The 72,089-nt window shown below is 40.3% G+C and overlaps 3 protein-coding genes across 3 annotated transcripts in view; 1 reads left to right on the top strand and 2 right to left on the bottom strand.

Moving 5' to 3' along the window:
- LOC137882138 (A disintegrin and metalloproteinase with thrombospondin motifs 7) overlaps positions 1-15,839 on the bottom strand; it is a 62,653-nt gene extending 46,814 nt beyond the window's left edge. The window contains exons 1-5 of the mRNA XM_068724279.1: positions 15,719-15,839; positions 12,471-12,838; positions 6,146-6,329; positions 4,515-4,714; positions 373-456 (exon numbers count right to left, since the gene is read on the bottom strand). Coding sequence (XP_068580380.1) covers positions 373-456; positions 4,515-4,714; positions 6,146-6,329; positions 12,471-12,838; positions 15,719-15,839 — 957 coding nt within the window. The remainder of the gene's footprint in view (positions 1-372; positions 457-4,514; positions 4,715-6,145; positions 6,330-12,470; positions 12,839-15,718) is intronic.
- Positions 15,840-17,091: 1,252 nt separating this feature from the next.
- On the top strand, positions 17,092-18,608 carry LOC137882135 (relaxin-3 receptor 1-like). Its single transcript, XM_068724277.1, has 2 exons — positions 17,092-18,411; positions 18,591-18,608. The coding sequence occupies exon 1, from the start codon at positions 17,166-17,168 to the stop codon at positions 18,306-18,308; it is 1,143 nt and encodes a 380-aa protein (XP_068580378.1). The 5' UTR covers positions 17,092-17,165; the 3' UTR covers positions 18,309-18,411; positions 18,591-18,608.
- Positions 18,609-22,427: 3,819 nt separating this feature from the next.
- On the bottom strand, positions 22,428-69,047 carry LOC137882146 (integrin alpha-11-like). The gene is given in 31 exon segments (XM_068724291.1): positions 22,428-23,677; positions 24,767-24,880; positions 25,797-25,892; positions 26,087-26,197; positions 26,287-26,370; positions 27,455-27,568; positions 27,675-27,765; positions 27,953-28,036; positions 28,171-28,247; positions 32,421-32,519; positions 33,579-33,789; positions 33,891-33,976; positions 34,132-34,242; positions 34,791-34,930; positions 36,694-36,860; positions 37,081-37,211; positions 38,270-38,473; positions 41,760-41,903; positions 43,218-43,366; positions 44,253-44,397; positions 47,157-47,227; positions 47,890-48,055; positions 48,553-48,697; positions 48,791-48,939; positions 49,204-49,331; positions 49,461-49,575; positions 49,845-49,936; positions 50,409-50,521; positions 60,556-60,670; positions 68,974-69,022; positions 69,024-69,047. Coding segments are annotated over 31 exon segments (3,603 nt in total). The 3' UTR covers positions 22,428-23,599.
- Between the last annotated feature and the right edge of the window lie 3,042 nt (positions 69,048-72,089).

Here is a 72,089-nt window from a genome sequence, read left to right as displayed (position 1 = left end):
TCACATCTGTAACTTATAGTCGGCTGCTGCTGAGGACAGTACAGGAAAGATTTACGTTCCATCTGATAATGCATAATAATGAACATATTTTGAACTAGAATAACCTCTGTATACTTTGTTATGAATGTGATTTTGCAAACAGAAAGCCCTGTGCATACAGCTTACATTCACCACATACCTGCTGGTATTGTGGAAAACATTGTTGATGGAGTTGTGACTTAAGTGACAGCGCTGCTATGCATGTCCTCACGTTATTAGTGCACAAATAGCCATTCGGCTCAGTATGCCTTTGAGGTACACAATCTATTCCCCGTTGGTTTTTTTCATTAAAATGAACCACATTCCATTATCATTAACAGAAGACGCTTTAACCTCGTCCTGCTCCAGTAGGATGAGTCGAACAACCACGATGTTGATTGCGTTTCCAATACTGGCATCCAGGAACAGACCCGCCACCTGAAAAAGACAAAAAAAACTGCATTCAACATTTGGACCTCACATGATTCCTACGTCCCATGGCATTGGGTATATAAAATAATCCTAATAAGACACTTCATGCAGTATTTAGGCATATATAATTATTATATACTGTATATATTATATACTCCATATAATTAGTCTTTTTATAAACTAGTCAGTCATATGTGGTAGAAACTTTGGCATATAAATCTAAAAAAAAACTATCAAATGAAAAGATGACATTCCTTTTATAACTCCCAACAATCTGATCTTGAAATTATGTTTTTATTTTTTAAAAGAAAGAATGTATTTTACTATAGCTCATGTCAAAACGTTGGGAGTAATATGACTGTTGTTGTCAAGGCCAATGTTTACAACATTCATAAATGTTTTTCAAAAAGGCAATGAATGAAACATTTTCCTTTTCAGGAAGATCTTGTCCTGTGTATATTATGCTTTCCTTTTGATTTGTTGATTCCTTTTAAGCATCAATTTACAGGTTGATCCGAGTCATTCAGAGGAATCATTTTATTCGGTGATGTCAACCATAAACAACCTCACAGGTTTGACATCAAAGCTTTTACAGCTTCACTGTATTTACTCCACTTGATCTTACTAAGTATTGAGCATCTAAATGCCTACAAATAATAGGCTGGAACAACTATAATTACAGCTTGTACTAGTTTAAACATTTACATTTTTGTGGTAGGACACTACACAAATGTCAACACATCAGTTTACTTCGACTCACTGCAGTTTCTCTGTGCTCAACAAACGGGAACAATGTAGAAACTGGCCCCATAAACCCTGAAATATTTCTTTAATTTAAAATAACATTTTTTTTTTTTATAGAGTGCATCTAAAAGAGCTTATTGTTTCGACAGTGACTCATAGTCTTGAGCCGAGGTGGCACGTGACAATTTAGAGCTCTGCTTTATTAAGGGCACGAGGCAGCGAGGGGTTTATTACTGGAGAAAAGGATCAAGGTATGGAGAAATTAGAGGAGAGAACCGTGAAACAAAAAAGGTATAAGGTGAAAGGAACTGATGGGATTCAAGACTGTGAGCATCATTAACACCAAACCTTAAAAAGGTCTCATTATACACCGATCATAGCCTGAATCACACCAGCTGTTGCAGATAAAAGCACCATGTCGCTTTGAATTCCACAGCACAGAGGTAGCATTTTGGATTTCTGTATGAAGACAGACAGTGATGAGCCTCTGATCGGTTTAACATAGACAAGTCACAGAGAACTGCACAGATGCGCAACTGCAAACGTAAAGATGCTAGAAAGAGGACGACTCTGAAGGCGTCGGTATGCTCCAAACAAAATGCTTGTCAAATTGTTCGAAAGCGTCTGAAACTCCAACTTTTACAAGTATTTAAGTTGAAGTTGAACCCCGACACACATTTTGTGGCCTGCCTTCGGGCGAGGCGGACACTTTGGCCTCCAAACGTGTTCAAACATCTCTTGCTAGTTCTTTTCAAGCACACCTTGATCAATGCTACAGAAACAGTATTACATTTACAATGGACACTCATCTGCAATCATCACATTAAAAAACAAATAATTGACCCACAATGCCACAGCTAAATTGTGGTGCCTAGGATATGCCGTTTTGCAATATTGGTTGTTAAAAGAATACTTTAGAATATGTTTTTTCCTGGGACACGGTACAAATACTATAATCACATCATCTTTTTGACCTTTGTCGCATATCATCACATCTTTCTCTCCCTTCGCTTACTGTCATCTTTTACACACACACACACACACACACACACACACACACACACACACACACACACACACACACACACACACACACACACACACACACACACACACACACACACACACAAAACAGTGTTAGATTTCTTTTTAATAGCCCCATTCTACACAATAATGTTCACAGTCATTCATTCACTAAGCATGCTTCATAATGCATACGGCTCCAGCCTTCTAACTAGATTTCAACACAACAAATGCCTTTGTTCAATGCGAAAATAAGTATTTCACTGTTCTGCTGACATGATGCTAAAGCTTGAGGAACTCAAATATACAATTTAGAAACTGCAACAGATTGTTGCCAAGGAGTAAGAGAGAGCGCCTTATTCTGCAATAAAATGTTTTACTAAAAAGCATTTAAATAACCACTTGAGTCTGATCAGCTCCGTTGCTACACAGAGTAACACTGGTGTTTTCATTGTTCTTGTTGTCGGGCAAGTTGTGTAACTGAGGCACTTCAGACAGAACAGCTTCGACACATAAAAGGACTTAATTCAGCAAAATGTTTTCTCTCTCACAGTGGCACTCATTCACTTAAACTTGTGGTGCACATCTTATGGCGCTGAATCAACTTTGCAACCCATTTTTACAACAAACAATTTTTTTTGTATCTTTGTCCATGTTTCTCTATTGTTTATCTCGTGAATAAAAATAGAGCTGCAGCTATTTAAAGCAACAATGTGCTGTTGATGTGACACGTTTTCCTCTCAACCCACACGCTGCACATTTGCACCCAGTCTTGACGGGTAAACAGTGCTTTAATGGATTTCTACTGCATCTTTCTTTCTGTCCATATGACCTTTGTTTGGTGACATATGGCTGTAATAAATATCACAAATAAAACACCATTAATAACCATGTGAAAGGAAGTCGGGAGCTATTTTTGTCAAAGGGCTTTTCTTTCTGCTGAGATTGATCACCCTGGCTGTTACATTAGATGCACACAGTCCAGCAGAGTACAACAATATGAACCTCTTGTGAAGTTGACAACTTCAAGACAGCATCTGTGGCGAGACAATGGAGCAGTTGGTGGCTGAGGAAGATGATGCCATTAGTTATTGTTTGGAGGTTATAAGAGGTTGTTTCCCTTGATCCGAAGGGAGATTGTTTTCACAAAACTGAATCATTACGAGCTTTAAAAGTTGAAAGCTGGAGTCTAGAAGACCCCCCCAAAAAAAAACAGAGAGGATGTGAGGAATAATGGCCGCTTCCTCTGTGTATTATTGTCTGTGAAGACTGTTAATCCGCAGGCTTCTCTGTCACTGAGTTCCCCTTCCTGATGTTCTATCCTCTGATAACACTTTCAGTAGCTGCGGTGAGACCAGGCATGACTTTATTTTGGAAAAACCTTCTCATGTGCTAATCAACAACAGACATGGAGTCAGTTTGCTTAACCCCTAACTAGGTGGCAGTAATAACATTAATTGTGATCGGCTAAATGAGAGGAGTTTAATCCATCCATTGTGTTACCTGAGACGAGGATGGGAAAACTGAAACAGCATCTGGTCATTCAAAACATCTGGAAGATGTTCAAACATCCTGTAACTCTGCATTCAAAATATCTGGCAGGATTTATTTTTATAAAATCTTTCTGTAATGTTAACGGTGTAATTCAGCTACTCATAATAATAATAATATCTACTAATAACGACCAACTCTAACCTGAATGAGATTTAACAGGTTATTCCGAGTAACCATACTCCTGTACAGGAAGATTTTTTAATCCTGCTACAAAACTAAAATGTTGTCTACACCTTCACATTCATTACTCTTTCCTATGATATGGCCTCATTATCGGACATAAAACACGTTTGTTTGTAGCATTTAGAAAATAGAAAACCTGAAACCTGAAGAAGAAGACACTGATAAACAAATGAAAAAGTCTTAGACAGTGATCACACTTTTGCAGATCACGCATTCAGGCACGCGCATCATCGTTTAGGGCTGCCCCTTCCTAGTCGATCGGACATTTTGTCTTCGTCAACATGGATTTCTTTAGTCAAATAGTCTTTAATAGTTTTTTTATGCTTTGTTCAATAATGATTTACTTATTTTTCAAGAAACTTATGAACACATCTCTGGTAAACACAAGATTTTACAGGTATGTCAATTAAATCAACTAATAAATTAGTCGACAAAATTGCATGAGTGTTCGTCAACTTCTTTGGTCAAGAACAGATTGGAAATGAATAATGAAAGTATAATTCGTACAACGTGGATTTTGATGCATGGAAATGTTGCTGTTGTTATATTCTCATACTTACAATGTTCATGACAGCCAGGACGTAGCTTTCCACAGCTTTGCTCCCATGATGCTCCACCATTTTAGGGTCGGCCACCACCAGCGTTTCCACCCACTTCTCTTTGCTGACTGAGCGTTGACGGATTCTCCTCCTTCTTCTCTGCTGCCGGTGCTCCCACCGCTCCCGCTGCCTCTCAATGTCCTCAACACTTTGATGGGAATCTGGAGATGGGAGACAGAAATCTTTCTTACTGAGGCACATTGTGTGCCAACATAGAAAACCAACTATGGCTTTTAACGTGATAGAACTGTTTGTCTCACACAAAAAAAAAAAATCTACACAATAATAACTGTCTGTAGCTTTAAGACATGTCTCATTGATCTCAACACTAATAACTGTCTGTAGACATGACTCATTAATCTCAACACTAATAACTGTCTGTAGCTTTAAGACATTTCTCATTAATCTGAACAATAACTGTCTTTTGCCTTTCTCATGAATTGAGCTTTTGCCTTTGCTTTAGTTTATGCTGGCCTTGTTATTTGTCTGTTTATCTTTTCATTATATATATATATATATATATATATATATATATATATATATATATATATATATATATATATATATATATATATATATATATGTATATATATATATATATATATATATATATATATATATATATATACACACACACACACACACATATATGTATATATATATATATACACACATATATATACATACATATGTGTATATGTATATATATATATATATATATATATATACACACATATATATACATACGTGTATATGTATATATATATATATATACACACATATATACATACATATATATATATATATACATATATATATATATATATATATATATATATATATATATATATATATATATATATATATATATATATATATATATATATAATGATTATATTTTAACAGTGCATTGCTGTAAAAGAGTGTTCAGCTAGGTGTGGGCAGGTTTATCAGACTACTGTGTGCATAACTACATGTGTCATAATCCATCCATCCATCTCTCTACACATGGTAATAACGTTGATACTTTGTACTTCTATTTCTTTCTGTGAGCAATGTCATTTACATCAGCAGGTGCCTGAACAGAAACAAATATAAATCTGTTACTTGAGTCTGATTTGTTCTTTAAAAAGTATAAAAACTGCCACTTAGTATCACACACACGCACTGCCACATTGATGTCAGGAAGAGAAAGGAAAGGCGTTTTTTTTTTTTTTTTTTTTTTTTACTGATTCATGTGGCAAACGCTGGGCAAAGTCCTAATTATTCACAAACTCAAAGCACATTTCCTCTGCAGGATGCTCAAATTATTTTCAGGGTCAGAATTTAAAGAAGCAGAATTATGAGCTCTGCTCTGCAGATCATCAGCCGGAGACGGACTAAAGAGAGAGGGACAACAAAACGTTGTCAATCATCAGCTTCATTCTAATCGGGTCGGTGCTCTGATTGATCTCACGTTTGACATCTGACTGGATTTTATTAGTTCATTTCAAGGAATGAATAACAAGTATTGTAAAAATGTGTTAATAATGGTGCAAACGTGTTTGTGTGCATGTGTGTGTGTGTGTGTGGTGAAAATAAAAGTGACTTACTTGTGATTCCACAGGTACCGTTGAGAGGTTGTTTCCCTGAGATGGGCTGTGCGACTGGACTCCGGGAGGGAGGGGACGCTTGGCGTTTGTAGATGGCGTGGGACTGTGGGCCTGAGGTGTCATCGCTCGACTTCTCCAGAGGGTGAATGAAGAACTCTTCATCGGACAACTTGAACAGTCCGGTCTGGTGAAAAAGAAGGGCTGTAGGTCAGTTCTCCTCATCTCTTCTTACGGAGCTATTTACAATAATATCTTGATATTTCAACAGCACTTTCAAGCAAAACAATGTGCTTTGTGTGTTTTATTTGATTGTCTGCAACAATAGACATTAACTACCAAACTAATATGATGAGCAATTCATTGTTATATATGATTATTTAAAGCAAAACTCCTAAAACATTTGTAGTTCTAGGTTCTTAAATGTGAGAGTTTGCCGTTTACATTGCAGCAAATTGAGTATTTTGGGGGTTTGGACATTTGAAGATACCACCTTCTGCTTATTTTACCTCAGTATTTTACACTGTTTTATAAACAAAGTAATTAATGAATTAATTACTACACAAAATAACCAGCAGATTAATAGATAAAATAATTAACTATGGATCCCCACAGAGGCGTTAAAATAAAATATTGTAGAACAATATTCCCAAAACAAATACTTTAGGTACTTTTTTTTATTACTTTTTCAATCTAAATCTATATAAATAAATCACCGCAGTATTATTAGATTTAAAAATGGGTGCACTATTTTGTTTGTGTCATTATGCATTTATTTATTTATTTATTATTGCTGACTATTTTCATATTGAGTAGTTATGCTGCTACGCAAACTCATCACATCCTGCAGATGCTTCAGTGTTTAACCCTTCGAGGGAAAGGAAGAGTCCTTTATCCGTGAAGTGGTTGCAGGTGATGTTGAGTGTTTTCAATTCTGAAAATTATACAAAACTGGGAAATCTTTCCGTCTTTTTAAACAGTAGTGATAGTATGGCCCATGAAGCCTAAAAAACGGATTCGTCTCCAGAACGCAAAGACAAAACTTGGAAGCTTCCAGAGAAACAGTATAAACAGCCTGATGTCTTAAATTTGCTGTAGACATCCAGGGGGAGAGCGACCGACACAGGAGAAAGATCAAATGTCACATAAATTACCGCACCCTAAACCACGTTGGCACGGAGCCAAAACCAAATTCCAGTAGCCCCACTCCTTTTTCTGTTGACCATCCTCGCCCCGTATATGATTCTTGTCCACCGTCTGCTCCCATCAGCTCTCCCTTCAGCTTCACTGGGACTCTGACAGACAGGAGGGCTGGTGCTAGAATACATGTACAGTAACACATGGGGAAAGTCGAGTAGGGCAAGACCGTGTCTCAATATGCGCTCTTCTGTCGTTACACTTGCTATTTTGAGTGCATAACTATGGCAAAATGCAGTGCACTATGAGCAGTGTTGAGAAAGTCCACACTTCACAAGAGCTAGCTCAAAGTTCAGTCATTTCTTCCGTTTAAAACGTGTCAGATGTGATGACATTTACTTATTCTTTCATATATAAACATATACACGCACACACAGCGACAGTATAATGCTCATTAAGAGTCATGAGCTCAAGTGTTCAAAAGTCTTTACGATTTTACTACATTCCTGCTTACATTCAGTTTATGAAATACTGTCTAGCACAAATTTATATTACTTTATATTTAATTATGTTTGTATTTTAGCCCTATGTTTGAACTAGCACTATTTCATGTCTTAGATTCTCATTTTACTTGTGTGATTTCTTTTTATACATAGGCCTTAATATTTATAGAGCATTGTTGAAGAGAGCATGATCCTTTTTGTAATTTTGCAAGATTTCACAATATCTGCAAAACAGCATTATGTTTGTATTCATTATTTACTCCAGGTGACTCGTGCCTTTAGCTTAAATACACCGGAGAAATGCAAACAAGACATTCCCTGTTGTTATAATCGCACCGCGCTATACGTTCCCGTAATGTTCTATTCAATATTTAGACCGTGTTGTTGAGACTGCTTTGCATTATGTTCCCCTCTGCTCTGTAAATAGCTGTCATCCTTGCACTGTTTGTTCTTTTGTGCTGTGAATCTCTGTAAATACCAAGCAATCTCTGGCCCACTGTCACCAACAAAACATGTATTCCACCAGTAGCCCATTGAGTTCTTACATTATTGTATTTTAAGAAAACCTTTAGTGACATTATATAAATTATATAAACCTGATATTTCCAAGATTAGGTTAGATCAACAATTGTTCCAGTAAGAAATAGAGAAGATATCCATTTGACATTTTGAGTTCAACAACAGAGAAAATTGCGCAGGCTTTGGTTGACACGTTGGTATTTGCTTTGAAACTATAAAAGAATCAGAGGACAACTGCCTTTGTACCCCATCACATACACATGCGCATGTTTGGATCAAAAAAGAGCCGTGGTGCGTCCCAACAGCATGTCAGGTATAAGCTCTCTGAATGACAGTAGGACTTTTGAAATGTAACGTAAATACCAACTGCAAGTTCTCTGCGAATGAAAATCAAGCAGTTTGGGTTCGTAATGACAGTATGCAAATTGCAAGAGAGAACAATGATGCAAGCGTTTCATATAGAAATGAATATAGTACATTAGCATGTTTTACTCTGCAGCCACATACTCTGGCAAAAGATTTTTCTCAACAGTTTAGATCTATGGATTCCTAACCTCCTCAGTAATCAGACACAGAGGGTTGGGAGGTGCTGCCAAATACTCCAAATCAACAGGGGCGTGTATCGTCTCTTACAAGGCTTCTTTAGTTGTACACAGATATGTCAGTAATCACTAGTTATTGAAGAAAATAAGTATTTCTTTGGACCATTAACTGCTAAAGTAGTTCTTTGATTGGTGCGATGACTCATGCACCTGCCACAGTGTAACAGGAGCAACAATAGACTTGTATGCTATTCAAGTTTTTGAAAACATTGAGTTTGAATAATTAAAATCTGCATACTTCAGCCAAGCAGGTCTGAAGCCCCATACACTCGTACTTGAAGTGCCTTTTGTCCTGATACAATAAAAATGACCCCACTTACCGACTCATTTGTGAAAAGTGACATTTTTTATGAATTCATTATGACTTCAAAGATAAAGCAGATGGAGACCAGTACTAGCACACACACACACACACACACACACACACACACACACACCTTCATCAAGAACACTTGCACGTACAACAGCTTATCCAAATAACCAACTGCATTTTTAAAAGTCCATACAAGAAAGGTGCAGAGAGAAACGACAAATGTCGTTATTTCAAAAACGGCTCCAACAGCAGGACAAAACTAGAATGCTGCATGTCCCCTCCAACCAGTCACGATGCAGTTTACACTACTCTTCCACCACAAGGACACACATGTAATACTTGATTAATCACAGACAAACATTAATGCTCGTCTCAGGTTTGCCAAAGGCTTTGGATAATCTTTAGGACAATAATAGACCCAAATGTATAGAGAAGAAATCAAGGAGTCTTTTAGGACCAAACAGGAGAAGACCTGACCTCACTCTAGCTGATCATCACTTGCAGCCAAAAAGCCCCAAAACGAGCAAGAAGCAAAAAGCTGGCTGCTGCACAGAGTTGGCAGAGCACCACCAATGTGGAAACCATGTGTCTGCTGCTGTTTATGGGTTGTAAACTTCAGAAAGTGAATGTCTGCAACGGATTAACAATTAATTATCCATCGAAATGCCTTTGAAGTTCATTTTTGTGTGTGGGATTACTTTTTGATCTCCTCTAAAAACATGAATTAGTGATTAGTGCTTGTATTTCAAAGTGTGGACGTGGACAATTTTCTTATGAGTGGGTCCCCATTTTGTTTGGCTCATGTACATGCGTCCTAGTACACAGTCCTGCCGATGGTTTCCCACTATTCCTCTGATCCACAGGTGAACTTAATGTACCATGAAGCGCAGCGATGTGCCAGCAAAGACAGGAGAGTCGACTGAATAAAGTAAACAATGCAGGGTTTGAAATACCTTTAAAAAGAAGATTACATATGTTGTGAGAGGAAGGAAATTAATTCGACACGTTTGTTAGACCCAAAGGATACATACGAGTTTTGGTGAGAAACAAATATAAAAAAAAGGTAACTTTTGTTTGTTTACAGGAAACCTCCACCTTTACCTGCTCATTACAACAGCCGAGTGATGCAGCTGTAGCTTTATATATATATGCTGACAGCAAGCAGACAAGGTCGAGATGTTCGGTTACTATTCAGCTAAACATTAGAGTTGGCAAGATGTGAGATCTGATGAACTCTAATTGCTGGGTATGAACTAATGTAAGATGTGGTGATTCAAACTTCTCAGAAGCAGCTTTTGTTTTGAGATGGGTTTTTTCGTGTGTGAAAGCATCTTAAGAAACAGAAGGGTGCAGCGAGCAACAACATGCGGTCATGTACACCTTTGTTGGTGGAAATGGGTTTCTGAGAAGTTCACAAAGAAAAGCTAAGACACATGTTTCAAAAGCGGTGAGCTGTAGAAAATCTCCATACACGTATAACCTTGTAGCAGAGGGACTATAGAGGCAGGAGGCCGTGTCTATAGTTCTGACAGCTAAGATGAAAAACAGCGGGGGGACGACGGATCACAAAAAAAAAAGAAAGAAAAAAAAGGCTTGAAGACAAGAAAACAATTGCCCGTTGTCCAGGTTTAGGGCAGATAAAGCTCTTATGTCATGGAGTGAGCGTAGGCTTTAAACAACATGAATGCAAGGATGGTGTCAAAGATCGTGGTGCAGATGGTTGCTGCTGAATGATTGCATCCATGTACCCGTTTCAATGTGATTATTTCCAGCAAGCCAATGAAGAACGAGCGTGACACTAACATGAAAGCGACTCTACATTCTTTAGATCTCAACCCGATGAAGCTTCGTTCAGATGCATGAGAATTTAATACAAAAAATATCTGCAGGAAGTTCATGACGCTCTCGAGACAGAACGGACCAGAAGTAATGTTTACCTCAAGCAATTCAGATTGTATTCACACGACGATTCAATTCCGCAAAGACAACTTCCTCGGATGCACTGTAAAGCAGCCTCCGAGTTAATCAGAATCCTGTTTTCTTGGAGAAAAGTGTTGATGAAAGGCAAAACCTCGAGGAATTGTTACTGACTAAAATGGCCCTTTCTTTTCTTACACGCTGAAGGCAATCTTTGTTTACTTTAAGTGGAGGGTGAGAGTCTGGCATTCGATAAAATTCCCACCAGGGTTGCCTCTACAGCTGAATAAGGTCAAGCAGACTGAGCGGTAGCCGCAGTGTTAGCGCAGAGCGGCGGCCATTAACGAGCAGTGGGGGAACAACAAAGAGACTCACATGCACCAACATGCACACACAGCCATACCGGCTACGTCAGCAGAGAACAGAGAAGCTCCTCTACAGCTTTACATCGTAAATAGTTGTTTGCTGCTGTATTAATGCTCTGAAATATTGTATATAGAACCTTTAAAAGAGGTTGCGATTAATAATTCATCATGAATTAATCAGTCTCTGTGATATTCACATTCATTTGCCAATTCAGACGCAGAAATGGCGAGTGCCATTGAGTGTTTGTGCTACAAGGAAATGCGTTTGATAGTCATGGACCAGCGTAATAAGGAGCAGTTTTACTGCAGTATTTGGAGAATAAAAAAAAAATAAGATTAAAAATAGTCTGTTGTCGATGTACAATCTCTGAATGCACCTATGATCGCGGACCACTCCCTTAGCGGTCAAAAAAAAAAAAAAAACGTGCTCCTTTATGAGCGCACATCTGCGATCACAGAGGCACAGCGCGACATGAATGGCTCGCTGCATTTTAAAAGGAACCGTCTTTGAACAGAATGAATGCACTGAAGGGAGTGTCACTTTGTTCTTCAGCCTCAACAGTAACAGTACAGTAAAGGTGGTTCTGCATGCGAGCGTTTATACAGTATATGCTCCACTGCTTGCAAATACCATGTTTAACTGGGACAATTTGTGGTTTCAACTGTCAGACTGTGTACATCTTGAGGCTGGAGTTATGCTCTTAAGCTCAAAGTCTGGATAGCCGATAACTTCAGACACCCATGTTTTGTGGATAAACACATCCAGGGTGTGTAGCTGTCTAAAAGACCCTGAAGTTGTTCTGACCCTCAGGTCTGAACATCCGTCTGCAGTTTTGATATGAATTGCTCATAACAATCACTTAACTCATCCCTGAATACAGTCCTCTGCTGTGGCTGACACCTCCGTGTTAAACTTGAAATGCATTTAGATACAACATCCAAATGGGCTTCAAGCTTTTAAAAGTTACTCACCAGTCCATCACAGGTACTTATGGCTGCGCTTCCTTTACCGATGGCCTCGTCCCACACTTCACCTAAGAAATGGCACTGGGAGGATCCAGCAGGATGGATCTGGGCCCCGTCCAGGCCGCCATACCTCCTCTCCGTCAGGAAGCCCGGAGCCAGCAGGTGTGGGTTGAGGGTGAGGTTAAAGTGCAAACTGTGGCCGCCGTGCCACAGCTGGTAGAAGACTCGATCTACGGCCGCCGGTCCCTCTGAGGCTTCCCGCCGCTGTACGCGGCGAGCATGGTGAGACAGGAAGTTGGACAGGAAGTGACCTCTGGCATCCACTCTAGTGGGATGAACCACTTCATACTGAGGCAGATCCTGCAGAAAGCTCTCTGTCAAAACCATGGTGGGAAGAGAAGATGTGAGAGAAGATGGGTTAATAAATCAGGGGAAAGAGGAGGGCAATTAAATAATTAAAGTGGCTGTAAAGCCGTCAGCAAAAGTGCGACAGCTCTAAACGAACCCATATGAGTGTCTCAGCTGTCATTGTTTCAGGTCTGAATACAGCTGCAGTGTTTACAGAGGAACACTGGATTATTGTCCACTATCCTTCTCTGAATTTCTACTCTCATATGCAACCGGTTTGATAAAGTCGGGGATAAAGTTCATTACCCTCATAAAAAATAACTCTGCTTAATTTCCTGTACTAAATATCTGAACTACCAGATTCCTGTATGGGCAAAGAAAAAGTGAGGGATTACAAGCAGTCTGCTCTTTTAAGTTCTATACAGTCTGGCTGCTGATGACTGTAGTACACGTCTGTCCCATGAAATGCATTCAAACGTTTCCAGTATATTGTGGAGATTAAGTCGTACTTAACGTCGCACATCTTTTTCCTTCAGTTCTTTACATCAAACAATCAATGTCTAAAAAAAGTGAGGTGTGGCTTGAAAATTAAGTCGCAAACTTATGAAACTACAATTTAAAGTATCCTCGATTTTTTTTAGGGATTGTGACTAGTTGTTGTTTTGGGTTTTTTTTAAATAGTGGAAGCCAAAGGACGAGAATCCTGCAGCTGCACCACTTTTGTTGATACAAGGTTTGTTTACTGGATATATGAACAATTACATTTATGTCAGTTTTTTTTTTCCAGTTGAAGTGCCCAAAATACCAAATGTAAAAATAACAACGGTTGGTTTCACAGCCTTTAAAAGCATTGCATTAAAAGGATATTTTAAATGTTCAATTTCAATGCGTTCCTTCAGATGATTTTCACTAAGGGGCTGTCATATCATAGCATCATCATTTCCAGACACACTGCCTTTGCGTGTACGAAAGGTAATCTGTCAGCATACAAGGACCTCCTTAAACCCTCATTATGCCATTATTAGCATATTGTCATTCAAAGGAACAGAGGTCTCACACACAGCTTTGTGATGAGGTTAAATATGGTTTCACTCCTTGCATGGGATTATCTGCACAAATACTTTCATGAACACATCAGTGCATGCGAGTTAAATGCGTTTAACAAACCAGCTGCTCGGAATGTTTCATTGAATGAAGAGCGAGGAAACCTCCATGTTTGAACGTCTTTACTTTCTGCAAGGCCACTTAACATGTATTCGCTTTTATCCCTGAATGCCTTGAATACGTCGGCTACAGCGCACAAATATATTGATGGAAATTCACCAATAGTAGAAGCAAAAACTAAATAGATGGCAACAAGTCTGTGGTCATGAGTCTACATCACTTAAAGTGTCAATAAATAAAGTTTTATGCTGTAAGTTATCATTCATGAAGTAAATGTTATTTGCACAATGTAACGGCTGCAGAATAACACCATCTGCGTTTGGATTGCTTCCCTATAAGACCTGCTTTTACTGTGCAATTCTGTCTACCACGCCGGTACAATCTACCAGGAAAACGAAGGCTCCATTAACGGCAAAAAGGAAGTGCGTCAACCAAAATACGAAGAGGTTGGCGCTTTCTTTTCCCCCGGTAGCTATTGGTAGTTATCCCGAATTACCAAAGAGAATCAATGTAAGTTATTTGTAGTTACAATCCCCAGTAGCAGAAATGGCAAACAGTGGAAAACAAAACGCATTGTGTCTCGTGTCGCTAGTAGTTGCTCTGAGGAAAATGAAAAAACGATCCGGTTGTCTTTGTGACAGCGGCGCCGACAATAATACCACTTGGAAACACTGGGGGGGGGGGGGGGGGGGGGTGAAACTCAATTTAGAGACCCCATGAGACTTTCAAAAATAAGACACTGTGAAGAAAACGCCAATAACTGAGTTTGGAGGAGGTGGTTAACAATGTGGGGGGGAAACACAACACACTTATTTCACCACGTTGGGTACAAAGAAGGCTAGAAATGATGATTGGAATTTGGATGGCTGTGTCCTCGCCCTACTTTTAGTTGTTTTTCTATAAAAAGGAATACAATTATGTACACAGCAAGAAAGAATAAAGAACTACCTCAAAACGTGTTAAAGATGAGTCCTACGTCTCAGTGCTTCTTCATTTGGGGTTTTTAGCAGTTTAGAGATAAACTTTAAGCTCCCTGTCCCAAACATGTATCACCTGAAGTCATGACTGTTTGATTTACACAGGTTTAGACAGAGTGCATCCAGACTGTGTTCCGCTTGTACCTGGTACCTCAGGAGAACTGTGACTGTTAACATCCAAACCACGAACTAGAGGGAAGACTGGGAGGTAGAGCATGTTTGGAGTGAAGGCCAGCGAGCGTTTCCTTCAAGACAATGGAGGGTTGGTTCTCTGATGTGATGATACCCACTGGGCCTGAAAAGTGATACACTTTGCAAAGCCGAATGGAAACCGGCTCCATTATGAGAACGATGATGCATCCTGTAGATACCAAAAGACAAATTCTGTTTCCTGACCTTCGCCGGTGAGGTCAGAGGTCAGTGTCGGCTGCACTGGGAGTCTGTGCATTGGCTCAAGGGCAGGGCAGATGCTTTCCTACGCGGAGACTAAAACCTCTGATGATTCAACGGAAAGAAGGTCTCTCCAGCTCCCAGACCGAGCTGCAAAAACCTTGGTTTTAATTGCTATGGTCGGAAGAAAACTTTGTAAACACAAGTCACAGCTGGCCTCCCCTCCACAGCGAGGACTGCTGGCCTGGTTCTGCGCTCAATTAGATGCGCTCAGAAACAAATGCGCATAACAAAAAAGCAGCCAAAACATTAGAGGACGTGGCGATGTCTCGAAAAAAAAAAAAGTGTGGCATGTTTAGTTTCAGACTTACTGACCTGGTTCATGTGATAGTCCCAATGTTCTGCAGTTCTCCAGGACCGTCAGAAGTGCGATGAAGAGGTGACTGGGAGAGACTCCCTGTCCAGAAGCGTGAAACCCGCAGTCCAAACGGGTCATTTTGTCAAGAAGGCAGAGTGTATTTTGGGAACATTTATTAATGTCTCTCTAACAGCGCGTCGATTGTCAATTCAAATCACTTCCATCTGGGCTGGGTGCGCTTTTTCGCTTTGTTGCGACCATGCACTGAAACTGTGACAGTCCCAACAAACTTCTCCAATTCAGGCCCGGACATCGTCCGCCTCCACGCGCTGTCTTTGTTGCATCCTCGGTCTTTTCACACTCGTTTGGACGTCGGTGTTAATGTTTGCTTGCGAGTAGTTGCCCCCCTCTGTCCTCCATCAGTCTCCTACCAGCAGCCAAGTGACAGCTTAAAAATGTTTCCCCGTGCAAACTTTCGCAGAGCCACCCCCACAGATGGGTGGACTTAAGACAATGGGCCATCTTTCAGCTGGTCTGCGGGCTTAAAGGGGAATGCTACTCCAAGAATCAGATACAGCGCTTCAATCCAATTGGCAGATCCAAACAACGGAGGTTCCTTCGGGTTTTCAGTGGGTCACATGAGGACCAGTTCCGATATTGTTGCGTTCACTTGAAGTCAGAGAAGTGATGACAGCTCAGTGGCTTCGGTCTGAGCATTGTTACAAACCTTCTAGGAAGAAAGCACTTCAGTGAGGTTTCTCATATAAAAAAATAAAAACTTTCCGGTCATGTATAATTTTCAACTGGAATAAAGTCTGCTATGAAGAAGAAAAAAATACACTCTACTTCATTGTATTACTTTGTTGTCATCAGTTTGAGTTAGCGCCCCCTCTAGCGGAAGAATGGAGGCACAGTGGACCACTGATGCGGGGAGAATACTTGTGCACGTGTGTTTTAAAAGCTTGTCCATCAATTCCGATCACACTCCTCGGTTATAATAAGCTTGTTAATAATGAAGCGCTCTGACGCACACTTATTTGGGGGATGATGCTCACAAAGATGGACAGGATTTCACTTTTTTCCCTCGTTTCTTAATTCCTGTATTTTACTTTCTTGATGGAGAGTTGTCATTTATCCAGCATACCATCACAGGCCTACTGAGCGCATATGCTGTGAAATAGAAACATAAATTCATGGAGACCAATCAGCAAAGGCGTGCTCTTGTGTTTGCTGCTGTTTTCGGGATGCTTTGCGGCTCATTTCTGGGACTCTGGCTGTCTGCTTCTGTCACGTCGTGTGTGACCAATCGCGGCTCAGCAGCGGAGCGACACACCTGTATAAAAGCAGACTCAGATTGATCAAATAGGGATGAAGAGCTCAGACACTTGAACATGGGGCACCTGTGTTGTGTTTACGTCTAGCCTGTGCGCGCAGCAGAACGAGTCCGGGTCCCTAACTTTAAACATGGATGACATATTTAACCACAGCGGAGGACTTAACCGGAGTTCGCGTGAAGATGAGAAATTCAGTTTCGAAGACATCGACGTGAGCGCGGACGGCACTCCCATCCTGAGGATACTCATCTCCGTGGTGTACTCTGTAGTTTGCGCGGTGGGTTTGGTGGGGAATCTGCTCGTGTTTTTCCTCATGAGGTTACGACAAGGTCGGAAGAAGTCCACCATCAATTTTTTCATCATCAACTTGGCGGTGACGGACTTCCAGTTCGTGCTCACTCTGCCCTTCTGGGCCGTGGACACCGCGCTGGACTTCAGCTGGCCGTTTGGAGACGCCATGTGCAAAATCATCCTCTCGGTCACCGTGATGAACATGTACGCCAGCGTGTTTTTTCTCACTGCCATGAGTGTGACCCGCTACTGGTCAGTCACCTCGGCCCTGAGGAAAAAAGCTTACAGGAGGTCACGGCGCGTCAAGTGGGTGTGCGCGGTGCTGTGGGTGGCGGCGACGGTGGCCACGGCTCCGACGTCTATCTTCTCCACCGTGACTGTGGTCGCCGGAGAAAAACTTTGCCTCCTCAAGTTCCCCGAGGGACACGACTGGCTCGCCCTCTATCACATCCAGAAAATATTGATAGCCTTCATCATCCCTATGCTCATAGTCTGTGTCAACTATCTGATGCTCCTGCGCTTCGTAAGACGGCGGAGCATGAGCACCAGCAACCCGAAACGGAGATCCAGAGTCACCAAGTCTGTCGCCATTGTGGTTTTGTCCTTCTTCTTCTGCTGGATGCCAAACCACGCCATCACATTCTGGGGTGTCTTGGTCAAATTTAACGCGGTCGACTGGGACAAATCATATTACATGGTGCACACATATGTGTTCCCGGTCACTGTGTGCTTCGCGCACGCAAACAGCTGCTTGAACCCGGTGCTTTACTGTCTGATGAGACCAGAGATCAGGAAGATGCTCAGCGGTTTGTTTTGGAGAGTGTCCACTCCATCCAACAAGGGCGACGCGAAGCGCTATTTTACGCACGGAGAAACGCAGGAAGTCGTGCCTCTCCAAGTTTTGGACAACGGCCAGTCCTCGTTGTCCATCATAGATCGTAAAGGTTTACCAAGCTCCAGCGTGATCGCACACAGCCGATGACTTCAGCCTGGTGAAAAATCGACCTCGTCTAGCTGCTTTTTTTTCTCTGATTGTCCACCTGTAACCGTCATAACTCGTGCGTAATGCTTTCGTATTCCAAAATGTAAGATGTTTAGACAACTAACCGTGCACTTTATCAAGTGGTTGTCATAATGCCATGAACAATGTATGACAAGTGTAATGTGGACTTTATTGAATTCCTAAAAAAAAAATCCCTTAATGCAGCTGTCTTTCTGTCCTTTGTAAGATTACATTTATGAGATGTTTGCCTTCTCTGTGCAGCGAAGAGCGACACGAAACATGGCAACAGAGAGACGGGGACACGGGGGACAAACGTCTCCTGGCCGGAAACGAACTAGAGACATTTGCGGACTCTTATACACGAGACCCTCGGCAAAACATGGGATTATATAATGAAGAAGGACCTAAAATGAATTTGGAGATAATCACAAATTTGCAATGTGTCCTACCCATGTAAAGTCTGTCTGTACATAAATTGACTTTTAGAAGTGGCTTCACAGACTGTCTTTAATTCTCGGCCTCAACTAAAACACCTCGAGTTTTGTGACTTCATTTTAAGATTCATCACAGTGACAAAATCTTTCCACAGACAGTTATAAACACCTAACGAGACACACACACACACACACACACACACACACACACACACACACAGACTCACAAAAACAATGCCAGCCACATGTGGACAGTTGCATTTCTAAAGGTCTTTCAATTGACTTTCAACAATAAAAAAAAAACTGTGTAGTGTCAAAGTGTGCTTTGTTGAGTCTGACATTTGAGCAGAGTACAGATAAAGTGGGAGACAGGCACACCTACAGATGCAGACGCACTCAGATAAGACAATAAAATACTGCAGCTCCAAGCACCTGAATCATTTTTGCAGCACTAGCTCTAGTCCAAGACAGAGGCTGTGTGAGGTGAGCCCAGGGGAGAGGTTGATGGTGGCTGCAGAGAGGGCAGCTGTCACGGAGCAGGTCCTCTTCAGCTGATGGAGTAAACTCAACGTCGGAGAGCCCGGAGCTGAAGGAGTCTCCTGGTTGCAGGCGGCTGCGTCTGCTGACAGGTTACTAAAATCTTTCCCTGTCATTCTTTTCTCCTCTTTGTGCCCAGAGGCCTCTTTGTTTTGTGTGGCCTGTCCATGATGCTGCAGGGACGGTGTGTACAGTGATGATCACACTATGTCCAAAATGCAGACCCCAAAAGGCCTTTAACGATGATCAAAGAGGAGGGAAGCTCAGGAACAGAGGAGGAAGGTGCTGAGTACTGATTACTTGTTTTCTTTTGGCTTAATATCATGAGCACTTTTATAATAGAGATACATTACTGTAAGCAGAATTAAATCAATATGTTCTACATAGTGCAGCAATTTACCTGAGAGCAGTTGTACAAGGGGTGGGGGGGGGATTTAAATCAAATCCAAAGTTCCACCTTTATTTAAAATTCAGTGTGCTGATGCCTCAAAGGTCCAATCACACTTTTACTGGTACGCTTCATAAATATTCAGTTATGATTTTTCATTTATAAATCAAAGTGCCGGTGTAATGTTTTGTCAGTTTTTTTTTTTCTGATTTGAGCTGTGAGGTGTAAATAAACACACACACACACACACACACACACACACACACACACACACACACACACACACACACACAGACACACACACACACACACACACACACACACACACACACACACACACACTATAACCTTTCAGAAAAGGACACTTTGATTGCTGTACTTTTTCTAATTATACTTCAGCAAATTGTTCAAGTTAATGAGTGAGCAATCATGTTGACAATCACTATCAATCAGTTCACAGCAGGTTTTGGACCCTGAATTGCTCCTTTGCTTAATTCCCCAAGGTTTCATTTTGCTTGGGTGCCGAGCAAGAAATCTCCACTCTCTGTTTTCAGTAACAGTATTTGGGTGTGATTTATTGGCATTCACCACATTTACAGCAGCTAGTAATCATGCAGATGTCATAAGTAACATTAATGAGTTAACAAAGCTCAGGAATGAATCCACACTCTTTCATATACACTTCCGTTCAATAATGTGTGGTCGCCTGCCAAAAAAGGTTTGATTCGTTACAGACAGATAGCTGAGAGGATACTCTATATTTTTGAAATATTTTTCATGCTTTAAGGTTGGAGAAAGTCCTCTTTAGGAATAATGTTATTTTGTCTGAAGGGTTTGTAAAAATCCTGCTTCGCTCTTGGAGAACAAAACACTGACAACAATGGTTCAACCAGACTGACAATAGAAAGGAGAGAAAAGGACAAAGAAAAACAGCTTCCCAGCATATTTAGAGCCCAAATGCAGTGATGTAGTTCAAAAATGAGCTCTTATCATACTTTCAAAAACAAAACATTCATTGAACAAATTCAAAATCAAAGGTTATTTGGGGGGAAATTGTTAAAACAACATTCTCCACGTGTAACACTGTGGAGACGTCGACTAAGTTTTAATCATTTAATAAACTATTTAAAATGTAAATAATTCTTTTGGTGTCTGAATTATACTGTTGTCTCTGTTGGAAGATCAATCCTTGAAGGGAAGAAGATTCTATTGCATGTTTACATAACTTCAGTGTTTTTTAGATTACTTGACTGTGTTCTGTCTACTTGGATGTGTTTTTGAATGCTGTTTGTGTGGCTGCATTCTTTTTTTTCTTCCCCACTTGCTGAATCTTACATTTGCCGCTTCAACAATCTATTTCCTCCTTCAGGGATCATTGTGTTTTCACTGCAGCGCTGTCAGCGGCAGATGGTTAGCGTGTGTCGACTGAATGGATCAAACCTGCGTCCCTGAACACAAATGACAGTTGTAATCAACCTCACCACACGGCAGCTCGATTTGTTCATTCATTATTCTGTGGGTTAAAATGAGCTTTGATCGGCAGTCGGCTACGCACTCACTGTTGTGCTCGAAGGCAAATTGTTCTTTGTGATGCTCGGAGGACAAATGCTTGAATTAGAACAGGACCCATGATGCAAACCTGTCAGTTTCATTCTCTACTAAAAACTGGCTTTAAGCCATATATTATCTAGCTACCTATCCGACACCCAAGCCTGGAAACTGGCGTCAATCTTCAAAAACGTTTTCAATAAAAAATGTTTGGATTGTTTCAAATATACCCACATTACAGCTATTTATTATTATACATTTATTACCACATATATAATGATGATCCACTTTGATTATTTGCTTATTAAACAGTGGATAAGAGCTATAACACCGCCCCCGAGTTGTGGGTAAAGAACATTACAGAAGACTTTCTCAATTCCACAGGTTTTCACTTCAGGTTAGTCATTACGTATAGAGCAGATGCATCTGAAGGAACTTTCTGAAGTCTGAGAAAATAGTCCAGCGTTGAAAACTGGGGACTTTGAGTTTCAAAGACCAGAGGCAGGGAGGGTCAAACAAATTGATTGGTTGCATTATGGGAAATGTAGAAACTGGTGTTCTGGAACTTGACCAAAACTGAGAACCAAAAATTAGGAAAACTCGACCTCTGCTGCTTTGATTTTAAACCAAAAAAGCATCTTTATCACTTTTGTTATAGAAATTGTAATAATTCTCTCTCTGTATATATATATATATATATATATATATATATATATATATATATATATATATATATATATATAAATATATATATATATATATATAAATATATATATATATATATATATATATATATATATATATAAATATATATATATATATATATATATATATATAAATATATATATATATATATATATATATATATATGTATGTATGTATGTATGTATATATGTGTGTATATATATATATATCTATATCTATATATATAGCTATATCTATATATATATATATATATATATATACATACACATATATATATATATATATATATATATATATATACATATAGCTATATATATATATATATATATATATATATATATATATATATATATATATATATATATATATATATATATATATAAAACACTTGTGGTTCTCCAGGCTTCGTTTGTGCAGTTGAAACTCCTCAGGTGTTCATTAAAAAGACATTCTCAGACATATACACAGTTTTATTTGTAGGCTTATTACAGCTCTTCACACCTCGTCAAACAGGACAAACTGACATTCGTTGGTGTCACCAGGAGGGTGCTGACATACTGGAAGCAATGTGCATTTGCTGGACTCATCTTTATGGCATCTGATTGTGATTTAGTTCCAGCTCCTCATGAGAATTGCTTTGTTGAAATCCATGTTGCCTGCAGTATTTTCTGCACATCCTTTTGCGCTGATGCAGTGCATGTTAAAAGGCATGCAACGTCTTGTAACTGGGTCAGTGACACAAAGCCTTGTTGCTTAACTTATAAAGTAATGCCATAAACCATTATAATATTTGAAAGGGTATAAAAAGGTACTTGACTATTTACAAAATTCAAGTTAATTTTGTACAAAAGTGCATCAAATGTTTAATGTTTTCCAGGATGAAAATATTAAAAGAAAAGAAGTGAACTCTTGAGAGCGGATGCAGGTTAAGAAGATTCTCCGCTGTAGAAAACGATCAAGAAACGTCTCTGTGAGTTAAACATTATGAATCTTCTTTGTACTCTGGCAACTTTAGTTCAGTTTTGCTTTCTCATAAATTATTATGCAAGGGAGCTGAACATGTCGCAGATAAAATCTTTTAAACATCGAATTCAATATACAGTATAGTAACTTTACATTTGTGGTAGCATTTTGGGTGGCAAATCACCCTTGAGGTTTTTCACGTGTTTCAAAATTGACCATAAGAGTTAAATAAATACACATCAGGAAGAGACAGAAGAGTGATTGGCTAACGCTCGCCTCGAGGGCAAATTGTGGTCGGAAATTCTTGGGACAGATCATTCGAAAGCTCGCTCTATTCTTCTTTTCAAACGGACGAGAAAAAAAAGCACCGGGGCTCCGACCTGAAGCCAAGAAAACGAGAGCTCAAAGATCTGTGGAGGTACGACACGGAGGGCAAGTGAATACACAGACGAAGAAGGCCCTAATGTCGCAACAGTGCAGGAACGCTAAGTGAGTGTGACAGTGCTGACTCTGGGGGGTCAGGGGTCGTGGCGTGGGACAGATCCAGTGCACTGAATAAGCCTTGCTTCAGCGGCCATGCGGAGCTGTCTATGCGGTGCCACTGTGGTGTTGGGGAGCAGGGGGGAGGTGGGTTGGTCCCTGAGTGTCGGGTCCCCTGTGGATAAAGGTGTCTGCTGGGGGGCCCTCAGCCTGCGTTACCGTTCTTCGGCCACTTTCCCGTTCGCCTCCTGCTCGTCCTCGTCTCTCCGCTTCTGCCTCCGGAAGAAGCCGATCTATCGAGAAGTTGGACGAGAGATTACGGGGAAGTTCATTGTTGAGCGTGGAATCAGTGCGTGTGATGAAATCATCTGGATTTAAGGTCCATTTAGCAGCTTCTTTTTCCTTCAACTGCACCTTACAATCTTCGCTCAGTGAATGGAACTGGTTCAGGTGTTGTTACCTGACCAGTGTTTCACACCTAGTTCATGTGATGACATACATTCCATGTGATGAGATGTAATCAGCAAAACATAAGTAAAGTCCCCTGTGTGGGTTTACCATGAGTGTTCAGGGCCTTTCAGTTTGTTCAATGTTGTTGATGCACTTTTCACTTATATATTTAACAAGAAATGTATTACATATAAAACTCATTGAAACACTTGAAAGACGAAACACAGCAAAAACAATACATCCTTGCTTTCCCTTAAAAGGGAATATGACTTGATTTTTGAATGAATGTATGTGACTTCTAAGTGTCAGGAGGCAGCGTCTTGTGAAGCATGATGTTTAGGCCGATGATCTTTGGTCACCCGGAGTTAGATTGTGTGTTTCAGTCAATGGCTCCTGTGTTGACCATGAATGTAAAGAAGCTGCCTTTGTTGATTGTTTGACCTCTTCCTTCAAAATAAGGTTCTACATAGCCTATAGTATAGCTGTACCATTATTTCTCCTCACATGGTTTAACTGTTTAATTCATCGTATTTTTTTTACTCTAGACATTCTGTCAAACCTTCTCTTCAAAACACGATTTTATATTTAAAAATATAACTATCCTAAGCTATTCAAACACTGTTTAATACTGACATTTTGTGATAGCCTCTTTATAATATCACCGTCACCAGATTTTACCTTTTTATGTTTCAATACAGCCGTAATTTCATTCTCTACCACAGGGTGGCAGCATAGCCCTACACTGTGACTATGGTTCAGGTTTTAACACTATGACTATGAGGACTTCAGATAACTTCAGGAGAGCAAAATTAATTTTGGTAATTGGAAAAAACAACAGCTCTGAGGCACACATGTTCGTTGGATATCTCAACTAGTATACAGTAGGTGTTAATGTAATCAGTCTCTCATAACTGCGTTATATGATGACTTACCTTCCATAGAGCGAGACTGAGCAGGGCTAACAATAAGAGTCCTCCCAGCGTGCTACCAATGATGATCCAGTTCGAGATTCTGTAATCGCCCTCCTTCCTGATCTCCAATATTATCTGTGGACGACACCATATTTGAATCATTAGATCCATATCATTTTTTGAGAAACACACTGAACTCAGTCATGTCTTGTATAGTGTTATAATGCAGAGTTTATTTGTTTATCTTATACAAAAATGAAAATATATTGTACATACAGTAGGCATGAGTACCCCAGTGTAAATGTATGATAATCTGCAATGGTTACAGTCACTGAAGATGAAACAGCTTTGACATTCACCGGCAGTAATAATGCAGATATTATTATTATTTATTTATTATTCTGCACATGGACGCTCACTGGCTGAACGTGGGGGTATGTATTCAACATGAAACAAATATTTCAGAAATGTGATTGAAACAGTACTGAAAACTTTCTTTCTTTACATATTAAGTGTCAGAACCAGGTTTGCCATTAAATCCACTCCCCTTTTTACATCAACAATACATTTAGAGCTTGCATCAGCTCAAAGGAATCAGTATATTATGCTTACACAAGCATTATAGAGAGATACAGTCTGACAGTTTGTACTGGCCAATAGATGGCAGCAACGTTTAGTGTATGAGTCCAGACCGTTACATGTTGTGCCGCTGGTCCTTTCGGTCCCTAAGCACCACACAGCACGTGTGCTCTCCAATACCAACCTTTACTGTCTGATTCTTCACTGCTTCAGCTATGCAGAGCCACTGATATATTTTATACAGTAGTCACTGCAGCAACATATGCTCTTGTTTAGTGTTACAGGTATCATTTTAATAGTGTCAGTCCATGATCTCCTGAAGCACAAACTCCTGTATTCACACTTTGGATATGTTAACGATCAGCGAGGCTAAGTCTGAATTATCGAATTATGGTGCTATTATGAGGTCAGATTTAAGTCAGGTCAAAGCTGGGACAGAAGCAGTGTGCAGCATTAGTCTGTGTTGACTCACATGTCTGACAGGCCTCTCTTCGTGTAAAAACATGGGGCTGGAGGAGGGAAGCTCCACTGATGCACTGGTTCCCAGCTCCAGGATTTTAAACTTCAGCTGGAGAGGAAATCAAAACACGCTGCCAGTTTTCACAAACATACATATCACACAGCTGAAAGACAAAGCTGTCATCGCTTCAGAGTCAAAGCAGGATAACAGTGAGATAAACAGAGCATGCACGCAGCATGTGTGTTATCATAAAGCCGGGGATTTCCAACTTTATGCATGCGTGTTTTGGGTTTTATACTCACTGCGTGTAAGGTGTCTATTCGTAGCGCTCCTGTGATTCGAACTGCTATTTCTCTGTAGGAGGCCACATTGACGGTGCATTGGATCGGCAGAGTTAGAGTGTTGGACCGGTTCTGTGTGAAGAAACCAGACATCAGTCTTAAGTTGATGAAATGCAAAATAATGATTATGAGGGATTGATTTTGGTTGGTTTGTACTTTACCAAGCGGGAGAAGCGTGAAAGGTCCTCAGGTGACGCCCGGCTCTGTGCCACATGCTGAGGTGGTAAACAGTGTGACCCATCTCTCTGAGGAGGGACATGAGAGTAAAATCACCCGTTAGTACCGTTCAACCTTATGTCTGCAGAGAACGAGTGAAATAATATTGTGAGAAGTTGAGGTGAATTAGCATTAAACTACATCCAAGAATTAATAATGGAATACATACATACAGGACATTCAACACATACACACACACATACACACACACACACACACACACACACACACACACACACACACACACACACACACACACACACACACACGCACACTTAAAACAACCAAAAAAACCAACCAAAAAAACATATAAAACATTTTGAAACACTTGAAAGATGATACACAATAAAAAACATCCTTGTTTTCGTTAAAAGGAAGGATGACTTGACTTTTGAATATATATTTGTGACTTCTACATGTAAGAAGGCCGATACGCATGCATACATGCATACATGCATACATGCATACATCATTTGGAGGGTCTCTAAAATACATATTTGTCACTTGCAAATGAAGATGTCTTTTTAAAAGCTCAGGCTACTATGTAGAGCTGTAGTCATCATTCAAATTGAAAACGTTTTTCGTAAACAAATATCAATAGAAATACAATTTTCCACAGTAAATGTCACAGCCAACCAGAGCCACAACAGGTTCAGGTAGAGAGTCTGTTAGAGGACTAAATGGACCCTTTGGACAAAGTAGATCCAGGTCTTTTTTGAGAACCTGGATCAAAGCAGGACTCCGTCCCTCCTCTTCTGTGATACCAGGATGGCAACGACAAAAAGCCGAGCCAAGGTCTGTGTGTCGGGGTAAAGAGAGAGAGGCGAGTGTTGTGTGTGGATTCTGTTGCAGGTCACAGTTGTTGCGTGGTTGTTGTACGAGTGTCCTTATTGTTAACGCTGTTAGCCTTGGTGATGAGTGTGCTAAGCGTGTAGCCTACTGCCTCGTTGATCGTCTTGGCTTGTATTCATGTAATCCTCTATAGTGCGTATTGAGTGTGTGTAAGACTTCAGCATAACACTGGAGCACTAGGTAAGGGGGACCCCCCCCCCCAGTTGCCGTCAGATATTTCACTGACTGAGACTAACTCACTTTTTAAGGCTCCACACTCACCTGGTCAATATTGAAGTCAGATATCTGCAGGAGTTGGTTCCCATTTTTCGTCATTTCAGGGATCTCGATGTTCAGCTGCAGATCCTTTACTGGGAAGTAGCCAAGGTTCTGGATCTGAGAGACAACAAAAACAACGGGAAACAATGAAGAATATTTTGAAAGCAGCGTTTTTCCTGGACAGTCAATTAACAATGGTGATGACGATGCTCTTGGCCCTCACCTGGAAAGTGAAGTTGAAAGGAGGACCGATAACTCCCGGCTCCTCCAGTGACAGCTCTGATTTGATATCATATCGGGTCGGATCTGAATCCCTTTGAAACAGAAGAAGCACAAACAAGCATAATGTTGTCAAGTTGAACACATGACGGCAAAGTCCCCATATTCCTGCAACTTACACTCTGATTCAATGCCATTTGTGATAACACTATATCGCTTTGCTTCCACCCGAGAGCTTCAGCAGCAGGCTTTGTTTGGTAAGACATTCAGAAATTGACAAACCTAGTGAAGAGAAGGTCTCCCTCGTATTTCAGTGAGTAATAGATATCATTGAAATTATCAGCTGTGCTCATCTCCTCGCCATCGCTGTCGAGAGAACGGGATAAAAAATATTCAAAGAAACTTGATACATGTATGTGCGTTAATCATCGGTATCAGTAAGAGCAGTTCAGGTCAGACTTCTCTCCATGCAAACAGGAAATACAGTTAAAGGTTCACACCTTCTGGCCTCCAGGATAACCCTGACGTGCTCGAGGAAGACGGTCCGACTGAACTCAAACTCCAGACGAAACGATACCTGCAGAGGAGAAAATAAAGTTGAGAAGAATAAATCAGTTTTTACCAGGTTTGTCATCATACATTTTGACAACAAAAACTCCAAAAGCACAAGTCAGAGGCGTCTTTTGACTCCATATGCTACTGTTTACATCCTCGCCAACGACAAAGGCCCTGCATTATGGATTGAGGAGTAAAGCCTGCAATAACCTGCTGTAAGTACCGGGCTTTGACTCCAGGCAGCCGGCTGCACGGAGAGCCAGAGAATTTCCACTTAGTTGAGGACAATATAGTCAATATAAATCAACATACGTACTACGTACACACATACAACTACCACTGAGAGTCAGATTCAGGGCAAAATAAAAGCCCAGAGGCAGAAAAGAGAAGAGAGGAGACAGACAGAAACAGAGGAGATGGCTGGTGTGTAAGAAAATGTAAAAAGAGGAGAGGAGAGGAGGAAAGGAGAGGAGGAAAGGAGGGGATGATTGATTGGTAGCAGGCAGCAAACCGAGCTGACCATTGTTTACAGTCCTCCATGTCGTAATGAAATCCTGACGGACTCCGTCTGACCGAAGAGGAATGCATAAGGTTCACTGGCTTCCGTCCTCCATATAGTGTGACTCATCCTCGACAGACCACAGATAAAGAACATTCATACAAAAGTTAAGACCTATTTTCAGTGGTGGAAAACACATTTGCCAAAGTACCGTACTCAAATATGGTTTTGAGGTACTTTAAGTATTTCCATTTTCTGCTACTTTATACTTCTACTCAAAGGAAAATATTGTACTTTTTTCCCCCTCTACATTTATTTGACAACTGGAGTTACGAGAACCTTTGAGTTGAAGATTTGACATTAAACCTTATTGATGGTTCGCAACCTTTTCAGTTTGTGACCACTTACTAAAAAATGTTGGAGGCTCAGAGAGGTAACAAAGAAGCGGTACTTTACTTTTGAAATTTCAATTTGGCTGACAATACTTATGTACTTTTACTTCAGCAGGAATTTGAATGGGATACTTCTTCTTTTAATGTAGTATGTTCAACTGTTGTATTGATACCTTTACTGAAGCAAATGATCGAAATACTTCTTCCACCACCGCCTATTTTCATATAATCGCATCCTATTAGTGGAAAATGATCTCTTGTTTTTGTCTTTGTTGTGAATGACCTGGAAAAGAAACCATCTTTCTGTCCGTTTTCAAAATAATTGGATGAATCTATGTTGACGGTCGTTTAGAAGAAAGTTAGATGAAAACACAAAACACACACACACACACACACACACACACACACACACAAATTTAAAAATGCACAGACACACACATGCATGCAAGTAGTATGGGTTTGGAAGACTGTCCGTGGCTAGACGATGTTCGTGCGCCGGCATAGTTCACATGGAACATGGAAATTCAGACGGAGCATGAAGCTCCCCTTCCTCCTCTGGGCTGATGTAGTCCACCCACATCCCTGAGCCACAGTCACTGTCAATCGTCAAACAATTCATTTGCAGCAATAGTGTTCCTTGTCTCTGCGTACGCCCGCAAGACTCAGTTGTCACCAGCAGTGTATGATCTGTAGCCCTCACTCTGCTGCCGCGGTAGTAAAGTTTACAGTACATGCTTGTTTTACGCAGGTCAACACCAACCGGAAAAGTCAAAACAAGAGTGATAACTGGCTGTTTTTAAAAGCCCTGAGGTTCTTACTTTCCTTCATCTGAGCAGTGGTTTTGGGCAGGCTTGGCAGCAGCACCGGCGTACAATCAGCCTAGTTTAGCTCCGTGCCACATATTTAAAATGCTCCCGACCAAAGCCCATCAGCCTTGTGGCTCCGGAGGCTGTTCAGGCTGAAAGAGTGGGTATGAATCACTCAGTGAGTTTTAAAGGGTGACCAGAGTCCTCTTGGTTCAGTTGTTGGGGAGCGTTGCATGATATATTTTCGTTGCCCTAGGAGACTATTGTTTGTGATAATGGAGTCGTGGTTAGGACATTTCATGAACTCTTTAAATCACCTTCATTACTTCATTCCTACGGTATTTGTCCGCAGACTTTTGATCAGACATCAATGGAAAAGATGACTTAGGTATAATCCGCTCAATGTTCAAAAGCTTTTAATTGCACGGCGCGATGCGCCATCAGTGTCATCCCTATCAAAGTTAATTCAAACATCACCCTCTTAAAAATAAAACTAGATGCTCTGCTGTAAAACACACTGGAGTCTCATAAATATTGTTGACATTACAAGCCTGCGGAAAAGGCTTGAAACAGCAGAATTGAACGTGAGAATCAGTAACAGATGAAGACAAATCCTCTCAGTATCTTTTACTCAGACTCACCTGGTGCACCAGGTTAAAGTGGGGGGAAAATGATCTTACTGGCTGAAGGAGAAAGTGTTTTTTGTTCTATTTACCGTGTTGCTAAGATGAATCTTGATAAATCTTGTATAGAGGAAGACAGTGTTGCTTGACTGATTTTTGTGTCAAAATAAGAGACTTTACTTTAAGAAAATGCTTTCAGAAGGTGAACCGTCACTTTCACACAAGTGTGTGAGCAACAGGACTCACATATGTTCTCATTTCTCTTTATGTATTTTAGTTTCAATGAAAAAAGTGGAGGTTCGTTCTTGACCTTGTCAACACATAAATAATAAAATCTAAAGAGTCATCATGCCTGAATCATGGGAGATTCATGTGGCCTTAATAACTGTGGTCACAAGTGATCGCGTATAGTTTATTGTAAAATATCACATGACCAAAATTAGATAATGGGACGATACCATAGACTGTATATAAGAAGCGGACATAGTCACCGCCGCTTTGAAGGGTTTATATATTTATATATTTTTAAACATTCTATCAAGTTCAGGTATCGGAATTAGGAAGGATAACATGGTATCAGAACATCTCTACTAGCGATTGAGACTATCAACTCATGTTTACTGTGTTTACTGAGGTAATAAATCAAATGAGAAGTAGAGTCATTTTCTCATAGACTTCTATACAATCAGACTTCTTTTTGCAACTAGAGAAGTCGCCCCCTGCTGACTATTAGAAATAATGCAACTTTAAGGCACTTCCGCATTGGCTTCACTTTTCAGACCGGGAGGTTGCCGCCTTGTTGGAGGTTGCCAACTGAGCATGTTACATTCACTGAAGAAGGCTGTGGGTTATAGCCGAAAGCTCTGGAAAAAGCATGACATTTGTCACATAAAAATATATAGCTATAGTTAAAAAACAGTAAACACCTTCCCAGTCTGGAAGAACGTCGCTCAACATCGTAATGTGCTTTGTGGGGATCATCCGTTATGCATAGAACTGTCAATAATGTTGAGTCACAGGATGTAGATTAAAAAAAGGATGTTGATCTTAACCTCTAAGTGTTGTTTTGTCTTGATAAGCCACTGCAAGCTTTTTCCACTGATGTAATAATAAGGACATGTTTAAGATTGAATCTGTATTAAAGTTGCTCCCTACTCACATTTGTTGTAGTTCGACAGTTAAATAGAGATGGGAATGTTTAAGTTTCGACACTGTGGACTTTCATGTCAGAATTTAGAAAGTTTAGTTCACAAACCAGAACTAAACTGGGCTCTCCTGGTTGGCTTGTGGGTTTTACATTTACCAGCGTGGTCGGTCACGGCCGTCTAAAGACTGCAGCGTGTGTTTTGGGCGGCTGTGATCTAATGTGGCCCACGTTGGAAGCTTTTCATAACATTACGTGCGGGCTGTGAGGTTGCTCTGACGGGGGATACAGACATGGATCCAGATTTTTATCTCAGTCAAAAGTGCCACCATCTGAACTGAGTTTTATTAAATCTGGGAATCAGTATGAAAATGATTTTTTTTATGAATGGAAAAGACCAACTTTTACATCTGCTTTCCATTCAGTCAGATAAATACAGAAATAATGATTCTGCCGTAAAACACATGACTTTCCTGGACTTTAAACACCCAGGAACAAAATGTCAGATATAATACAAAGAATAAGTGCAAAACCTGCAAATCTGCCAATCCATCATTTTGATTCGACAACAGCGAAACACACACCAAGTGTTTTGTTAGGAGATTAGCAAACAGTCAATCCTAAACAGAGTCACAACTCCACAATGAAAGCACACTTTTTTTGGCAATTAAAAAAACAAACAACTGGTGGATTATTAAATAATGAATAATTTCATGGATTCAGAGTCTTACCTGAATTTTGGCCCTCATGAACGGAGCACTGACGTTGCAGATCTTCTCATTCCTCAGTTTGTCCTCAACGAAACATTCTATTTTGATGTCAGAGTTGTCCTGGATCAAAAATAATAACAGTTTTTGGTAACACTTTCTACCACGTCCATGTCATTAATGCATTATAAACATACTCATAATTCATTCAAATCTACAAATAGTGCTGTATATATAAGAAGATATATATATATATATATATATATATATATATATATATATATATATATATATATATATATATATATATATATAATAGTTATATAGTTATATAAATGCTTATTATTATAGTAATAAGCATTTATAAATATTTATAATGCTTTATATCAGTAAATGCTTTATAATAACACATTACAAAGCATTTTATAATGACTTATTAGTCAAATATCATAATAATACTTCATAATTGCTGGTCACTCAACAACATTTTCATTTTTGACATGATCAGTGTATTATTATTCTCATAGTTGTAAGACATTACAATTTCTATATTGCATTATAACGTGATTAACAGTTACTTTACAGGGTCATTGGGTGCTTTAAGTGAAGTGATGAAGTTCCTGATGTATAGGCAGATATAATACGTTAGGTTATTAGTCACTATAAGTGGTCATCTTTTGCTAAAATGTCACTGAGTGACCAGAAATGATGAAATATTATGATATCTATCTATCTATCTATCTATCTGTCTGTCTGTCTGTCTGTCTGTCTGTCTGTCTGTCTGTCTGTCTGTCTGTCTGTCTCTGTCTGTCTGTCTGTCTGTCTGTCTGTCTGTCTGTCTGTCTGTCTGTCTGTCTGTCTGTCTGTCTCTGTCTGTCTGTCTGTCTGTCTGTCTGTCTGTCTCTCTCTCTCTCTCTCTCTCTCTCTCTCTCTCTCTCTCTCTCTCTCTCTCTGTCTGTCTGTCTGTCTGTCTGTCTGTCTATCTATCTATCTATCTATCTATCTATCTATCTATCTATCTATCTATCTATCTATAAAGTGATTATAATTTGTTTGTTTGTTGTTAGATATATATAGTACTTAAATGCAGCATTTATCTCATCTCATTTGTTGGCTAAATCATACACACACTTATATAAATATAAATATTCTCATCATGAACCATGGCTGATGGTAATGCACCTTGACTATGAGGCTAGAGAAGCGTAGATTGGGGGTGTAGGTGATATTTAGGCGAGCGTTGTAGGCGTTCTCTCCTTTGTTCTCCAATCGGACATCCACCACCATCCTCCTCCTGTTTCCCTCCAGAACCCGCAGAGATCCCTCGCTCCCTCCTTCACTCACATGGCGGCAGAAAGCGCCACGAGACTGCACAGGCTGCGCACAGAACTGACTGGAAAGGCGGGGCGGGAAAGAAAAGTGGAATCATCAGTAACAGAGCAGCTGAGGATCAGTTTTACTTGGGCGCCTGCGTATTCCCATGTGTGAACCTACTTTCGGGTCATCAGGTCGGTCATGCTCTGCAGAGCCAGGTCAGGTATGCAGCGGTCGTCCTCGTCACAGCCGTTCCAGAAGGGCAGCTGGACAAAAAGACAAGCTTCCGTCAAGTCAAAGAAACTACTAATCCTTTCCTTTTGATTTCCTCCCATTTGACGGATTCAGATGACAATTCATGGGAGTGTCTTTCTAACAACTTGAAAGCAAAGAAAGGATAATCTGCAAGATTGTGTCTCACCTCAGTCCTCACAACAGTAGGCCAGCTGTCATCTAGAACTGGTCCTTGGGCTGGATCTTGTAGCCCCACTTGAGCAGCAAACACTATGGGCCGTGCGTAGTCTGTGGTCTCCTAATATAACACATTAAGTTGAAAAATGATCCTGTACATTTACTCATTTATCAAGCCACTTTATCTATGGCACCCAAAATATGTGTTTACACGAAAAGTTTACACAAATGTACAAGATGCAGAAATACTCAAAAGATATGATTTTAATCTCATTTGAATGTGCAGTGTGTGTGTGTGTGTGTGTTGGTGTTGACCAATGTGCTAGACCAAGATCAGTAATGACGTTTTAAGACTGACGGATGATTTGCTAAATTGCAACATGTTGAAGTTTGACTCTTTATATTTAAAGAAAAATCCAGTGATTCTGCCAGAACTGAATTCTTGTCAAAAAACAACATTTTAACTTCCACTTGATACTAAAACTACAGAATCCCATTTGTAAAATACATCTCACCTATTCTATGAACACTGGGATACATTAGTCCTAGTATGAGTTATCAATTTAGGACATTAACAAACAAACCAAATTAAACAAACAAATACATTTTAAAGCCAATCCTCTCATTGCTGTCTCATGAGACTGTAGTCACCGACATCATGGGCCTCACCATGACGTGGAAGTAGATGTGTTCGCAGGCCTCTTCTCCAGGGAAGATGGTCAGGTTTTGAGAGTGCATCTTGTTGGGGTTGTCCAGTATGGCCCGAGGATTGAAACGTCTTTCCGCAAAGGAGACATTATATTTGATCCCTGGTGGGTCATAGGAAGAGTTAAAAAATGACATTTCTCTGTGAAATCGTGAAAAGATCCGTTTCTATTTGTGTTAAAATGTTTCTAAGATAGACAGGCTTTGGTTTGTACTTGAGTTAGATGCAGACTAATTGACAAACGGCGGCATCAGGCTTTGGTAAATGACATCACTGACTCTGAACATCTGATGAATGTGTGACCAAGAATATACACAAATCCAAACCCTCTGACTTCAGTACCGAGTCGTTTCCAAGCCACATTGTTTAAACGGCTTTCCATTTATTGCATCGTGTTTTCACGGCATGAAGGAAACCTACTAAGGGTGAACTTGTGCGCTTGGGGTCAACTAGAGAATTAGAGAGAGGGATAAATCTTACACAAACACATTATGGACATAATGGACATTGAATTGGAAGCTTTTCTCCACTTTTCACCATATCAAAAATGACCATTATCAACTACTATATATTTTAAGTAAATAAGTTGGATGTGGCACTTCTTCATTTTAAAAATAGCTCTCCACAAAGCAACTTTCATCATCAGTATCTTACTTCAAATTCCCACAAAGGGCATCTTAAAAATAGTTACTTGAGTCTTTTCTCTCAAATACTGTAAATAGATATTTGCATAAATAAGATTAACTTGACTAGGATATAAAAAAAAATAGTTCTTTTTTTTTTTGCAATAGACCACAGCGAACTCACAAACAGCAGCACATCTGGCACGCATTACCATCCAGACACGACAAAGAGGGGGAAATTAAATAAACGTGTTCCACTGTAAGTAACCAGCAAAAACAAGATAAGTCCCTCTCTTCTTCCTCTATACCCTGTTTTGCCACGTCTTATAGATTTGATAAAGATGTCGCGGGGTCGAGAGGTTAACTCAGAACACGCTCCCCTGCACCTCTGCTTCCTCGCCCCCTTATACACAGTGAAACTGGACCCGGCCATCGTATCTCTTAAAACAAATTGCAGAGACACCCTGCGGTTACATGCAGGTGGGCTACTATCGGTGGCACCCGTCTGCAGGATTGAGTTGTCGCCACCACCACCACCACCACCACCAAACAATTAGAAACAACTCTCTTTTTGTAAGACGAATAAAACAGTGATTAACTTTCATTCCAACCACGTTCACACAATAAAAGCAACATTTGATAGCACCGGAGTGGTTCAGATATTCCCGTTTTTTGAAGGCAGCAGCATTAGCTTTGGCAGAGAGCAGCAGTGAGATCAGAATTTCTTACCGCTAGTAAAGAAACGCTTCGCTTTGGCACCGCTCTGAATGGAAGGAGCCATACCATCGCATATATTACAGGAAGCCGCTTGCTAAAAAGTCTATTGGAGTCAGGAGAACATGAAGTATATACACTGGGCCGTTTCTCACTGAAAGCCAGCCACGTTCCATCCTGTCATGTATCACCATCTAAACAACAGCTGAGCTATATTTCAAATACAGAACCAAAATATAAGTTTCTCTGATCAAGCAGAATGGTAAAAAAATGATCTGTTAAAAGTTTGACAATATCCAGAGATGCTGTCTCAGGAAACATATCTTTTTTTTCTTTTCTTCAGACTTTTGTTTTATCTATAGATTTGATAAGTTGTGCAACATGTAAAAAGGTCTGCTTCACCAATAGATTACATGTTTGTTTTTTTGAGCCTCTGGAAGATGCCAAACATCAGGCAAAGACAAGGGGAGGAACGGGGGGAGATTTACGGAAATGCTTCCACAGCCGTGGATTATTTTTGCTGGCTTACCAATTTCCTGTGTGGGAGGAATGGCTGTCCTGGCAGTGATGTTGAAACATACGATGGCTGACATACAGGTCACGTCTTTGCCACCCCTCTGACAGTCCTTCACAAAGATGTTGATCTTACTGGGCTCAAACCTGACAGTGGTATATATCCGGACAACGCTCTGTGACCTGCGAGGGCATACGAGTGTTTGAAAATATGATTCTTTCTGAAAGCCTACACAGAAATCTCTATTAGAGGGTTTTAACAGTAAAAGTAGCAGTGAGCAAATCATAGCAGTAGTAAGATGGACGTCTTTAAAGAAACTGACGAAAGGTATTTGGAGCTCGCCTCGTACTTTTTGCAGAAATAACTTCAATAGTAGTGTTATTTACTGGGTGAAATACTAACCAAAGGAGAACAGCAGCACCGAGGGAGCCTACTGCCAGGTCCACTAAACCGTCATTGTTCATGTCCATTGTGCCATGAATACTGCGGCCAAAGTACAGCAGGCCAGGAGCCAAATCTGCTGCTGCTATCCTCTGAGAAACAAACAAGGATCATAACAACACCAACCAAAGTGAACTATGTTGAGATTTCAGCCATTATTGGAACAGTCATGTGTACAAATAAACTGTGCAGTTACAAATACAGTATGCAGATTTAAAAAAAAAAAAAAGTAATTTACTCAAGAAAAACAAAAAAAAGCTTCTATTGTAAGCTCATCTCAATTATCAATGACAAAGTGCATAAAAAGTAATTTTATGAACAAAAAATCTTGAGGTCTATGTTTTTTTTGGGTATGTTTTCACCTATTTACTGCAAATACTTTACTTTCCATCACTACCAACCATTCTGTGAAGCATACTAAAGGATTAAATTGTTCACCGCAGAGCTTCCTGCCTCAGTTTAAATCAGTGTCGTCACTTACAGTCCGCTGCCTCAGATCAATATATTTTGCACTATTCTATTTGTAATTATTAGCAGTCATAATTTGTCCATCATCATTCTGCTGACTACTCGTGTTGTAACTCTGCTATGTTGTTCTTTCTGTACACATGACATCTATTGCACTTCTGTCCATCCTGGGAGAAGAACGTAGATTTCTTCCTTTTTCTTTCTCGGCGTTGAACAGTTTTTGGGGGGAGTTTTTCCTGTAACAATGTGAGGGTCCTGGGACAGAGGATGTCATATATGAACAGATTGTAAAGCCCTCTGAGGAAAATGTATGATTTTGGGCAATACAAAATAAATTGAATTGAATCAGTTTATCATGCCTGATTCTCCTGTCGTTTGCAGAGCCTGTCATTGTCCACCTGTCCAGTAGCTGCTCTCAGTGTGTTCCTGTAATCTACAGACACCTTTTCTCCACACCTCCCTGCACACCTGCCCCTCATTCCCTCATATTCATTTGTAACCCGTCTGTAGGCTCATGACTACTGCTGGCCCTCTTGTTCCTCGTCTGGTTTTATTTGCCCTTGTTTGAAAAACATATTCTATATGATTAACAGTAATATGTACATTAAAGTCAGTAGGCAAAAAAAGAAAAGCAAACACACTGACATTGTCTTTTAGCTGTTCTCTTTTTCACACCTCCTACCTGTTTGTATTTGCGTAGTATTCTGTTGTGCTGGCTGAAGAAAACATAAATGGCTCCTTTGTGGTCATCTTCCAGTGGGGCCCCCACCACCAAGTCATTGAAGCCATCGCCGTTCAGATCTGGCACCGGAGCGAGCGATGAGCCAAAGCGAGCATTCTGGCCCCCGTTGTGGATTTCCAAAGACCCCTCAAGGATGAAACGGTTCTGAAGGATGAAGGGAAACATAATGATTCTTGCTGCGATCAGAGTGAATTGTTTTTCCCACTTCAATAATAACTCAAGGCAATCTCCCCTTAAGGGAAAGCTTTGACTCTATATATCAGCTTTTGTATTGATGTTGATTAATAGACATTAGCTTTATTGGGCAAGTCCCACAGCAGGAGGTCTGTCTGCACATCCCAAAATAATCAACTGCAACAAACAAGGTCAGTGAACAAAAAGATTTTTAAACCACAACACAAGATGGAAAAAAATACTTTCATGTATTTCCAGAGTTTGACTCTCCTCCCAGACAGACATGTATATGAGTAACTGGCCAAATGCAGCATCATTAGACATATGTTCTTTAAACATAAAAAACAGCCCTGAGTGTTATTTATTAAACTATCTACACAACACCTCATTTTGTTCAGCTTATCACTTGCTCCCTTCAGGTCACTTCCCAAAATCCACTGTGAAGACAACAGCAGTGTGCATCTTAGACCGATGACTTTGGCCATAGACGAGATAGTTCACGGAGGCTGAGGTGTTTATTTCTCAACCTCAGCCAGAAAATTCAAGCAAAAACTGAAAACCCACTTTTTCTGGTGTAGCTATCAGTTTCTGTTAAGACTCCCCATGTTCCACAGCCAAGATCTACCTCACTGTCTGCGAATAAATCAATATTATTGAGCAAGTCACTCACTGCATCTTATGTTAAAAACGCTTAATTATCAGAATCAGCTTTATTTGGACAAGTATGAATGTTGCTAAAAGGCATTTGACTTTTGCACCTCTCTGAATGTATTTACACAGACAATAACATCTAGGTAAAAGGACAATAGAGCCGGTCAGAAAAAGGAAAATAATAGTCTAAAACATCTTATTATGAGTCAAGTGTATATACATGTAAGTATATACATGTAAAGATGTCTCTCTACTGTAAATAATGTCTGTAGGATTCATCTGTTTTGGGGTTAATGTTACAGGCAACTAGAAAGCCTGGAAAATGACACCCAGCATGTAAACATTCTGATGCATAAACAACACACAGAAAGCCTTGCCAGGACACATGTTGTTTCTGTAATGTGGATATATATACACTGATACAAGCTGGGGAGGACAAAAGCTTTATTGGAAACAAAAGCTTATGCCAAAAGGACATTTTTCAGAATAGCATATATGGTAAAGAAATTCTGTATGTCTCCTCTAGTGGGCGGATCCTTGCCTTCTGGCAGAGTTTATGTCAAAGGGCTGATCCGTTCTTTAAATGATCTCTCAGATGTCTCATAACAAGACCAAAGAAGAGATTGTTGTCCTCTCTGTCCTCAATCCAGCTGGGTTTGTTGTTTCAATTATCTCAAAACCATCTTTAGTCAACTAATCATGTTGGAATTTATACACAAATAAAGTAACAAAAGAGTTTCTTTTTCTAATCTTTCATCTCACCAAACGAAAGATAACGTTTGGATCAGCTTCTGTGTTTTCCACATAATCCTTTAATTCTGCCTTTTTGAACTCGAATATCTAAAACATCTGGCAACAAAAAAGTGAGGAATTTTACCTCTTGATCGTAAAAAGAACGGCGTATAGCTTGAGTGTATTTATTTGAAGTTCTATTCTTAGCGAGTGTAAAGTCAGATGGAAAATGCCCATGCCTTTGAAAGCAACTACCCGGCAGGACTAATAAAAAAAACGAACAAATACTCCATTCCATCAGTGGCCATGCATATCATTGGTCCACTTGGCATCTCAGCTCATAATGTATTTTTGGGGTCGGCAGACGAAACGTGAGATCACTTGTTATTTCTGTTGAATAAATGGTAAGGGAGATGATTTAGGAAGGTAGCTTTTACTTCTCCGCTACCTGATGTGTGCATGCGTGACAAAGAGGGAGATTGATGGAGAAATGGGGGGAAAATATATTCAGCAGTGTTTAAATTCGAAACATATGGTTTGTGAGGAGGCCATGAAGGGTCACAACCAGTGTGTGAGCTCAGGAGTACATTTTGCATCAGAATGGAATTTTATTTTTGACCAGCTGCCAGACTTTGGGCGACTTCATCTAGCTCTGGACTTGTAGTTATCATCCTTTAAGTTTTGATCAGAGGCAGCTCAGTATAATTGTGCTATCGTGTACCACACATACACTTCTGATAAGTCAAGACATCCTGCTCATATAGTGTTTATTAAATGAAGAAGAAACAATGAAAATATGTACAGTTGATTAAACAAGGCAAGAGTCTACAGCCATGCTGGCGACTCTGTGATGCTGTAGGATCAGAAGATGATCCATGGTAAAAATATTGGTTTTATAGCCGCTTCAACATTTCATCATCTCTCATTTCATGAGCTTTTTACAGTAATGCACACTTATTCTACTGAGGTGCTGCCCTGCAGGCAGACATGAGAAACACTTCCTTTCTTTGCTGAGATATTTCCGTCTGGACCAGCATTGCCATATAAAGCCATGCCGCTAGCATGGCAAAAAGTCGTTAGTAGCAAATATGCTCAGAGCCAATGAAAATGTTTTTTTTTTTTTTTTTTTTTAAAGTCAAGTCTGCGTGATCACATTGTGGATGTGTAATATTCACTGTAACCACACAGACACATTTTTGAACCAGGGTGTCCTTTAAATAGTTTTCCAGAACAATATCACCGTGAAGCATCTACAGCCACCACCTGGATCAACCACATCATTATTATTGCTGTCCTGGTGTTGACAGACAGTTTTTTAAAAGAGGGATTTCTCTCTGTTGGTGTTTTGTTTCTTCACTGTTAAGCTTGGCCTGCCACCTGTGATGTGGTTTGGGCCAGACCAGCTATTGAAATGCCTCTTCCATGCCTGCTCAATAGATTCAGAAACAGCTGAAGACATGTATTATTCCAATGAGCAGATCTGGAGCACCGGGGAAATTTCCTTCTATTAAAGAAAGTTCTCGCCTCCAAATGGATTGCTGGAAATGGTTTTAGAAGGGGCAGAATACTTTCCTATTGAGTTAATTCTGCGCATCTATTAAAATCTGCACACTGGCATGGAAGCATTTGATCTGCACATTTGATCTGGACAAGGTCGTGTGTCAAATGTCTGCCTGCAGCATGTCAGTGCGCTAACTGTGGAGCTGGAATGCAACAGAGTCTGGGTTGTAAAGTGTTACCTGACACCTCCGGTGAGGCAGAAATGACTGGGAATGTCTGAAGTTTGAACAGGTGTTGACCCAATTCTGTGTTTGTGTCAGAAATTGATTCATGTGTCTCTGCATGTGTTCAAGTTTTCAGAGTTTATACCCACCAGTTCTGTTACTCTGTAGATATAGACCTTTCCCTTCTCCAAGCCTCCACTGAAGAACATGGGCGCTGCCACCAAAAGGTTGTCAGTAATGCCGTCTCCATCAATATCCACAGGTGCAATCTCGCTGCCGTAGTACGAGCCGATCTGAAAGAGACGGATGTGTAGATCTTTATTATTCATCAGTTTGAATCCCTCAAAAGCGTTCACTCAACAGGTGTTTATATGCTCTGAAATTCTTGGATTCTCCTCCACTGTTTGTTGATCCACATGTTGTTTTCTGATTTACTGATGATCTGGAGTTGCTTATGAACTTGAATATTGAAAGCAAATGGGGGTCTGCGTTGTGTCAAAGTGGTCGGAGTCGTAATGATTTTGTAGATGCTCAGACTGTGAGAGCTTTTCGGAGGGAGGCTGAATCAGTCACTGGAATGGATGGAACATCATCTATTGGCTTTCAGATCAGAAACATCTGCCTTTTAAAAAGCTCTTTGCTCAAGAGTTGTGAGATCCAGAATGTTTTCTGCAAAAAAACATCTGCTGTTCTGGTTGAGCTGTTGCTGACAAGGTACAATGTAAGCTGCTGCGGCCTGTGAAGGGTTGCCAGTTATGAGTGTAGCGGACATTAACACACAGAGCCACATCCCTTTGAACTGATAATTATTTTTAAACTGAATTTGATCGTGGGATTAAATCCCAACAGATGATTTGATGCACGCTTAAAAGTCCTAAAATGAAACATCAGCAATACTTATTTATAGCACCAAATCAAACTTTATTGGTAATAGAGATTTACACATTCAGTGAATGTGTCTTCATGCCAACTTGCACCATCAGCACAGTATGTCTGGACTGTAGTTGTTGAGCAGTCATTTTATTGAGGTTGAATTTCGAATAAAATTCCTTTTGGTTATTGGCCTTTTTCTCTGGAAAATACTGCATGTCAAGATGATTTTTTCGACCATTTTGTCTTATTTTATATGTTCATTGATTGGAAAAGTTGAAAATACAGAATAAACTGGGTACTAAAATGACAAAAACAGAGAGAGAGAAGATCTACCCCCAAATCTGGCTGAATTAATGTACTACACTGCCAGTTGCAATTCTGGTTTTGATGTATTTTAGGCTCTCCAGGTCTGTGTTCCCCCAGAGTTTTGCACCGACTTGCTATTTATTTCACCAAAGTTCACCTAAGTTGACACACATTTGTTTGCCCCCGCAGCAACTCCATTTGAAAGAGGTTACTGTACAATCACATTAATCCAAAAAGGAGCAATAAAGACTCATAAAGACTGAGCTGCTCTTTAATAACGGTACTACAAGCAGAGTTTTATAACAATGTTTCATGACATGCCTTGTTGCACTGCGGCATTCTTTCAAAGAAGACATCAGGAGAACATCAGTGTACAACTGATGTAGTCCTAAAATCAAGTATAGGTGAAGTGCTGGTGGCTACACTACCTGCTGGCCTTTGAGAGAGTGCAGGATGGTGAGGTTGCCCGAGTTCTTCAGAGTGAAGATGATGACTTTGCCCGTGTGGTTGAATCGTGGAGCTCCCGCTACGAGGAGACGACCGTTTCTGGCCGACACCACAGACGTCACGGTATAACCTGGTTATGTAAAACACACACAATAATTCTGCCTCAGTTCACAGGCAACAACCTTCTGAAGTACGTAGATTTGGAGACCAAATCAACCCAAGATATTACTTGTGATGTTAGTAATTACATTTTTCTTCCATTGACTGTGGATCTGTAAATGAAGTAAGTTGATTGTTTCATAGTCAAATTGTAATAAAGACTACCGGCACTATGTTTTGTTCCACTGTTTGAGTGCACTGAGAGTGATTGAGCCTGACCTTCAGCTTTAATTTCATAGCAGTGATCTGCATGACTCGAGAAAAAATAGTAAAACTCAGCAACTTGAGGAGTTGAAGCTAAGTGAGCTGCATTCAGTTACGCAGGACTGGATGTTCTGGTTTCTCAGGTTTCTCAGATTTCTTCCTCTATTTCATCTTTTCCCACTAAAAATTCCACTCACTCCCCGTATACTTTTCCACCTTCATCTCACATCTTCATACCCTCTTTCTTTTTTTTTCTCCCTGCCTTTCCGAAATTATGCTTCCACCTCATATTACTATTGAGTCTAGAATGGCGTCCATTGGCAGCCTGGTGGATAAGCTCAGAGAAAAACCACTGATGATAAAAGCAGAGATCTGTGGTGCTGGAGTGAGATGGGGTTGGATATAATGAGAAGTACTAGGGCAATGGGTACACTTAATAGAGATGGGTTGCAGCTAATATAGTTAATGTTAAACCCACAGGTCTTCTACCAGGGCAGGACGAAATACAAGTAGAAATACAAGACTGGTGTTAGAAACATTGTTCGAAGCGTATCCTTCATTGTCGCTGCATTTCTTTTCACATTATAGACACCCATCACAACCCAGTCGTGATTTTTCCGCTCCATTAAACTCATTTCTAGGGTGCTACTTACCCAAGTAGGCACCGTGGTTTTTGAGCTCTTCAGGGAACTCCTGTGTGTAAGAGGACTTGGGAGGGACCACCTTCCCCTGTCGCGTTTCCTTCAGCACTGCTCCGTTCCAATCGTAAGCGCCGACTGCACCGACCAGAATCCCGTCCTGCACGGAAGGGGGAATTGTTTTTCAGCCACTGCCTGCGCTGCACATGTTTGCAACATGGTAATTACTGTATATGTTCATGGAACTTAACCACTGTTTTGGAGCACACCCTGTGTGTTTGGCTGACCTTAGCGAAACGTAATCTTGGTAACAATGATAAACACGAGGCAGGTTCTCATTACATTTGTGGATACTTGAATATGAAGGAAATCAAATTAAATGCAACCCTCCTTCTCTTTCCCGCAGTACATCAGACCACTGCAGATGTTGCTACAACAAGAACATGTTGATGCATAAAGAAACTAATGGCTCTTCTCAAGGTTATTTTCTTTTTTACTCAGATTCTACACTGGAGAAATCCAAATTTCTCTTTCTATAGCAGCTTACCGGCCCATTTCCATATGAAGAAACTTTGTACCAAACTTTCATTTCTTTGGATTATGAAGAACATAACAAAATCTTTTAATCTTTATTTTTCACATTAAGTATACAGCTTTGGTCTACTCCATTTTCCCAGTTTTTATCTCATTTTTCCCCTTTGAGATACAATATAAATCTCTCCCAGCTTACACATATCATACGAGTTACTTATCCATGACTCATTTTGTTGTTTATTCTTTTGGTTTATCTATTATTGTCTTTCGCAATCACAACCATACTCGAATGTAACCAGGCAAATGTCTTGTGCTTGGTTGGGAATGAAGGATAACACAATAACACAAACATGTTACCCACAACTTCTACAATTTCAGTCGTGGTCAACGCTAGCTTGGCTCGGCAGCACATTAGTATGGCTTACCAGCACGCAAGCTAACAAGGTAGTGTGTATCATCCAGTTGTTGGACTGCAACTAACGAATAGTTTCATTATTGATTAATCGTTAGTATATTTTAACTTTAACTTTTTGGTCTATAAATTCTCAGAAATAAATTGGGAAATCTGTCCATCCCAAGTCCAAGGTAACGTCTTTAAATGTCTTGTATTGCCGGTCCAAAACCAAAAGATTTTAAAAACAGAGAAAATCATATTTCATAACCATGACAAATCTTCCACTGAAACTCCCAAGGATCCAACCCCGTATTTCCTCCTATTGCTTAAGTTGGAGCATAGCTATAAAAAGGTTTTGCCACAAAGCAAAAAATGAATGAAAACTTGAAGTCTGCTCAGCTATATCTGTATTTAAAACTACTGGTGGAAATGAACTCACGACAGCTATACAACATCAACAATCACGGAAGCTACAGTGGAAAGTTTTCGCACAATCACAAACCACAGTGTGCAAAGAAAGTAAGTCTGCTTTAAAGTCCATTATCAAATCCCTGCTAAATCTTGATCAGTGTGCAATTAACTGCAGACGCAAGGAGGGATTTTCTATCTTCCATGGTTCACCCTGCATTGTATCACTGACACTGTAATTATAGGGTTGCTCAGCTTAATGAGCTATGTTTTTTTTTTTTTTTTACCTCACACAATATGCCGACAAAACATTTTCCAGTGTTTGAGCATATGCTGGAAGGCAGAATTGTGTGCTTACCGCGCTCGCACTACGTCACTCTCTTGACAGCAGCTTTACGCCAATGTGGTTGTCTGTTTTGGTCAAATTGGTCTCCATGGCAAATGAATGAAACCCCAAAACAGTTCAACCCAATAAACCAGTGACCTATTTCAACTGCAGTTGCATGTAGTGTAGCCAGGATGTCAACTCTTCATTGCATTGGAGGGGGCCAGATTTGTGGTTGTACATAAACATACAGAAGTGTATAGAGAGTACACTTTATACCAGCTCAACAAACATGTGATGTACAGTATATTCTACATTGTGTTAAATACAGAAATCTGTTCACCAAATGTCACAGATATTTTTGTTTAGTTACAGTTAACGAAAAACAAACAGCAGACAGAGAAACTGCAACGTACTGCATGCTGATGCATGAAACGTCTATATGGATATGAATATGACATAAGCAGCCTTCAGAGTTGGCACATGTCACATTTAGCAAAACCATCTGGGCTTTTTAGGAGTGGTTTTCTCCTTTGCAGAGCCGACATTCTTTCCAATAAGTTATCCTACTCTCAACACTCAGGTTGGTGCTGTCGAGCATCTCTGGAATCTGGCCTTGTAGACCGAATTTCCAGCAATTCTTACCACCCAGCTGCAAATTCTGCTCTGTATTTATTTTTTATCCTGAATGGGATATGTTTTTTCCTCCCTTGACTAATCACACTGTGAAGAGGAACTGGAAAATCAATGTAGTTGCATCAACAAATGTCTGGACGGAGCCAGGAATGGAAATCAATGAATTGGTATGAACAGCCGGTACAGTAGAGGATGTGTCTTATCTCCGTCCTCCTCCACCTGCGTCACCTTTTAAAGCCAGCACACCTGCGACTATCTGCTTTCAGATTCTATTAAAACCTCAGCGGAAAAACAACCCATCCTGCAGCTGAACCGTCTCAATCGTGCCTCAGCTTCTCACCAGTATGTTTCCCCTGGGAACAAGTGGTGTCTTATTACCCATCACCGCACAGTTGAAGTTGAAGTGGAAAAAGGCCTGTCTTTTCTGTCTGGGGCTCCTAAATCAGGACGACCTAAACCTCTGGGTCCACACAGCACGCACCTCAGAGGGGGGGGGGACTGGAAAGTGATAAATGGCAGGTTGTGGGGAGGAGTAACGAAGTGCCAGAAATTGAGACAATGTGTGCTGTTCTCCACGTTAACAGATGATATGAGGCGACGTGGTAGAAGAAGTCAGACTCACCTCAACGTTGTGTGCGGAAAATCCAGCCTGAGACATCTGGAGGCCAAACGCTGTCCCATTCTTACTGGTTCCTGTGTAAACAAGTCAGTCTTTTACAGTTCTGAACCGCTGCAGCAGCTCAGAAATTTCAGCTGCAAACCACAGTCAAAACCCTAGAAGAGCCGTTGCAGTGAAGTTTCAATGTGGACGTTTCACGTGTAAGAGATTTTTCAGGTACTTTGTTTGAGCATTCCCACAGCAATAATGATTACGTTCATGGCTGATTAATCTCTTAATCCCATTAATTGTTTATAAAAAATAAGAAAACGATTTTCCCCGAGGTTGAAGATAAAGGTGAGTTCATTGAATTATTGAATTAAAAAAGTTAGAAAACAGAGAAAATCAGAAAATCCTTACATTTCAGAAGCTGGGAACTGCCAATGTTTGGCATTTTTGCTTGATAAATAACTTAATAACCTGATATCAGAACTGTTGGCCAGCCTGTTTCTGTAAAATGTATGAATGCATCATAGGTGTCTCACTTTATCCAAGGTTTATCTACTTTATGTAAGTTTGTATCGTTCCACAGAGAAACATCACATCCTTTGTGGTTTTTAATTATGCGTAGTCCTAAGAACTTGCACTGCAACACTGAACACACTTAGTTTTTGAAGAGGAATACCCTTATTATGAGTTGCTTTGGACAAAAATGTCTCACAAATGAAATGTAGCTCTAATGAATTCTTTGCAAAACCTTCCAAACTGAAGATGCGTTCCCCAAGTGCGTCCACAATATCCTTCAGTGCCGACTCGTCTGTCACATTGAAGAAGTGCTTGTCATCTGGGTCGCTGGCGATGTACTTGATCTCATTGAGGAAGGCCTCAGGGTTGATTCCACGACGGTTGTAGTAGCCAAGGACCTGTGAAGGTAAGATTGAGTAATCTTTCAGTACATGAATGAAGAACTTGAACGTCAACCAGCTGAATTGGTCTGTCACATTTTAAAAGCCCTACAACAGGCTAACAATAGCGCTCTTTGAGAAGGTTTCAGGTGATTTAGGTTCTCTATAACACTGCCAGTGCTGTCTCCGGTCGGTTTTCGACCAAATTGCTCCAGTGGATGGAATCGAGTGTGCCATTGACTGCACCAGCAACAACTCAAACCAAAGAAGCATGTGGTTTGGAAGAGATCATTTACTCCTTTAACTGCACTTCCACTGCGCTTGTACAGTATTTTAATCTCTCCAGGTGCTTGAGTGTTTTTGGCTCCATCCTTCAATGAACTCCATGAGCTCATTATGTTCATGGTGTTTTTTAAATGGAGCACTGGAAATGTATTAGCCTTCACAAAACTAAGTTAAAACTCATAAAGTGTAAGCCATCCAGCCCAGGTAAATAATAGGTCTAACAGACTCACAGCGATGGCATAACGGGTGATGCCATCCTTCTCACTGTCCTCGATGGCCTGCTGGAGATCAGCACTGTCATGCGACTCTCCGTCGGTTATCACAATCATCACCTTCTTGGCGCCGCGTCGACCTCCTTGTTTGAAAGCTTGAGAGCTGTGAGAACACGTTTGATGCGTTCAGTGAAACAAATCACAGATTGAAGTTAAGTAGTGTTGCTACGGGAGATACTGTAGGGAGATACTGTACCGAGCTACGTTGATGCCCAGAGCCGTGTTGGTCTCCTCCCCACCTCGTTGGTTGATGCTGCGCGCTCTTTTCACCACTTCCTCAACAGATTTGTAGTCGCTGAGCTTGAATTCATGGACCACCTTCTCACCATACTGAACAACTCCAACCTGTCCCAAGAGACACATTAACCTATCACAATGAATAAGTGCTCTGTCTTCTTGCAGTTATCTAAAGGATTAATTGTCTTCCGTTATAGTTTTACGAAAAACTAACTTTCATGAACATATCACAGGCACAATAAACCTGAGACAGAATTAGCTCGGATAAAGAAAAGACTTTTGTATAAATTAAGTCCACTACTTGAAAGTATCCAACATGAACATTACCAATATATCTTATCTTCTTGTAGCGTTCCTTCCTCTCTTACACACCTGTATTTGACCTGGTCCAACATAGAACTTCTGAAGAATGTTGATGAGAAAAGCCTGCACTTCGTACCAGGGGTAGATGGAGTTTGAGCCATCCAGAACGATCACTATGTCCATATAGGTCTCGCATCCTGAAACGCATTTAAAGACCCGATCATGAGAGAACACGGACGTTCATAAATAAGGGAAATAATCATCTGCTGTGACGAAGAACTGTCCATGAACGTTTGTCAAACAGGAAAAAATACTTTTGGACTCACTCTGAAAGGCAGGCGCAATCGTCCTGGAGAACTTGAAGCTTGCGTTCACTCTGGAGCATATGCCAGTGCTGTAGTAAGAGCTGCCGCACTCATAGGACCATAGCGGCCCACAGGCCTGAAACATAAAAGAAAGCATTTACACAAGAAACATTATGAACCACAGAATATTACAGAACGTTAGCTCATGCTTTCAAAGACCTTCCGTAGGGAGAGCTGCAGTACAACCGTGCAATCAAAAGACAATCTTGTGAGATTCTTTTTTCCATTTTCACTATTGCTATTTCATTAAATGCGGTCTTACTTACTCAAAAGGTTCTGGAGCAGCAGAGCGTCACTTTATGTTATTTCTCAAAAAAAGATAAATCCAATAAGTTATAAACTAACCACAAAGCTGTTGTCTTTAGGGTTCGATGTGAGCGTCATTCCCAGCCTCATCTTGTCCTTTCGCTCCGATACGTTGGTCAGAGATATCCTTCCTTGAGGGAAAATGAAACTCACTGAGAGGATCTTGGATGCACAGATCATATGTACATAAATACATGCACTATCCTTCAGACAGAAGGTCCACCATCTGGGACTTTGGTTTGTTATTGCTGTCTGGGCAGCCAAAGCATCGTCTACATCCTCAGACCTAAACGTTTACGTGTGCCTTCCTAACCAGCACAACACATGGTATGAAGGTATGAGAGAAGCATGCGGTGAGATGCGTGGTATAACACACATGTGGAAATGTCCATAAACAATTAAAAAACATTGTAAAATGTGGAATGATTGGTATGGTACCCACACTCCTGTCTCACACATGCCACCATGATGCAGAAAAAGCGTGCAGACATATAAACACTTATACATGCATATTCAGATGATTTGCAGTCATGACTGTTACTGTGTGTGGTGTATCTTGTGATTCTCTGGTGAAAAAAAAAAAAGTGTGCGGTGATACTATACCTAAGTTGAGCTTGGAACAGCCGTTGCCATTGGTTCGTCGGCTCAGCGAACATTTATAAATATCCCCTGTCTGGTAGGGGCCATTCATTTCATACGGAGCGCCTACTAATAACCTGCAAAGACACAAAATCCCACAGTAAGCGTCACTGAATATATATATATATACATATTTATATTAAAGTGTGCTTTGCACAATGTCTCGAATGTTATTTATTGTCTGTTAACAGTGAACTTTTGATAGTAAAAGCAAGATCGACAACAACTTTTGTTCTATGCCAGAGTAAGTCTCTGTCTGGTGTCTAATCAGAATTGGACACACGAAACACATGGGCTGACCTAGAAGGTTTTAAACTGTATTTATCCATGGAGGTTAACTAAGCATGTTTAATCATGTCAGGCAGTATAGACTTCCCATTCATAAACAGTTTCACCAGTACAACCATTCATCTCCTGCCAGTCACATCCTCAAGATGATGCCATATGTCCTTTGAACATTCGCGTGAAAAAAGATTTTGCATTCGCATCAAGGATAGCTTTGCAGCAGTTTTGGAATCATTTATTTTTCAGAATTTCATTCAATGATACTTTCATTGGGGACTCTGAGGAAACAGCTATTTCATTTCATGAGAGCTTAGAGTTGAATCAGAGAAATGTTGTCGTCATAGACCATCATAGGATTTAGATTTCCTCAGACAGCAGCGTGTTGGAAGCGCTGGACATTCTTTTCACATGACCTAGCGTTTGTGAGGAGTCGGTCCGGCACTTGACTTTACCAGTGGCTTTCCTGTGTGGGGTCAGTGTGGTCTTATAAATGCCACTAAAAGGTTTTAGATGACTTGATGTGATGGAGAATATAAAGCCATCTGGCGTGGTTACTTCGCGACTGATGGTGGGACATAAAAGCCTTAAGGGGAGCCAGAATTCACATGAATGTCACAGATAAGAACTCTCCGTGTTCGAAGCGAAAAGACCCATTTCATTCATTATTGAGGACCTCCATAAAAGTCCCGTAGGGTTTTCACTCTATGTCTTGTGATGCGTGTCTGTTTATCACGTAGTACCTTGAGAGTAAATGCATCACTATTTCAACATCTCAACACTGCCTCAGGTTTTAACATATGTTAACAGACAGAGTAACATGACACTGCATGCTCTATCTCTCCATGGGGAATTTTTTACATTGTACATACATACATTACAAACCATATACAGTTTACAACTTGTTCCCCTAAACCATAAATAGATACAACAATATCAGCATTTATAGTAATAGAGAACAGCAATAAAAATAGAGTAGATTACCTCCAGCTGTGTTATAAATCTAACACATAATGGAGTAAACTGTGCTAATAATGCTTTAAATAATCACGGAATCATAGTCATAAACGTCGTAGTTTAGTGTTACATTTAAATAGTTCTGTAAAAGGCAGGGAGTTAAATAAGGCTAACTTTTTTTTTTTTTACATGGTTGTTTGTTGGACATAAGATTTTTTTTGCAGCTATTTCACTTTCTTTTCAAATTCAATCCTAAACTTGACCGATTCAAGCATTCCATGGCAAGTTGTAAACTAATCACATTACAGAAAAAAACTTCAGTAAATACAGTTGGTCAACTAGGAATTCAAAGAAGTGGGCAGTCCAAATGAAAATCACAGGGGAAGCAGCGGGCAAAGGAACAATTCCCAGCTCAGTGGTCCCCCAAAGGAAAGACACTTGACACTACTTTATAGCAGAGGCAGACTGTGGACAACTTCCTGCATGGACTTCTAGGTCAAAGTCTGACAAAAAAAAAGAATGACAGATCTTGAATTTAAGGATTTCTAGGTCAGGTTCATGATCCCCAAAGTACCGTATTTTTCGGACTATAAGGCGCACTTAAAATCCTTAAATTTTCTCAAAAATTGACAGTGCGCCTTATAATCCAGCGCGCCTTATGTATGGTTACTTGTTGTGCTTATTGATCGATTTTATGTGGTACAATGCGCTCAAAAATCTGTCGAAATATGTAAGTACGACTTTGGTAAGCAACGAAGCCGCTCCGCTCAATGGATATTCGGAGCATTACGGTACGCTGTGTCACTACCTGATCGGCCCCGTAACAGGAATGTAATGTCTAAACTAAAAGTCAAAATCGATCAATAAGCACAACAAGTAACCATCGGTCGCAACTGTCATCCGAGCTTTCACGAAAGCTGGAATCATCACTGAACAGCCGATAATGGCCGATAACAGCAACAAGACTGACTCGGAAAATGACGAGAGGGATTCGGGCATTCTTGATGCCGAAATCGCACAGCTGTTTCACTCAGACACTGAAGATGAAGAATTCGATGGATTTGTGGAAGAGGTATGAATCGATAAGTGAGCGTATTTTTCTGTACCGGTATTTGTTGTTACAACTGAGTTGAATAAAGTTTGACTTACCGGACTGTGTTGTTTTGCTTAATGCGCCTTATAATCCGGTGCGGTTTATGTGTGAACATAGACACGTTAATTCACAGTGCGCCTTATAATCCGGTGCGCCTTATAGTCCGAAAAATACGGTAAATAAATTGGTAACAAAAAGCTGTGTACTCAGAGTCTCGCCTTGTGTAATCACATAAGGTTTGTATGACATAATATGATGTTCATGACTTCGGAGGACGTCAAAGGTGCCCTAGAGATTGTAATGTAATAATTATACACTTTGTTGCATTTGATATTATTTATGAGTTTGTTGCAGAACACATTCCTTAAGATACAAAAGACTGTATTCATCATCGCAACCACCATTCAACTGATCAGGTCAAGAACAACAGCCGATACGAGTTGACAATCAATCAGGAGTTTCTGCAAAACAGTAATGCCTTGTTCAAAAATGTTTTCTGTCTCTCTGCAAGTTAGTCTCACGAGGAACAGCCTGAAAAGGCATTTAGACTTCGCGCTCAACAAGAACTTTAAAATGATTCAGCTCAAATGTCAAATGGTTTCATCTGTTTTGTTCTATAAAAGCAAAAATCCTGCAATTCACCGCAAAACATAACATAACTGCTGCATATAATTCATCACCAGACCAACTTTGGCATTGCAGGGATTAATAAAGTTGTATTGATTTAAAAAAAAAAAAAGAACGTGCAATTCCATGACGACTGGGCAAACTCCTGCTGAGGAAGACTGTGTGATATCATAAAGCTCCAGAACAGAAGAGGAACGTGTGGCGAGACTGTTTGATTCACTACTGTTTTCAGGGTCAAGAATGAACTTTCAGTCTGGAGCTTACTGTTTGATGTCATTTGGCATGCTATCTCTATTTGTTTACTTCATTTAGGGAAGCTGTACCAGTGATGCGTGGTATATTTAAGGGCATATATACAGAAACATATTGATGTGACATTTTACAGCAGCGATGAGGACAAGAGGAAATGTTGTTCAAACAGTCCATCAGCTCACATCAAAGAGCGACTCATATGGAAGTAAGCTTCAATGTTGTTGCACCTGAAGCCAACTTTTTAAAGTTTAAAGAGACTCTGGAAGTAATTTTCACCACAGTGGCTCCAACAGTGCTCATATTTTCATAGCTATGAATATCATGATTATGACTTCAGCTATTGCTGTCCGTTGGCAAGAGGAGACACTGCAGCAGGAGTTCAGGTCAGGATACATCTACCTTGATGAAAAGGGACCATTGTTGCCTTTGACTTGGACACGAGCCTTGGGACCTCCTGAATTTCACCAGAAGCTGTTCAAACAATCATGTTCCAGAGCTCATTAGGGTCGAACGTTAGCCCCGGTGCATCATCGCTGCAGGAATGGTAATGACACCGAAAGAAATAACTTGACCCAAAATGAATGCGTGGACATTTTCTACCATGGTTACTGGGGGATACAGGATTTTGGGGTTTTGAGAAAGCGCCATCCCCAAGCACAGGCTGTCATTAATGTGGTAATGCATTTTTTTTTTCATATTTGGAAGGAAGAGATGTATACGCTGTGAAACCACATCCCTGCCCTAAACATGAGCGTGCTACTCCAATGTCAGGACTCGCGCTTGCTCATCACATTCCATTTGTCTGCATTAACAGAATATATGTTCAGTTGTTAATGTTGCCTCATAATTCTGATGAATTGTAGTGATCACATAATCATTTTCCAAAGACATGCATTTAGCGCGTCCACTTCTCTGGAGAGCATTGACCAGACAGTGACAGGGTGACTTATGAGGAAGCACATGCTTGTTGCTTTAATTCATTGTCCCACAAAGCATGTTGGTGTTTCTCTGCTCACACAATGAGCTTTCTTTGTCTCATTCTGAGGTGTATTTTTAGCCACGCTAGCGGCTAATGTTGGTCGGTCGGTCCATCACTTTCCTCCTGACTGAAATATCTCAAAAGCTATGGGGTGGATTGGATTGGATGATATTTGTACAGACATTCATGGTCCCCACAGGCTGAATCCGGCTGACTTTGGTGGTCACCTGACTTATAGCATGACAAGCAGGTCAAAGTTTTCACTTATCCAGTAATCTATCTCAACATCTGCAGGCTGCCCCTGCGTCTTAGAGATTCAGTGTAGATTATCTCTACTGTCCATAATAAAAGCTTACAATCCCCAAAAACACACAAAATATATACAGTATACAACATCTACATGGATTGCCACACATTTACAATTATGCTTCTCCTCAGGATGAACTGAAATAACTTTGATGGTCGCTTAACTTTAATTGACGCGACAATTCAAACGTGTCCAATACTCTAGTCATTGACCAAATACCTGCAAAACTAATGACATTCCTATTAAGCTCAGTTGTAATCTGTGTTTAATGCTAATTAGCCAACATTTGCATGCTAACACGCTAAGCTAAAATGGTGACGGTGGTAAACATTACCTCCTAAAGGTCTGTTAACATTGTCATTTTGATCATGTTAGCATAAAGCTCACAGAGTAGAGTCCTATTTTGGCTATATTCAATCTAACAGGTATGGTCCAACTTAAATGGTGTGAAATATTTCAAACCGATGACGTGGGCATTGCAATGACAAGACCGTGAGTGTTGTGTCGAAATTAAAATTCAATAGATTGAATTCTGTTTTTCTACCGAGCTCAGGAGGTGTAAAAACACTTTGCTTTGCAAACGGCCTAAATAAAGGGAACCCTATTTAAGGCCAGAGCTGAAAGACTTCACAGACTGCCTGTAGTTCTTTGTGGTGTGCAACTCGTAACTGAGCTAAAGAGTAAAGGTCAGGTCTCCATTGACGAGACCTGGTGCTACTGCAGAAAAATAAACAGTGGGAATAGAAAGGGGGAGGCATCTGTGCTGTATGGCTCAAGTATGCAGGTTTGTGTATCCCATCAGGTTTAAACACCCAAACTTTTCACCAATTGGAGGTGAAGTGGCCTCTTCTCACCTCCCCAAAGAGTGTCGGCTCTGGCAGAGTGTTTAGAGCCCCATGATGCTCAGTAGACGCGTGCGGAAATGACACATTCTTGACATTGTGACCTTTCCTCAACTTGGTAGCTCTATAAGCACTGATGGACAGAAACTGTCAACAGACCTGACAGCGATGTCTCAACTTCTCGATGTATCTGAAGCCAAATATTGTGAAAATAGTCATTTTTCCCTTGCTCACTTAAACACCACATGCTTGGATAAGGGGAAAAAATAGTGTACTACACAAACAGCTTTTTTTTATACATCTGTGAAACATAAAAGCTCTTTAATATAACGTTTCCAAGAACACTTGAATTAACAAGCACTATTTCCTTAATTAGTTCCTTAAAGAACTCCTTTTGAATTGCCTTCAATTGATCTGGATGCTTCTCTTACTTCAGGTCTTAAAAATGCTATTTTTTTTTTACAGAGTCACTTTCCAGCTGTGATCCGGTTCCTATCCAAACACACAACTGAGGGTTTTGAGAAATCAGACTGGAAAAGTTGACAGCACTGCAGTCCAGCACAGATGCTAACCGGCAACATCAGTGATCGCAAAAATTCTCTCGAAAGCTCAGTTAAGGTGAAACTACTTGAGGGGAAAGTGATGGTAGAAAGTTGAAAAGCATAAATGTCCAGGGATAGTGTAGACTGTCCATTGCAATTCCTTAAAAGTGTATCACTCAAATACATGTTTCTAATTGAAGTGTGAAGTCACGTTCGTAAATATAGTGAATACAAAGATCAGGACTTACAAATCCAAACAATGAGCAGAAAAGCCCCCCTGAAGTTCGGACACTTAGTGAGCACATGTTCCAATGAAGAGTTGCTGTCTGGCACTTCAAAGATGCATTTTTTATAGCTTGAAACCAAAAATAGCAGATTCTGTCCCAATCAGCACAGACCGTTGACTCATCAACACATTCATCTTGGGGAAAACAAATACAAATCTCGATCAAACCTCTGGGTTGACACCACATGAAAATGGGAGACATGTGGAGACAAAGTCACAACAGCAGCAGCATGACGCTGATCTGGGACCAGTTATGAAGAACAACTGAATAAAAGTACTGTAATTAAGTACAAGTCTTCTGCCATTTCATGATACTTTAGACTTCTAATTCATTTCAGAGTGAATAAAGTATAAATATACAGTATAATTTAATCTAACAAACAGTGTATAAAGCAATGAAAAGTAAGATCCAATGTTTAAATATATATATATATATATATATATATATATATATATATATATATATATATATATATATATATAAAAACTCCCTGTAACAAAGGCATTCTGCCAAACAAATACTATGTACTGAAGTGCATTTTGCTCATTTAGATTTACTTCTGTACCCTTTTGAAAGCAGTGCCTCTCTTGTGAAACAGCATTTTTATATTATGGTATGTTTTCTGATAAGAAGTGGATGTTCATATCATTTGGGCAACCTCTCACTGGTGATATATAAAACTATCTCGAGCAGCAATATCTTTGGTTTAGATGCGCGGATGTCGATGAAACAAATGAAGTCTTGTCGGGATTGAAGACAACATTATTTTTGAATCATTTTAAAGATCCTAATGACACTCAATAGCATCGCGTTTTCACATCCCCATCAGATCCTGCAACATTCCTGCAGTCCAGCTGAGAACCGTCAGACTATGCATCGCACACACACTCCCACAGACACAAACACAAATATACTGTACAAGCTAGAGTCTGTGCACGCAGCTGTGTGTTCCCATATCCACACCTACGCACACTGTTGCACTGACTAAACAGTCTTTTTGAAACTAAACTCCTCTGGATGAGTAAGTTGTCTGACGGGACGAAAGACGAGTCAATGACGAGGTGGGTCACAGAGTTTGACAGTATACATTGTTATCAAATAAAAATAATTTGAATCAATTAGAAGACTTTCCACCACACAAGTGTGGAAGACTTCAAATATCATATTGCTTATGATAAAGATACTCTCATACCAGATGTATGAACACTTATTAAAGAAGCCAAAACCCCCCAATCCCTTTGGTTCGACGCTGTTTTTACAGTCTGGTCTGAACTATTCTTCCACTGCAAGTGTTCTCACCTCGTTCTCAGACATTTACTGTACCTCAGTTTAAGCAGGGTCTCTGGTGACCTTATTCCACACAAATCAGCCTCATCAGACCTTTTTTACTTCTGGTAGTCACGGTTGGCTCTGACGGTTGCTCCGAATGGAACTTGGATTTAACAGTGTAATCCACTCCGTCGCTGACATGTGCAAAAGGGAGACTTTGACATCTGTGAGTTGGCAGCTCTTGATAGTTTGTCACTTCACTCTCCAAGTTTGTCACGTCTCTGCCTGTACACCAAGAACACACACGTTTGCAGCCCTTCACCTGAACCTTAAGGGATAAGGCGAGTGATATTCAGAATTTGTATTATTGTACAACAGTCTGAAAAGACCAAAACACACCATGTGTGTGCTGTCTTACTGTGCGTGGTTCCTACTGAAGGAAAAATTAAATAAATAAATATATATATATACGTATATATTTGTAAACAATAATAAAAACACCAGGCATCCTTGCCATCACAAGCCTTACCTGAAACTGAATCTACACTTAAAGTAATAATCTCAATGGTTTTCATTTAAATAACTGTATGTTAAGTCACTATCTATCACCCAATGAGGTAAAGCTGAATTAGCCCTATTACAAACTGGTTGTCTGTGGCGACATTTTTCGGGAAAAATCACAAGCGGTGCATTCTGGGAAGTGAGATCCAAAAACACACCTCCAAATAAATCTCAACCCTTAAACTGTCTAAAATGCCAGAACTTACCAAGACATGGGATGCTCTCAATCAGCTTCTAGCTGTTTATTATTTGTTATCAACGGACATTGTGATGTGTGATGAGATAAAGCAGAGGAACATAGTGATTTCATTGCCAAGTGCAATGTTTTGAAGCTTCTTTATATGAATACAATACTCTCTCAAACATACACACGAGGGTGATGGATAACTTGTCAGGAGGAACAGTCAGGATGGGCCAGTAAGGCCAGTATGGCGTTTACTGCGTATGCTGTACACTGGTCCCATTATGTTAGCAGAGCAGTTCTTAATATTCAAATTAGAATTATACCATAGACCTGATGTTTGAGGCAACTAATGACCAATAGCCCAGTTCTACCACAATGTTGTTGCAACAATAATTAGATTACAACTAACAACGCTTCTGTTACACTTATGCTGTGACTGATGTGAGTGTTTTCTGAACTATCACCCTTATGGTTAAGGTTTAGGGTTTTATATATATATATATATATATATATATATATATAGAGAGAGAGAGAGAGAGAGAGAGAGAGAGAGATGCCAAAATGCTGCACAGCCGTTTTCATTATTGTGAGGAAGGATTTTACTGCTCTGGCAACAATCACTTTATGATTCATACGTAAACAGTTGTACGGCGTCCACGTTTCAAAGTATCAGCAATCAGTTAGTTTGTATGTCTTTTATTGGCCAATGCAATGTGTTTTTTTTTCAGACTGAAGCTACATTTCATTGCTGTGAAAGTTGAGCCAGGTTAGACTCTTTTGCCAAACAGCCCTGTGTTTATTTGCTGTCGGGCCATCTTCGCATTGTTCCTATTCAAGTGAATGAGGGGGATTCATGTATTCATGTAGTGCTTCTTTCTGTCCGAGACTGTGTGTTCGGTTAGGGAAACTTCTGGCTATTTTTAGTTTTACTAAAGGGGTTGATTGCTAGAAGGAGACAAGATGCGAACCATAGTTATTGTCACATGCATTGTACACCCAAGCATCCACCCTAAAAAAATGATAATACTTAGGGGGCACAGTCATTATTTGCTTGTCAGGAAGTTGTAAACAAAGGTTGTTTCAAACATTTAAACAAATGACCAACGCTATGATTTTTCTGGGAAAGGCAGTCTGGAAGCTATTGAAGTCAGAGAGAAAAAAAAAACAGACATATAAAAATATATATACAAACCAAACAAATGATTTACGCATACAACACACAACACACACTCACACACACACACACACACACACACACACACACACACACACACACACACACACACACACACACACACAGAAGCACAGCTGGAATTTGGCATGGTACTAGCACAGTGTTTGCTACCAGAGATTTTGGGAAAGCCAGAGACTAATTTTGGCCACCACACGGTGCCAGTTGGCCGAATAATAGTATGCATCAGGAGTCAGTTTGTGCTATGAGGTAACATGATGAATGAGAGGTATCCAGCTCGGTATATAGTTTGTTTTGCAAGCACAAATTAATCGGAGGAAACTTTGCACACATCACAGGAGAGGTACAGTAAATCACTATCTTTCTGGGGAAAAAATGTCTCACTGCCAATTCAGACAGTCTGTAAGCACTAACGGCTTCTCTTTTGTGTTTTAATAATCGTAATGTACTTGACCTCTTAATCCTAGCCATAGATCACAACATTCTGGCTGTTTTATAGAAGCTAAAAATATGCATCATAATAATAAAAATGTATGCCATAAAAGATAGATGATTGAATCACTGTGGCGTCAGAAGCCATAATATTGTCAATACAGCAGCTGCCCAGTTGCTGAAATCAATTGATTTAAATAAACACAACTTTTGTCAAATTGCTGTAGAGTGGTACTTTACAGAAAACATCAACGGGGTATAATCGTTTGCATCGCAGAAGTGTGTAAATCATATCAGCCTCTTACCACTTTTCACCTCCAGCAGCAACGTGTTGCTGAACGGTGTATCCAAACTGGGCTTGTTTTGGGCCTTTGATGATCCTGTGGTTCTTTGTGTCGATGTTGAAGCAGTCATGGAAGCCTTGAAACAGAAAAAAGACCATTTTCATCAGGAGATGCCATTAATGACCTGACGTTACCGAGTTCTATGGCATTGGTATAATCTGTGCAGAACATCTAGTTGTCAGTGCCTCGTGTATATCTTAGCTTCATGGATGTCTGTACTGAAAGAAACATTTACATTAACACTGATTAGACCTCAACATCTGGCCAAAGTGCAACAAACAGCTGCAAGATCATCCTTACTCATCATTAAAATAATCCGTAACTGTCTCGTGTCTCCAGTCTAAACACAGACTTCCCTCATAAAGAAAACAATTATTAATTGTATACGTGTTGCTGAGTCACATTTGACATTCTTCCATCAGAAATCTGCAGACCTAAAGGGATTTTGGTTAAGCAGCGCAGCATCAACGTGACCACCTACACGACCGAAGTTTTCCTGCCATAACAACTTTTTGACCTATCTGACATAAGACATATCATAGGCGTGAATCTGTTGCTAGACAGATGGAGAGTTTGTGATTTACATTTCAGAGGTGAAGGGAGGAGCTATTAAGAAATTACAGCAAAAAAAAAAAACTGCACCACATCAGTACCTAATATCTTGAACGTACAATGGACCCTTTGCTAAGCCACGCCTACCACTGCTACTCCGTCAAGCTGTCAGAGCTACCATGGAGCCCACACTGTCACTAACTGCACTCTCCCCATAAATATTATCCACGTCTTGGAAAAATTAAAAGCGATTTCAAAGAGATGCAGACAGAAGGGTCTATGATATGTGTTTGAAGGATATACTGTATCAGGATGTCAAAGTGATTCAGAAGCAAAAACAGGTTAAAAAGATAAAGATAGAAGCTTAGGCCTACGGATCACGGTTGTAAAAATGAACCACCACATCACCTGGCATGTCACAATGTCTTCGAGACTGAAGACAATGAATTTAAGGCAGAACACTGTTCCTGTAAAGCCGGCTAGGTCTTTATTCACTGTAACAACGGAGGCAATAATACGATTGGTAAGGAAGCTCAGCGAGGAGTTTTGTTTTGATATTGCAGTTAATAGATGGCGAAGTGTAACCTGACATGTACAAAAAGGGTAACAAGTTAAAGCTGCTGTTGGACCTCATCAAAGCGAATCTGGGTTTTTTTTTCCGATCGAGCACTTAAATTTCTCTCACATTTTTTGACAGCTTACCAGGTGGTAGAAAAGAGCAGCGAACAGTCTGTTTTCAATTAAAATACCAATCGCAGAAGGTATTTTTTTTTTTTCCAGATCTTGCATGTCACCAAGTTACCCATTATGGCTCATTAATTGTGATGGCATTATTTGGCTTTTAAATTTCCATCAAAAGAGGAGGACTCTCTGTGAGGACTTGGAGGTGATGAGATTTTCCTTTTGGCGGAGGAGAAGGGGAAAAAGCGTAATCGTCTACCACTCTGACTTCCTCTCAATCCATCTCTCTCCGTTCATCTGTCTTCTACTTAATCTCCTGCTGATCTCTGTCTCACCAGTTGCCAGATGTATCGTGAGTGTGTGTGTGTGTTGATCAGTGTTGCTCCATTGATGTGTCAGCTACTGTGTGGTCAAGGATCATGTCAACCTTTACACTACAGCTCACTGATACTCTAAATCCACAAATATACAAAGTTAGATTGGGAGCTATTTCATTTCAGGGCCAAAAAATGCATGAAGAAAAGGAAAGTAAGAGGGAAAGTTAAGCGGACTCTTTAAGCTTAATGACACAAAAAGGGTTTGTTTAGTAGGAGTTTAAGATGATTGCTTGAAAATAAAGTGCTTTCTCACAGTTTAATAGCACAGCTGAGCTGAAAGCACAAAGGCCTCTTCTTTAACGTAAACCACCAACAAACTCCCCCACAAACTCTCTTACATCTCTGTGGCGCTTGACTACACACTCTTGGGCTTATTCAATCCCTCGCACTCACGCTAAACGACCCCACTCTCAGCTCACTCCCCATGTGGGAGGCTCTGGGGTCACGTCAAGTAAAGTGAGCCTTATTTCTTCCCTGCATGAGGAAACACAGCTCAATGTAAACAACAAAATGAAGGACTGCTCAACAAAGTTGGAAAACTTGTAAAATTCAAATTAACCCTCAACAAAGGACAGCTGAGGTCAAAATCAAGACGGTTGTACCCGGGGTTCTCTTGTAATGATGTCACTCAAAAGTGAATCACTTTATGACTTTTCACTGGCAGTTATTAAGCCGACTCTACGCACCTAACGAGCCACAGGTATGTGATTGTGCAGGTTAGAATGCTACATAAAATATATATTAATAAAGCGAATCAGGCTATTACTCACCGTTAATGGTGAGTATAGCATCTGTTTTCACTTGTATCCCAGTGATACTCATCTTCATTGCCAAGATAAATCGAGAAACCCACGTTACCCACATTGCATCACTAGTTGATGTCAAGGACTGTGTGTCCCAAAACTCCCCAGACGCAACAATGTGTACTGGTCTGCTGTTAGGAAAACTACAGCGTTTTAAACACACCTCACAAGAGGTTGCTTTTCTTTGCTAACCATGAAAAACAATAACTGTCAGTTAGATATAGACAAAACTCTCAAACACCCCCCCCCCCCCCAAAAAAAAAAACAGACCAACATTTTGATAGATGAAGTTGTGTGTTTTTTTTTTTAGTTGATTGTCAATTCAGTGTCAATGTGTTGGTTTGGAGGCGTGTCAAATACAAAAAGTTTGTTGTGTAGCAGTTTGTGGTCTGGCTCCATACAACACCAAGCAAGATCTAGCTCTGGAGGTCCCTTAAAGTGCTTGTATACTTCCTCAGAACCGCGTGTCACATGTTCCTGTGTTTGCTTTTATGCAGTGATTGGCCAGCTGAGCAAATTAAGTAACTATTTCTGTCCCGTTTCATGTGAACAACATGAACGGCTTTCAACGTGAAATGTATAAATGAGCATCGCGTCTTCCTCCTCTGTGTGACAACCTTCCAGTGTGGCTCTTCTTAACAGCTAAGACGTGGTCGGACAACACGTTGTACGGACTTTTTCTGTGTTTTCTATGTGTGCATTTCTTCAACAAACTCCGGTTCTTTCTGTTATTTATTTTCAGTCTCTCCTTTTTCTAATTTATCTATATATGAAGCAGAGTTCTAAAGTCCTGACATACGTGTACATTTTTCGATTAGGGTGAAACATTATCAACTTGTATGAACAGTTCTCTGTATCACTTTGCGTCTGATCACATCTTTACATTGAAGTAATAAGAAACTGTGTCTCCTCTAAAATTAACTTTATGTTCTGTCTTAATACATAATTGAAGTTGATACTCAATCTTGCAATGCGGTCACACCAGCCGTGACGCCACATTGGGCCAGGAGTGTAAAATGGGGGGGGGGGGGGGGGGACCATTAACCCCCCTCCTCACTTCCTATCTTCCTTCTTACGGTGCCTTCATTTTGGTCTCAACCACACAACCGTTAAGTTTCATGACTGCATCTTGCACGGTTGTGTCGCTATCATGGTGGCAACATCTGTCCACAGAAATATAAACACCTGGCAGAGAACTCAAAAGTCTAGGGCCCCAAGACGACATGTTGGCACGACGACCCACACACAGTCTCAAACAATACCAGAGTCGCGGCTGGTAATTACTAATGGTAGAGGGTTTTTTTGGTTGTTATCTAACAGATTTTCTGAGTGAACTGTGGGATCATTTTCACTATATTAGCATTATGTAATGAAGATGAGCCTCACCCGCACTTAGAAAGCCAGCCTATGGTGCTCCACCCCGGGCTAAAAGACAGTTGTTACCAAATAAGAAATCATATTTGACTCTACAGAGGGTGAAAGGACTCTTCATTGTATTTAGTAAGCACTCGGGTTGAATTATGACATTACGATTTCAGTTTCATGCATCGGGAGGTCAAACGGAGTCCAAATAGTTCCAAACAACATTTCTATGTTAAACACATGACACTACTTTTAAATCAGGATCAAAAGCGTCTAGGTATTGTAGAATACCGGGTCCAGCTGCAACGTCTTGTTTGCTACACGGCAGACAAGATAAGATGTATTTGTTTGGGTGAGCAGTTGTTTGCTCATGTTACATATTGAGCAGCTGTATTCCTCCAACAGAAATGTGACATTTTCTGCATTCCTTAGATACTGAATATTTTTGGAGCGTTATTAAGTTGTCCAAACAAATAGAAAACTTCCACTGTTCTTCAGTCAGTATCTGTCAAAGCCAGTGAATGAGTCATTCAGTTCTCAGGTCTGTCATGGGACCAGGAGTGTATCACACCTTGATTGGCACAACCATAGACCATTTGTTTTAAAATGAATGGCCATCACTGCCATGCAGACTGCTCATGTAAATATTGACACATTCTCCACATCGCTCATTTCCTGTTGCATGAATGGCTCACATGTTCAGCTGGTGTTTGATCCAGACCCCAAACATCCTCGTGAAGTTTCTGTTTGTCTAGAAACATAAAAGGGGCGACTGGAAATAGATTGTTTGGAACAGACAGGTGCATGAAAATAAATACAAATCAGCAGGTAACTCTTGACAGTGTGGTGCAGCATAAATCATTTTGCGGATGACAGGCAGTGGGCTGCATCATTTTGAAGTCTCTCCGTCTTTGTTCAACTGGAAAACATGAATGTTAACCATTCTGGTGAGCAGATTTAATGCTAGGATGACTTTCAAGCATTTCAAATAAATGTCCCGAGATGAAATCAAAGAGAGGCTTGAAGTCTGACCAAGAAATGAGCGAACGCTGTCGGGAAAGTGTCAGGCATGAGAACGGAGGTGATCCGCTTTCCATTTCAAGCTACTAATGCGGCGGAGCGCTTTAATATTCACAGCAATATCAGCAGCTTCTTAACGCAAGGTCAGAGTCTAGCTGGGTTTCATGTGTACCGGCTTTCACGCCCAGATAAACAAACCTCAGGCCGGTGGCTGCCGGTGCGACCCAGATTAGTGCGCTGCTGCCTTTGGCCCAACACCAAGCTGCAGGAGCTCCACCACAGAGCCATAGAGCAGCCGGGACTGGTTTGGAGGCATCTTCATATCAGACAAGCATGATGCAGTTCTTTTGTATGTTGACACGGTGTAATATGGTTTAGGCTTTATGAAAACATAACGGTGCATCATGGTGATGAGTATAGATGCCGCGTTACTGCATCTGATTGGTGTTTCAACAAATATGAGAACTCCACATAAAATCCACCTCAAAAGCAACAGACTTGTACTGTTTTTCCATCGATCCATTCTGGGTTTCCATTACAATGGTTTTCTCTGGAAAGATATTTCACACTTGACAACACACGTTCAAAGATTTTGGCTCCTTATCTCACATTCACCCCACGCCAACGCAAACACCCTGGGACGCACGGGGTATGGAACCAGATGTTCCCAAATACGCAACAGCCAACTGGGCACTGATTAACAAGCTGTTGACCCTCTGAGCCAATAAAAAGCCCTCCGGAGATTCAAAACCAAAGTCTCTCGGGCACCGCGATATAAGACGTGCACCACCAGCTGTCACGCGCAACTGCATGACACTGTCAAGACGTGTGCATCGAATTAGTGAGTGTTAAGTTTGTTGTTACAGAAATAACATGATGAGGAAGTAGCATTGATCTATTTTGGCAAGTGTAACATTAACCAAGTGTAGCACTAAAACTTCAACAGACTATAAATGTTGTGAAACTACCACTACTGATTAATGAGCACATGACAGTAATTCAACTTTTGATGAATTTAAATAATTCATTTTGATGAGGCATTTAAATATGAACTGATATTCAGACATCCCAGGGCCGTTATATGTCAATATGCTACTGACATATCTAGTCTCACTAGATGCCAACAGACTTTTGAAAATCTGGACACTGAAAGATCCAAAAGCCATATCGACACAGCATGAAAGAATGAAGGAATCCCCGACCAAACCAGTTGTAATCAATCAAGATGTATTAACAAAGAAAACAACAGAGATGTGTGAAACTCCTGACAGACTTGTTGGCAGAGATACAGTAAATACATGGGATTGCTGGACGTCCTGGGAGGCTTTTTAGACTTGGAAAAAATTAGTTCTTGTAAATAAGATAATTACATTTAGTTGGTTTTATAAAATGGCCATGGAATTTGGACATTTTAAACTATATGCGTCTAATAAAATCATACAGGACACTTCACACAAAGCTTGAGTCAAGAGTTCAACACACTAATCAAGCTTTTTTGTTGAAATAAATCAATCTGTAATGTGAAGTGTTTCACAGAAACCACTCAAAAATAACCATCGAACTCCGATGATTTACGAGGATTTTTAGCCGGTGGTTTTGAATTTATGCAAATTTACAGTGTGGTTCAGTCTCACCACGGCCATGAACCACATTCTAAGCAGAAGCAAACTGTTTTCTGTAGACACTGTCCTTCCAAGACTAACAACAGCATTCATTGTTTCAGCAAATGCCCCAAAACAACATTGATTTACGTTTAAGTGGTAAAGCCCTCTAGCGGTCGTAGGAATAATTCATATTGTCTGTGGGAAGCAAAGGAGGAGACTGGGTGACATTATTACTGAGCCACCAAGAGTGGATAAGGCAAGAGGTCAAGGTAGTTGGAGACGTCGACAAAACTTTGGACTCAGTAAAGATCACTGATAATTGCGGAATAATTGCTTCATGTTAGCCACAGCAACTGTATAAGGTGATATTATGCAAGGGCTGAGTGTCTGTCAGCTAGTTCTGGAGTTCATCTGATCTCTAGTGGCCATAAACTGTAGCTGCAGCTGTAGTAAGGTGACTTAAAGGTGAGAGTAAGGCAGATTCATGCTATGGTATCAGTTAACTCAGTGGTGAAACAGAGTTGAGCACGGGTCATACGGCCTCCTACGTTTCCTTTGGGATGTGACCATTATATAATTGCTACCATGCACTTTTGAGGTTTACCCATGAAGAAAATACTTTGCCTCATTTTTTTTTTTTTTTTTTAAACATATCAATTGATTAGCATTGTCATTTTCAGTGCACTCTTCACCTTCTGCATCAATGTGGAAGTCATGGTGCAAACTCTTCACGACAGCTTGATCATCCCTGAATGGAGTGGCCACAGTGAACATCCGTTAAAATGAGGAAATTCATAAGAAGTTTAGATAAGAAATAAACTCTTCAGCACTATCCTGCTGGAATAGTGAAGTCTATATGAGATGGCCCTACTCAAAGTTGATGGGATCATTGATCCAAAAGTCCCAGGATTCCATAAACAGTAGACAAAAATGCAGCCTCCTTCTTGTGCGTCTGCCAAAACATCTCCCACCACAGCGAGCATCCAGTCCTTCTCCGCAGACTCCAGCTACAAGGTCAGTGTCTCCGTCACTGGGGCATCAGTCCAAGACTCGTTTCCAACAAATCAAACCAAATATTTACAATAGAGACTCCCTTGCTTAGTTTTGTTTAGTTATTTTCCAAATGTCTTAACCAAATGATTGATTAGTTTGTTCTTCTTTGACAAAATGCCAGTATTAACCTCAGGATGATGCAGCGTAACAGAAAAAGGAGTGAATAACGCTTCGTTGTTGAGAAAACGGCACAGCCACGGAGACAACATGCACAGTGCTCTATGGAAATGTTGGCCAACACACAGTGTGTTTAAACAACGTGGTTACAGTCCACAGTATGCCGGGTTCAACCATATAGAGTTCTCTTCTGTAGCGCTGCATCAGTTGCTTATGTTTTTACAGTATGTTAAAGGGGCAAAGTTGGCTTGATAAGCTCTGAAAAACACTTTGGTGCCTTTTAATATAACTAATATTATTATTCAACTTTCATTTGAGAGAAGAAGCCTGCTTCCAATGAGACACACGGCACCTCTGTGGACCTGCTTGGGGGGGGGGGGGGGGGGGGACAGAATATCCTTCGGTAAAGCCACTGAGCTCTGCCCTTCCTGTCTCTTACTATGACACTGGGTCAAGATGTCAGGTTATGATGTCATCCACACAGGCAGCCATTCATTGCGCTGAAGATATGCAGATATTACGGCTCCTTCAAGTGCAGAATATACTGTATGTGCACATAAAAAACCCCTTTGAAAGCGACAGTCTCAAAGTTTCCAGTTGCTGTTGGAACGAGTCAAAGTATAACTGACAATTAGAGAGCCATTATTACACTGCAAAGCTACATGTAGAGAGACATAAGGTCTGATTCAAGCACAACACAAGCATGTAGGGATGCTTTCAGTGCACACACACACTGAAGACAATAACACACACACACACACACACACACACACACACACACACACACACACACACACACATTTCACTCACCTATCTTCTGGCTGCAGATCCAGAGCAGGAGGAAGCAGTAGTACTCCATAATGTTTGCCGGTGCAAGCATGCATGTATGTGTGTGTGTGTGTGTGTGTGTGTGTGTGTGTCTGTGTGTGTGAGTGATGATTGCTGTGAGTGTGTATGTGGTGGGCCGAGGCAAAGAGACCCGGTGGCGGGCACAGTTAAAGATCCCACTGTGATTGACTCTAAGTCTAAGTTAAAGTGCTGCCTATATCTTGGGGAAGTAGGAGGAGACTGTAGAAGGAGAAGAAGAAGGAGGTCCACTCTGACACTGCAGGCAGGAGAACTCAGTCGCTCACACACACTCATTCAGCATAGTTTCACTGGGTCAAAACTCTTAAAAGGCTCATTTTTAGGCAGCGTCTTTTAGTAGTGGACTCTTCTGTCGTGAAAAGTATTTTTACGTAGGTTTACTCAAGTACTGTACTACAATTTTGACGTACTTGTACTTTATTTGAGTATTTCCGTTTCATGCTACTTTCTACTACGCCATTACACTTCAAAGGGAATTATACTCCACTGGATGTATCTGACACTTAGAGTTAGCTGCCTTTTCCATTAAAGAACATATATTGTGCATATATAGTATGGGGCTGCATTATTAACCTACCCAGTAGTATACGGAGTATGAAAAAGTGGCTCCACATTGAAAAACTACACAACCAAAATACTCTCACATATATATTCATTAGTGATAAAAACAGAACAATACAATATTCTATAATAGTATAACACATTAAAAGGAGCCATGCAGCATAATGAGCACTTTTAAAACTTTTAAATACATTTTTTTTTTTTTTACAGCAGAGATTCTCTTCATGGAAATTAATTGAAACACTGGACCAAAAAAAAAAAACCCCGTCTTCTGTCAGACTCCAGCTTTGCACCATGCGTGCTATCATCACCATCATGGCACAACCACAAAGTAACCAGTGTATTGAGAGTGGAACACAAATGTGGGGTTTGTATGTTACCTCATACCCCTGCAGCTGAACCATCCAGTCCTAACTACACAATGTATAATGATCCCACTTATGTGAAAAGACATAGTTTGTGTACATTAGCTCATTTTGTGGTCTTCTGCTAGATCTCCAATGCGCTACTTAACCACTGTATGTCACATAAATGCACATCTTTCTTAACACTGGCCGCATTTTCACTTTGGTTTGGAAAATTACTTTTTCACTGGCAATGACTGAGACTTCGTTCTAATTAAATACATCAACACCTGCATAATGTGCCACGTATACAGCCATGCACAAAGCAACTGCTGGATGTGGAAATATGCGACTGTCATATCAACTTGAAAGGTGATGATATTTTAAATGTTGTGTTCACAGCTTGGTCCGCGGCCAATTAAGAGATATAAAAATATAGAAAATGCGGTGTTGGTATAAAATTCATTATATTTTCACTATAAAAACATATGGACATAGTCTCCGTGAAGTCACCTATAGGTTTCTGAAGAGCCGTTGTGAAGCTTAAAGTGGGTGGTTTTCAGACGTCGCCATCTTGGCAGTGACGACACAGCCTAACTCGCGCCTAATCCAAAAACGGGCAAAGAGGTGGATTTTCGGATGGAGTTGAAGCGAACCCGGGTGACGCAGCAGAGCAGCTAGCTAGCTAGCGAGCAGCTAGCTAGCGACCTGGTACAGCACCCACCTGTAACTCAAAATGGGCATGCCCTCAATTATGCCTAACTTTAGGCCTGTGTAAAATGGAAACGGATGAGTTAAATAAAAATAAACGCTGCGTACAGTTGTCACGAACAGGAAAATTAGCTATAGAGACCAAAACCGTTATTTGTACCAAGCTGTAAAGATGTCTCTTTCTGCTTTAAAGTTGGGCCTTTTAACATGTAGGAATGCTACGATACTACAGGTTAATATGAAAAGGAGCCAAGAGGTGGTGCTTACAGGGAGGGTTGCATGACGGGTTTAGGGAGTAGAAATAAGTACTGTATATTCAGAAATAAGTGTCCTGTACATCTTTCCACAAGAACCACACATACAGTATCGTGAGCAGACTAGCGGTCAAACGGCCCATGTGAGACTGTAAAGTGCCTGTGAATCTCATCATGGAGATAAATCCGTGTCACACGTCCAGATCTGATATCCATCCCGTGAGCAGCTGTCTATCTGGAAATCTTTCAGACTGATAAATATACATATTTGGCTCTAACAGACACTTCCTCTTGGTTTGCAATGACAGCGCTCTGGTTTTTATATTTTCAACACAGCGCAACCACAGATCACACGAATCAAGCCGGTGTTTGTGACAACTAAGGATAACCAAGCCTCCAGAAACATAAAAAGAATCAAGACTTGCTTTCATTAAGGATGCTTAAAAGCTCATTGTTTTTTTTTTTCCCTTCCTTCATCACTTCTACTCAGTAGACTGCTGGCCCCCTTTCACTTTCAAGTCAGGAAATGAAGCCTTTCACCTACTACTGGTGCCTGAAAATGTCCACATAGTGCTGCAGATGTAAATATCAATGGGCAGGGTTCTTGAAATGAGTTACTGCATTCGCTGTGTGAAAGTAAGTGATACTCTATGGTTGGCAACATTACAAATGTCTGCATTTCACGTTAGGGCTTTCCATCCGACTTAAACTATAAAAGCATCAACATGACACTTATGTTGTGCTTCCTGCTGACATTATATTGAGATATATATATATATATATATAATATATTGACATTACATTATATCGAGTCAACAGGATTTACAACATCACACACAGACAATGCAACAAAAAAACATTTTAAAAAGGCAGCATTCCTGCCCATTAAATTGGAATGAAACATTCCAAAATTGGAGGGAGACATTAAGAAGTTACAGGGGTTTGGAACTCATTATAAAGTTTTTCATGAACATGAAAAGTTTCATAACAAGGATTGCTTCCTCCAGTAATGTGGGTACAAACTCATAGCTCAAGAATCCCCCACTGTCTGCTTGTAAGACAAATGACAGATCGGAGAGGAACCTACAATTAGGATCTGGCGCTCTGAATGAAGGCAGTGTGCCAGTGCACTTAAGGACTTGGGCTCTATTTGTCAGTGTTTCAGCACCAGAAGGGGGTGTTGGGCAAT

This window comes from Cebidichthys violaceus, unplaced genomic scaffold, assembly GCF_023349555.1.
Source record: "Cebidichthys violaceus isolate CVI_PGR_0920_01 unplaced genomic scaffold, fCebVio1.0.p SCAF_30, whole genome shotgun sequence".
Taxonomy (NCBI): domain Eukaryota; kingdom Metazoa; phylum Chordata; class Actinopteri; order Perciformes; family Stichaeidae; genus Cebidichthys; species Cebidichthys violaceus.
Note: the sequence above shows the minus strand (reverse complement) of the source record. Positions and strands in the feature narration are given on the sequence as shown.

Bases quoted from the DNA above. Each gene is read 5' to 3' on its own strand.
- LOC137882135 (XM_068724277.1), top strand. From the start codon at position 17,166: ATGGATGACATATTTAACCACAGCGGAGGACTTAACCGGAGTTCGCGT.